The following is a 72,089-nucleotide window of genomic DNA, read 5'->3' on the forward strand; positions in this document are numbered from 1 at the left end:
CGAGCTGAAGACCAAGATCGAAATTTCCCTTTTGCCTTTAAGATGATTGAATGATGACCAACGGTATTTGAAGGTTCAGATCTTAAAGGCCTTTATGCAACAGTTAAGGTAAATCTATACAAGAAATGTTTACAGTGTACAAAAACTCTACAAGTACAAAGCTGCTATCTTTCCCATCTTGTGCTGCTAGCTCACAAGCAGATTACCTGCAAATAGAGTTGGCTTGCTTGCTAGGAAACTAGAGAGTGAGTAAGCTGGAAAGCTCTCCTGCCATGCCCTCCTGAAATGCTCTTCTGTAAGTTAACTATGAGTTAGCATGTTGTAAAGAAAATTAACCAGCTAGCAATCTTTTTTGGGAATAGCTAATTATGTGGCTGTAAATAAAATGTGACCAAACCTGTTAGCTAGCTACAGCTATATCTAGCTAGCTGGAGTGCTAACTACCTGCATGCAGAGTTATTTGGCTGAAAAATATATATGTTTATTATTTTTTTATTATTTATTTATTTTTTTATTTTTAATAGTTTGCTGGTGAGCGTATGACTCTGTAAAACTGGATTGATAGGTGGCTGCAAATAGAAAACCTAGGAATGTTGCAGGATTTCCGCTGCTTTGGTATTTTTTTTTAATGATTTACAGGTGTATTGATTTATCCTCACTCTCATTTTGTACAGGAGGCTTTAGAGAGCAGCAGTTCCTCCCCAGGTTAACCTCAGACTTGATTTTTCTATGCACGTCTATAGATTTTTCTACACTTTTTTTCTACAACAGAGAAAGCCTGTCTGTTACAGGCATAACATTTATAAGATGAAGAATACAGTTTGAAAATGTAATCCTTTATTATGAATGAACTGTATATTAAAAATCATAATCATGAATGAGTGATGTGTAGAGTAATACTCATGTGCACACTGCATGTTAACCACTTTTGAGGGGAGGGGGGACCCACATAAGTGTAACATTGCTCTAATGTATGGCAGTCATGTACTCATTGAAGCCTTTACGCTCTAGTTACCACAGCACTGTGCAAGGGGCTGAAATGCTCAGTCATGGTCAGTTGTGTCCTGTATGTACCATCTTTCATGCATCTTTTTCAGAAGCACCTTGTACTTTTTCTTTGCGAGTTGCTCTGGATAAGAGCATCTGCCTAATGGAAGCTGAATAGAATGGAATGTGAACATCACATTCCATTGAATGTGAATGGAAGTTATGAGCACACTTGCCGGTTAGTAAAACAATACTCAAATAAAATAATCTTTTACCCTTTTTTCTCATATTCGTCAACTAAAACTGGCTTATTTCTCATATTCAACATTCATACCCTGTATCAGTTCACACAAAGTGTGGTATATGCCCCAATTTTTAAATGTAGTTTGAGCAGTTGTTTTCACAAAAATTTAAATCCCTGAATGTCACTGGAACTATCCACAGTGGCCTGCCCTACCCATCCCTCTTGTCTTTATCTCACAGCAGGGACAAAAAATATTAGAGGTTTGTGCCCATACTACAATTTATTTTTGTTGTTTTGGCTAGCACCGTTTGTCTCCCTTGGCAGTGACTAGCTTACGGTCTCCTAGCTCGTTCCCCGTCGTGGGCTGTGGTGGGTTGCTCGGTGCCAACTCTATCCCACGGCAGGGGAAGTTACGGCATGCGTGGCACAAATGCCCCTTCTGTCAGAACCAGCCTGTGCTCTTAATCACCCGCTAGGCACCTTTGCCAACTTGTGGAATTTAAAAAGCCGCCGCGGAGGGATTGTGGCCCTCATCTGTTGGCCCGTTTCACTGCAAGCGGCAGATTTGTTGCTCTTTGGCTTAAAAGCATGACTGTGTGTGTGTGTGTGTGTGAGAGAGAGGGATATTGGGGTGGGGATTTTTGAAGGCCTCTTTAAGCCACAAAGACACCCGTGCCACTTTTATTTGCATACCATGAGGGCCTTAGGTAAACTATGGCGTATTCTTTCCTTGAGCTTTAAATCTGGTATGATATGTGAATATGCTGAGAGGACACCTTATGCACTGTAGGCCAGTCTCTGTGGGAAATGGGACTTATACTATATGGACAAAAGTATTTGGCCACACCTGTTTTTCAGGGTTTGGGCTAGGCCCCTTATCTCCAGTGAAGGGCAATCTTAATGCTTCAGCATACCAAGACATTTTGGACAATGCTATGCTTCCAACTTTGTGGCAACAGTTTGGGGAAGGCCCTTTTCTATTCCAACATGACTGTGCCCCAGTGCACAAAGCAAGGACTATAAAGACATGCTTTGATGAGTTCGGTGTGGAAGAACTTGACTGGCCCGCACAGAGCCCTGACCTCAACCCCATCGAGCACCTTTGGGATGAACTGGAACGGAGATTGCGAGCCAGGCCTTCTCGTCCAACATCGGTGCCTGACCTCATAAATGCTCTATAGAATGAATGGGCACAAATTCCCACAGAAACACTCCAAAATCTTGTGGAAAGCCTTCCAAGAAGAGTGGAAGCTGTTATAGCTGCAAAAGGGGGACCAACTCCATATTAAAGTATATGTATTTGAATACAATGTCATTACAGTCCCTGTTGGTGTAATGGTCAGGCGTCCGAATACTTTTGTCATTATAATGTATCATATCAAGAGGCCAAATGGCCTCTTCGTATTGTTACAGTGTCCTTATGTTCTTATCTCAAAAGCTTACCTCCTTTCCACACCTAAATACTTTTAAGTCACTACATTTAAAATAATAACACCTTCCACAACATGTAAATGTTGAGTAAATAAACATAAGTGATTTTCCCCCATCTTTGGAAAATGAAGCTGCACAGTCAAAGAGCTAGTACCAGTAACACTGCAAATGTTACTAGTTAGAAACTAGTTACTACTAGAAAACAGTGAGACAAGAAGCTACAAGACTTTCCTTTGTAAATGTATGAACTACCTAGGTATAGACTACATATCTATATTAACACAGCCATATTATCTGAATAAAATATGACCTCAGGACTTTGGTTAACAGTGTGAAAGGTGGGATGGTCAATGTATTTCTGACCAGAACAATGCTTTCTATAGGTGAACAGCATGACATTTCCTGATTCAGTGAGAAAAGGCTTACGTGGCACCACCTGATAATGTTCTGGTGGGTTCTGTCTTGATCTTATTTTAAATTAGTCTACACTGCCGCCATACATTGGGAACATGACATTCATTACTGGAAGCACCCACATGCAGTCTGCCACAGGCCACTGAAAGCTCTGCCTCCAGCCACTTAAGAATGCTCTGGGCACCTACCTCTGAGTGGTTCAACGAACTGATGAATACACTCAGACAGCACCGTGAGCATGACCGAACAAGACCTTGTGGCTTACTGCGGCCTATATGACTGTAACTTATTACCGTTTTCTGCCGCTGACGGTGACCTTTACCATTCTTCTCTTTGCTGATGGTTTTAGGTGTGTGTCCTAGTGTTGCTTACTGTTCTGTTCCAGAACTTTCTTTCAAGACTTTCACCCGGGGACAAGTAATTTCCCAGTTTTCTCCAGACCGGCTTTTGCTTTTTACTTTTGTCATTATTTAATTAATCTGAAATACAATTTCTTTCACAGTGTGATAGTAAAAATGCAATATAATAAGTAAATTCTGCTTGATTGATTGAGTTAGCTGGCTGTTCCTCTGTTGTACAGACTGTCTTAGTTAAAATTATATCTGTGATTAACCTTCAGTCCTTACTCGAGGACACATTCACGCATGTGGGTTTTGAATGACGGAACCCAAGTAAAGGAGCTCTGTCTCAGCTTAATCTTACTGTCCAAAGCTCTGTTTCTGTCCAATAAGTGAGACTTACCAGCCGTTTTTTGTTGAAGGGGTGACACTATCTTGCTGTTTTTGTCTGAGGACTGAGAACCCCCTGTTGTTTCAGTCCTAGGGGACGAGAGTCCTTTGTGCAGTTCCAGTCTAAGGGGGGGGACACCATCCTGCTGGTTTTGGGTAAAGGATGAGACCATCCTGATGTTTTAGTCTGAGGGGTGAGAGTCTCATGATTGCCATGGCTGCTCACTACCCTGCTCTGATCCCAACAGCTGTCACATCAGCACACAGATTTTGTTCTTCACAACTCCAGCATCTGGGTGCCTCTTCAAAGAGCCAATTCAGGGGGAGATTGTGAGGCTGGCTTTGGAGGGGAACGGAAAAGGGCAAGCTCTCGATTTCAGCGTGGCAGTTTGCACTGAAACTGAGAATACACTTCAACGATACACATACAGCTTGTTGTCCTCAAGGAGCTGTCTCGATCACAACAGGGAGGGAAAAGAACACATTATATTATTTAATGTGCCATGTTAACTGATTTCATGTCTTACAATTATTGCAGCCATTCCATCAAGGACAAAGGACATAATATTACAATTTTGATCCTTTCCATAACAGGTTATTTTTCATTTTTAATGTCTGCTGTGATGGGCAGTGCTGCTATCCCATCAGCCTACCCTTACCTCTGTTGATAAGCTGACCCTGTGTTCTGTCTGTGGGGAGGGTTTAGTGGTTGACGAGTGTAGTCAAAGAAAGCTCCTCAACCCACCTGAAGAACATGCAACCGCCGGTTATCAAGGTTTCTATAACAAGCAACTTCATAACAGTGTTGGAACACTGGAGTCCATGGTGTGTTCCTCGACATGTGAACGCCAGCAAAAGCCCGACCCTGCAAACCCAGACCTCATGACCTCATCAGATTCCCTCCGGCAACTGGATTCCGTGAGGAGGCACGGCGGTCGCTGAGGTCGGCGTGTTCAGCGAAGGCAGACAAGTCTCATTCCTCACATCCATAATTTATATTATGTTACTTTACACTTGAATGCCCTTACCAAGAGCGACTTACATAGCTTACAGTTTTTCAAATTATCCATTTATAAAGACGAATATTTCCTCAGGCAATTCTTGGTAAGTATCTTGCCCAAGGGTACAACAGCAGTAGTCTACATGGGACTCAGACTGACAACCTTTATTAAGAGCCCTGTTACTTCCCACCCCACCACACCGTTACAACTCAGATGCTTCTATCAGCGGTTGCAGATAAATGCTCTTTAAATATAGTTATTATTTCTGAAAATACTGGAGGGATGCCTTCATTCCATGCTTTCTTGTGTGTCATTCCCTCACCTTCTGGATACAAGTCTAATTAATTATCCGCAGTGCATTACATGGGAACAGTGTGAGTTGTAATGATGACTCATTTTTGCAGATCTGAGAGCCTAATAGGGTCTACTTAAATAGAAGTATATTCGATTTCAATTACTGCGTCAACAATGATCCTCATGCTGAGCAGTCCAGGGAGGAATATGTAATGGAATATTCAGGATCACTTTAATTTGTGGTTTGTGGTTTGTTTTTGAGCAAAATATTTCTAGGAGTTTAAGCTGGAGATACAAACACATATTCTAACACAAAGGTAAACACAAAAAACAATCTTTTGTTCAGGTGACGAGGCTACTGTAAGTGTGTGTTCCTTTCAAAGCCTTTTGGCTGTTTCATTCATAAAAAGACAAAGGGCCACTGCCTACATTATGAGGCCTGAACTTCCTCATAAATATAAATTTATGGCACTTATTCTGCTGCTTTATTAGCTCCACAATATGAATGGACTACCACTCCGTATGGCTCTCTAAAGAAGGACACTTTTATATGTTGTTACTGCAGCTGTACTCTGTTTCTAAGACACATAAACGTACACAGTTTAAGGTATAATCACCCAGAAACTTCAGTTTCCCATCTACTTTATTGTGTCTATTGTTGTAACACCATTTTGCTTTTTATGTAATGCTTATTTTAGTTACAATAGACACTGGGTTGTACTAAAGAGGAATGTCAGGCATTAGAAATGCATATAGTTCTTGTCTTAAGATCAGTTAGTGTAATTTTTTAATGTTTCGAATCCAAGAGGCCAGAACCAAAGGGCATAAGACACTCCTCCTCCAGCTTATGCCAGGCAGAAGTGTGCTGTAGTGGTACATTATTGTTGTACCCTTGGGCAAGGTACTTAACCCAGACTGCTTCTGTAGGTAGGCAGCTGTCTAAATGGTGTGTCAGTTCGACCTCTGCCTTTAGTACAACCAACCTATAATGAGGGATTATCTATAAAAACAGTGAAACTCAGTAAAGTTCAATGCTGTATCCTTAAATTGCTTGCAGTAACTGATATAAGCAACTTTAGTGAAAACAAGTGAAATTCAGTATCCTTGGCTGAAGGGTAAAATGAAGGAGATACTTTGATTGCCAAGGCATGGACTACAAAGTTAGAAATGTAGTTTTCCAAAGAGATATGAAATGCACATTCCACTGAGACATATTAGACATTCAAAATTCATGTGTGAATGTGTGGCCTGTTAGCCCTTACCATCTGCATGGCATAACAAGATAGAATTAGCTTGCAGAGCTGAAGACAAAGGTCTCCAGCTGAGGAAACTAATCGTACTCCCATGCTAGCCTTTCTTACAAGCTTCATCATGAAGATTAATGTGAGGTTGCAGGAGCATGCCAAGCAGCCAGTCAGAAATAATAGTAAAAACAGACATACACCACAGTTTGATATGTATATTTTGTCAGCAATACAAGTACATGTTGTGAAATGGACTGGATAAAACCATATGAATGTTTTATTCAATGACAAAATCAAAGATTTTATTAGATGATAGAAAGAGATGCTGTAGTCAGACCTTACCGTCCATTATTACAAACTACGGACAGCTTTTTACAATTAATATAAATTATGCTTAGTGCATATATGTATACATATTTAAATGTGTAGAGAGATATACTCCTGGTGGTGAGCAGGCTTTGCTGTGGGCTGGTGTTCCTGTCTTTCACCTTGGTGTAACTCTGTCACAGTGCTGTCTTTAAGGCAATGGAGGGGTAAGGAGAGCTCAGAGCTGTGCGCAGCTGAGATTGAGAAAAGGTCTTTAACCCCCCCTTCCTCATTTTTGCATCCTTTTCCTGAATTGAATGACAATGTAGATGTCCTAAACATGTCTTCTCACAGGCAGACCTGGAGTGAATCACAACCTATTGATGGTCCATTGTTATACATCATGTAAATTTTAAAGCTGCCTTCTCTTCAGTGTGGTTAAATGAACAAGATTAGACAATAAAAACGTAGTGAATGATCTATCATCAGAGAGATGATCATGATGATGTAGAAACTAACCATAGACCCGTAGTCTGACAAATGGACCATGGGGTTTTCAGCTGGGGGGGTCATGCTGTCTGGAAAAATTAAGCATGACTTATGTGTATTTGTCATGTTGCTCAGCTTGTGCAGTTTTATGTAGTACATCTGGGTTTTTCTGTATTTATGCTTCAGTATTAAGAATATGATATGACATTTTGTGTGCCAGTATGGCCCAGCAATTTTGGTCTTTATATTTTCTCAAACAATTTATCAGGAATTTATCAGGGTTTATTTTTAAAATATGGGTGATAATGAATTTGTAAATTCAAAAATGCTAGAATCAGTATGAAATATAGTCTCATGATATTACACAAGAAAAGTGCATGTTGCCAAAAGCATCAGAGATCAAGATATCATGTTAATTAGCAGCCATCAAGCATGGCAGAGATGATTGCACTGTGTAGCAGTAAGAAATGGAAGCAAATAATATGGTCTATAAACACAAATAAAATCAAATTGAATGTTTTTTAGGTGTGATTTGTTCTCATTCAAAATTCATTCAAATTCCAGAAATTCAGTGGCTTCAGAATTATATGGTCCTAACCTAAATAGTGCATTAATCAGACCAACTGTGAGATTCACAAACTGATGCTGGGGGTGAAAATATGATAACCAAATATAACAGACATGAAATTCAGGTAAAAATAAGTTTGATTTGCTATTTTTCAAAAAAAAAAAATGTTTCACAAAATGCTGGGCCATAAGCATTGTGCACACCAAAAGTGTGATATAAGGTCTGGTGTGGGGCTTCGTATACTGGCTTCGAGAAGTGAGGAGCACACGTCTAAAGACAGGCACTCTACACAGGAGTACACTGGAGCGTGTCCCTCCCACCAGGTTGGTGCAGGAAACTCGTACGCCAAACAAAGAAATCATACAAAAAGCCAAATGAAAAAAAAAAGATATTCCAAGTGAGATACCAGAAAAATGAAAATAAATGGTATCCCTCTATGTATGTCCAAAAGAGGAAGCTTTATCCTACTCTTACGCCATCTCACGCACATGCATACGCAAGAGGCCAGTTTCCACGGTGACACCTGACGGGCGCTTGATTTGCGGTGGCCCTGAGACACTTTGCTGAAACGAACAGAGGTGGCTGCCTTCGGCTGTGCTGTAAGCATGACAGGCGTCCGGCCCCCCCAAGCCGAGGATTCTCAGAGTCACTGCTGATTGGAGCGACTCATGCTCCATCAACGTTGCCCCCCCGGTTTTCTCTTTCTCTCTCCCAGCTTGTCAAATCTCCCTCCTTCCTCCAGCGTGCAGTCATCTGACACCATCTCTCCCAAGACCTCTTCTGGAAAATGTGGTGTGGTCCATTCCACATTGCACATACACAGACAAAAGGACGGATACGCGCATGTACACGCACACACACAGCCAGACACACTCATGCACGCACACAGCTAGACACACTCACGCACACACAGCTGAACCCACCCGCGCACATGCGTATACACGGCTAGACACGCTCATGCACACAAACACACATACACCTGAACAAAATCATGCACTTGCATGCACACCTAGACACGCTCATGTGCACTCACAGCAGAACAGCACGTCTTTTGTTTTAAACATTTGTAGAAAAAAAAGACGCTAATGAAAAAGAATGGAGCACATGTATATGTCCTTCAGCTCCAACCTTGTCCCTCTGGGGGTTTGGTCTTTGGGGTGGTCTATGCTTTAGTCCCGTCCCCCTCTAGAGTCTCCTATACATTAGTCTCCAGGCCATTCATGTCGATGGAACAGTGGTCCTTGTCCCTGTCGATCCTCTTGTGCGGCGGCGATGGCTTCTTCTTCTCCACGGGCCGCACGCCCTCCTCCAGCTGGATGAGGCGGGCCACGTCGGGTGGGATGTGGTCTGCTCGGCTGCCTGGCGGGGGCTGGAAGCAGCCGTTCTTCTGGTAGGCCATCATCTGCTGGATGCTGATCATAGGCTTGGTCTCACAGATCAGGGGCACCTGTGGCAAAAGGAAAAGGCGGGGGGTGGGGTTCCATCACCTACACTGACATGGAAATTACCCCTGGATTACATGCCTGTGCTGTGAGTGTTGCAATTTATATGGTGTTGTTTACAGGTAAAGTGATTCTGAAAATGGGAATGCCTTGCCTGGAATGAAAGTTCATGTAAGCGCAAATAATCATTTTCCATCAAGCACCGACTCCACTGAAATGAAGCCCTGTGACTGTCAAACACTGCATGCATGTGTGCATCTTTCAGTGTTTATTAGCATGAGGTGTTGTGCTAAACACGGTGCTGTTAAAAGCTGAGCTGTGGGAGCAGATGAGAGTGCTCACCTCCTCTCCTTCTTTCACAAAATCTTTCCTGCAGATGTGCGCCATGATCCCTGTGGCCAGGGCGTCCCCCATCACGTTGACCATGGTCCTGAACCGGTCCCTGGAAGACACCCATTTTAGTGGATCCTCTGTCAGCCCAGTGACATCACTGTTATGTGTTGTGAATTGAAATGCAAATTTTCAAAAATGCATCTTTCCAGTTGGAGAAACTGGGGAGATGGGTACTGCATTTTATATAAGCACTGTTCAGCCAATGGGAGGAACATACTGTATGTAATGAGCCAGCAGGGGCATGTACTTACAGGGCCCAATCAACAGCAATGATGAGAGTGATGTCATCAGTAGGGAGCCCAACCGATGTTAACACAATAACCATGGTAACCAGGCCAGCCTGCGGAATCCCTGCCGCGCCAATACTGGCTGCAGTGGCTGTGATACTGGGAAAGACAGAAGTGAAAATAATATCTATTGCTGGAGGGATGTTAGCGTTTACCGGGTTGTCACAGCGAAAACACATGTATTTCTTCTGTCCAGGACAGATGCAAGATGCAGATGCAAGCTAAGGCAAGCCGCTGGCTCGGGGAAATTGTCATTTTAACAAGTCACTTTGACACCATTTCGTTGTGCATCATTGTGCCACAAGGATTTGGGCAGGTGTAGAGGGTATGACGGTGGCTGTTCTTAGCAGCAGAGATATCAGTACATAGCATTGCCTGGGAATTATACACTGTTTCTAGAAATAACCTGGAATCTAATGCACAGACTCTTTCCAGTTGCCTGTTAGGCACCCAGTTTCCTAATACTCCTGCTCTTTCAAGGTGCCTGTTAGGCACCAAGTTTCCGAGTGCTCTAGTTCTTTAAAGCTGTCTGCTAGGTGTACAGTGTCACACTGTCTCCGTTGGGGAGGAGAGCCACAGATGGAGCAGCAAATAACATCATGGGTCAAAAAAAAAAATCTGTCATGACTGGGACAGGCAAATGTTACAGGTCTCACAGGATTTAAAGTGAGATTACTGAACGGCAGCAGCCCGTGTGGACACAGAGTATCACACCAATTTGAGAGCTAAACAATTTTTCAAAACTTGTATGTCAGACGTTATGAGGGATTCATGCTTCTCCCTGGTGGCATCCAATTTCTGTTCATATCATATATCATATATCATGACAACGGACATTTGTCAAAATGGTTTAAAGGAAGCATTTAGCAGGCTATAATAAACTTTGGACATCAGAATGAATGGTCTGAATTTATACAGCATATGGAAGATGAATCCCAAATTAAGGCCTGAATAGGCAGTAATGTTACCTCCCACCTACAATCATGGTGCATTTCATCATGTTATATTCAAGTTTACGGAAAGGATCTCGCTCAGATTTTAGTGTCCTGATGTCCCAAACACTTACCTCAGGAGCAGGAGGCGTGAGGCGAGACTATGTCTGAGCACCATTAATTAGTCCACATTCATGATTTTTTTTTTTAAACACGGGTATGATCAACCATTAAGATAAAAACTTTGATTGCATAACCGTTCTGTTCAAAAGCAGAACTTGATGATGAATGCTGTGTACAAACATCCCCCTCTGCAATATTCAGCTTTGTGGGATTTGGAATGACAGCGTGCCAGAGCTTTGCTTTCATCGAGCACTTCATTAAAATGGAGCACAACCTAGGCAAGTGCTATAGCATCACAGTTTGGAGGCAACTTTATTTGATGTGCGTGCAAAAACACCTACAGAGGTCCTTGACGAGGAAGGAAATGTCAGTCAGTGATGCAGGAGTGTGGAGTATGTTGCAGAGGCATGTCAGAAAAACAGGCAAAATAATCTTATTTTTGGATGCTCAATTTTTATTACAGGAAATGCTACTTTTTATTTTAATCAAATTTAATCACTTTGTTGTACTTTTCCTTTACGTTTTTTCTCCAATTTGGAATCTGCTCATCTCACCATGGAAGCCTCTGCAGAGAGGTGAGTGAAACCGCAGTGAGCAAAATCCTCCGATCTACAAGTATGACACCTGGGGCCCAATTACCCACCCTTAACCCTGGCGAAACAAAGCCATTGTATTCTAGCTCTAAGTCAGCCAGTTTTGAATCCAGGTCCAGATTTGCTTAGAGCAAGTGCTTTAACAGAGTGAGCCACTCAGGAGCCCCTTAAATCATTGAAAGTAACTTTCTAACACATTATCATTTTTAATAAGTGAGGTGATGCGGCTTCAGTGCCTGCAGTCTTACCTGATGGTGATGATCTGCCCGAAGTCCAGCTCATAGTTGTTGACCTGGGCGATGAAGATGGCGGCCACAGCCTCGTAGAGCGCGGTGCCGTCCATGTTGATGGTGGCGCCGACGGGCAGCACGAAGCGGATGATTCGCCGGTCAATGTGGTTGTTCTCCAAGAGGCACTTGAAGGTGATAGGCAGCGTGGCGGAGCTGGGGAGACAATAGGAACCCCCCCACGCATGGTCAGCACCTCGCCATGAGGAACAGGGGCTTTGGCATGTCGACCCTAAGCGGATAGAACCCCCTCTCTAACTGTGACATCCGGTGAGTTCAAATCACCACCTCTGGTCAAAACTGTCCTGATATCTGTGAGGATGTGGTTATGCTTGTTATGTACAATGATACATAATAGGATTCCCACAAGCACATATGTGTCTTCTTAATACATCCTTCAATACTTCATGATTGTATTTACATTTACATTTATTCATTTGGCAGATGCTTTTATCCAAAGCAACTTACAAGTGAGGAAAAGTACAACACGAGCAAATAATGCATCCAATTGTTCTTTGAATATTTCTTACTTCCTACACACTGAATATTCTCTACCTAAAGATGTCACAGTGATACCTGTCATTTCATTCCTAATGCATTACTCAAGTCGGCTTGAATATTTTCACTTTTCAGAACCTTGTCACCTTGTCTCTTTATAACCTTGAAGCTTGTTTGCATGTGACATGTAAATATGTCATAGGTTTTCTTTTCAATATATGTCCATAATCAACATCTGTGTGTCATACATTTCAGCTGTGCTGGTGTCTTAGTTACATGATTGTACTTAATTAGAACATAAAAAATGCTACATGAAAATACAGTAAATACAGTAGACAAAATATGTCCAGTGTCCTGGAACAAAGAGTGGCATTGGGCATAGATACCTGTTCTTTTGAATCTCATATTTCCTATTCAAATTAGGGAGAGAAATTAATGGGGATTGATTACTAACCCAAGCACAAGTGACTGCACATGTTGATCATGTTGCTTTTGCTGGGTATTTACTGAGAGTGATCAGGTTAATGCCACTGGGTGCAAACAATGGCTCAACTCATTTTTCAGCTTGGTATGTCCCATAATACCTCTGGTGAACTGCATCTAATGCCTGATTCATGGATGCCACTGACAAAAAAATGTGGTCATTGGCTAGTTTAACGAACCGCAAAATATTAGTAAGTATTAGCCTCTGCAAAAGGAGACTTGGGCAATTTGACTGAGGTTTTGACGTTTTAAAAGGGATTACAACAGTGGACTACAGAAGTTATTTCACGCTGAGATCTGTCAGCAGAACAAGAGGGCAAGTGAGGAAATTAGTCACACTGACATTCCGGAGTTTTTAAAATGTAGGATAGTGTGACCATTTCACCTCGACTGTCTTAAGGAACTTTAGAGTCAGAAAAAGTGAAGGCTTCTGATGCTGAAACGGCCTTCACTGCCTTCAAACTGCCTCTCCACCTAGAACAGTTTTTTTTTACTGCAGTGCCTCATGAACAAGTTTACTAATTTAAACAAGGAGCCCACACCAGTCACATGATCCCACACTGCAACAATGTGATAACAGTACTTACATTCTTTTTGTAAAATGTTTTTAATTATAGAAAGAGCTTAGTTTGTAGTAAACAACTTTCACAAACTATTTCATTTCACAACGTGAAATAAAATATGCAATGGAGGTTATTGTTAAAAGATTAATTGCAACAGTAATGAGCAACGTCTGTTGGGTCAGTAATGAGTTCAGTGTGTTGTGTGAGCTTGAACTAATGGCTGGATATAATGCACTAGGCAGAAGAGTATTTGAAGAATGAGGTCATTTATTCTGGTGTGGAGATTGCTCATTCAGAAGATTAAAATCTCTTTTTTAAATTTTTTTGGCAGAGCTTTAGATTGAACAGATCTACTGCACTCACAAATTAAAACCCCAAACAGGTTTATATCAGTTCTCATCAAATTTCCTGCTCTATGCAAGGGTATTACAACCATGCGTGAGGTTACTGTTATTGTTGTCGTATGTGTCTGTAGAAAATGAGAACCTGTACACTTTGTTATATAGTGAGAAAATTAAAACTCGTAGGTTCATTCAGGATGCAGGTGTTAGTGTTTCCTGTGCTCAAATTTCATTAGATTGAAGCACAGTTAATGCGCACACCTTCAGTGTGTTGCTTCTTTTCAGCTTTGTAACAGAGTCCCTTCATATGGCACATTAAGAGACTTTGCATGTGCAAGCTACTGTTCAGCTGTGTGCATGTGTGTCTCTTATTTATGGTTTGGAGGGGTTGTGCAGATACAGCTGAGGTGTGGGTGCACCTGCATTCATGCCCACTGACATAGCAGAAGGACTTTACATTTAGTATGTGGCCAGCGAGATGAGGGGCGGGCTCTTTCCCTTAAGAATGTGGCCTGCAAGTTGAGGGGGTGGGGTCTTTACCTGGAGGTTGTGGCCAGCGAGCTAAGGGGGTGGGGTCTTTACCTGGAGGATGTGGCCAGTGAGCTGAGGGGGTGGGGTCTTTACCTAGAGGATGTGGCCAGCGAGTTGAGGGGGTGGGGTCTTTACCTGGAGGATGTGGCCAGCGAGCTGAGGGGTCGGAGTCTTTACCTTAAGAATGTGGACAGGGAGATGAGGGGTGGGGTCTTTACCTGGAGGATGTGGCCAGTGAGCTGAGGGGTGGGGTCTTTACCTGGAGGATGTGGCCAGTGAGATGAGCAGCGCCTGCAGGATGCCGCGGATGTAGACGATGGGGCTCTTCTTGGTGATGAAGAAGTACATGGCAGGCAGGATGAAGAGGCCGTGCAGCACCAGCCCCATCACCACGGTGATGGCGTAGAAGCCCAGCTTCTTACCCATGGCAGATGGGTCATCCATTTCCAGGATCTTCCCGGCGACCAGAAACACAATGCCGAAGGGGAAGTACCTAGGTGGGAAGAGTGGAGCTGAACATGAGCTGGACATCTCACCTTCCTGGAATATCTATATGCGCATCATATTATGGACAAACTGCAGTGCTTCTCACTACACTACAGGCAGCAGTAAGGCATAGTAGTAGAAGGAGTAAAGCTCACTTCCCAAAGGTTGCTGTTTCAATTCCCAGGTGGGCCACTACTGCTGTACCATTGAGAAAATTACATAACCCAAATTGCCTCAGTAAATAATCCAGCTGCATAAATGGATAATTTGTAAAAAAAAAAAATTCCTCTGGACAAGAGTGCCTACTAAAAGTGTCTGTTATGCAACCATAATGTAGTGTAGACTTTATACTGGTACCAATCATTGTGGTGTAGTGATCATAGCAGGAAAATTGCTTACCAGATAACAATGGCAACAATCTTCAGTACAGCTTCGTTCAAGCTCTGACAGAAGTTGACCAAGGCACTTCCATTCGGTCCCATTCTGCCAAGCATGATACCTGTGAATGATGTGCACCACATGTTACTCATGACAAACCACCACAAACACCTTTATCTAGCTATACTCAAACAGTTATCCAGGGTTGAAAAGGAGGCCCCTTGATGAAAGCCTTTGCCTTGTTCCATGGTCTAAATTCAACAGCTAAAAATGACTCTGGCTCCACTGGAAGAAAGACACTGAGCATGTGCGAGATCTCTGTACCCATGGTGGCGGAGAAGATGACTATCCCCAGGACGTTCATGCCCTCACTGGTACCGGGCAGTGTGCGGAAGACCACGTCGGGGGGCGGCGTCAGGTCCAGGGAGAAGTTCTGGATGTCTGTGCCGTTGTCGTCTTGGATGCCGTAGATGAACACCCGGCGGGTGGTGGTCTCCGTCAGGTCCTGGCTGACCGTGGGCCTGGGGGTCTTCATGATCGGCACGCTCCTTGTCCGGTACTGAGGGGCAAAAAATGGACAGAAGACCCGGGGTGGTAACACTGCGGGTGCTGCTTTGCTACGCAAGGAAGTTTCAGCCCTGCCGGCACAGCTTGCTGTCTCTGCTCATAAATACCCAGGCTGTTCCTCTGCCTGCAGAGTTATCACTACTACATGCACAGATAACCTATTTTATGCCCAGATTTTAGATTCTTTACATCCTCCTCACTTCCTTTCTAGGAGCTTCCCGTGGTGTTGGCATTCAAATGCTGCCTATGGCTGTATGGTTTTAGGCTACACCCTTTCAAGAATGTTCATAAGGAGTCAGCAAATCAGAACACTTGTAGTTTCACCAACGGCAGCAACAGACCTTTCAATGTCAAGCACACCAAGCTGACTATCTGGTCAACATGTTGAATATCTGTGCTACACTATCTAGAGCAAATAAGACGAATGGATGTCTGAAAGATTCACACTATTATTCATGGTTTTTGAGGAAATTCAGTTAGCCATGATAATGAATGTGTAAAGCTTTTACAGGGCTTGACTGAGAATAAGTGTTCCAGTTTTTTTCTTAGGAGTAATCATGCTGCACATCTTTGTACAATGATTTAATTATATGCTCTATGACTTTGTACACTAAGAATAATCTAATTACATAACAGAGTACATGAGTCTACACATGAGTGGAGACATTTAAATGAATCTATGAATTGTATAGAAATTATGCAACATGCTTTTGAAAAAATGTTGCCAGTATACGCAGAATTGTCTGCGCCATCGTCACCTGATTTCTCAAAGAAAGAAGGTTACATGCATTGTAACAATGCTTCCTCCATTTTGTTTAAAAACAATGAAGATCAACGCATCATCCAAGACTCACCTGTTGAAAAGTAGCTTGGACCAAGTTGGCTGGAAACATGTTGCTGCAAGAGAGAGGGGGGGGGGGGGGGGTCATACAGTGAACAGCTAATTCTTCAAAGAAATGTCACATACAATTGCAGCAGCACTCAAGTCAAGGTTGTGTCATACATCTTTTGTCCACACATCTTTATTGATATATGATTTACTCTGAGATCTGTGTGAACCAGGATGTGGGAGATACCCCCTGCCAGCATGCACTCAGCCAGAGGAGATGCAGAACAGCATGAATCAGTGCTAAGATTGGGGGAGGGGGCAAACTGTGTCACATAAGTATTTCTAAATCCAAGATTTAACAGGTTCTTAAAGGATTCTGGAGGGTATTTCACAGACTCAAAAGAGCTCTGATTTACGGCTAAATCACACATTTGGCAAATTTGACCGAATGTGTGATTTAGACCCAGTTTGGCGTTAATCTCAGCCTGTAAAACCCTCCCGAAATGGTATTTAGTTTCATGACAATCTCTTCATTAATTTCACGGGTGATGGGGGAAAGCGAATCCTTGTTTCTGCTCCGAAGCCTCATACGATTGGTTAGAAATCGAAGACCTCGTGCCCCATCCTTGGGCCCTGTCCAGGATGCGTGTTTCACAGAGTTCTGGCGGTCACACTTCCAGGAAGGGAGTAATCTCCCATTGGCTGGCTGCCGCAGAAGCGTGGAGAACTTGGCCCTGCGACTCTGCCCCTCTGCTGTGATTCGATCACAGGGGCTTGGCCGCTCCCTTGTGAGAGGTGACCCGGGCGTGCCACGCTTTTGTGCAACAGGTGGGACCTGAAAGCGAGCCGTAACCTCGAGCACCCCTAGCAAGCGTCTTATCTGTCATTTATAATAGGGCCTTTGACATAAGAAGCTAAACCTCATTACCTTGTCTGTGCAGCTAGGAGTGGCATTATGCAGAGAAGAGGGCTCTCAAAGCATGACCCTTGTATTTAACCTTTAACTTATGATAAACATACACACACATGTGCAGAAACATATACATGTGAACACACATACTCACACATGCATACACATGAATACACACACAAGCACATATGTGTGAACAAACACACACACGCATGCTTGCAGATATACATACACACAACGGCATACACAAACACTCAAATATTTGCACATACATGCACGAGCATAAACTATACGTGCTTGTTGACAACTGGAGACAACAGTATTTATCATTATTGTAATCTTAGTTTAGGGAGATTACTAAATTTAGCTGTATATTTTATTAATGCTTCTTTAAGTGTGGCTTCCACTGACAATGGGAAACAGCAGTATTGTGGCAAGCTGAGCCACAGTTTTGAATCTTGGTCCCAGCACTAACCGTATACTCTTGAGCAAGGTCTTCAAACCAACCCATTTAAGTAAAATGTGAAACTCTGAATAATATTCAACAAAAGTAAGCCCTGCAAAGCTTCTGGCTTAACCCAGGTAAAATCAAACTGACCAAGAGGTCCCGTTGTCAATACACTGACAAAACGGCAATGACTCATTGGATGTTCATTCTAATAATCCAAGCAAATGGAATCGCAACCAATGAGATGATCCAGGACATGGCCTGAGCGAACCTCACAGAGACAGAAAAGCAGACAGGTTTTTGACCGGGACGCTGTATGAAATGGGCCTGCTTGGAAAAATTAAGCTTCCTCCCTCCTCCCATAACAACAACACAAAAAAATACACTCGTTTATCCACAGTGGGTATAAGACTTAGGAACAGCAGGCTAATAGACTCTGTTTTCCGGGCCAGAACGGGACACTGACCTCAATGCGTCTAATTAAATCTGGGGATATTACACGCACGATGAGAGGAGGAGCCAAAGGAGATTTACAGGCAATCCGACGCACAGCTGTGCTCCAGGCGGGGGAGGGGAGAGGGAGAAAAAAAAAAAACAAAGAACAAAAAACCGCCAACCCAGCACGGTGTGCCTGATATGCATGTGCCCTCACCTCAGTCGCACCTCAGCTGATTTCCCTGCACTCAGTGTGGGCAGTGCTGACACACTGAATGCAGGCAGGGGATTGGCTGTTTCATTCCCAGCATGCAGTGCAGAGCATACACCTGACCAAGACCTGAGGGGGTTCCTGTTTCTTTAATCGTAATCGCACCCCTGTCTCTGTTGTCTGTAAGAGAATAAGGCCAGTCTGAACCAGTGAGCTGTGACTGTGACATATCTGACAGCCCCCACATTAATTCTAAAGTGCACTTCCTACTCTGAGCCACGGCATGCATGGATACCCATGGAGCTTTGCGGTCGCCGTCTTGGAAATGTGTTCCCATTTGAAACCGTTGTACCACAGTGGTACACAGTCCTGCCTGCGTAGCCAGTCAACGTGCCCCACTGACCCACTGAGGGACTGTGGAATCATTCCTCGGCTGGCCTCACGGGCAGCCAGTTCAAGGACACTCACCCCCATCCCCCTGCACGCTTAATTAGCTTAGCTTAACAGTTGAGACGCAGTTGTTCTTGAATGCCTAGAGCAAGTGTAACAGACTGGCCAACATTGCTCTGTTGTTTACTTCTAAACCAGTAACCGGCAAAACCTCAGAGAGGAGTCATAGCAGCGCTAACATACATTTAGAACAATGTTTCTCAATCCTACTCCTGGAGCCCCCCTGTCCTACACATCTTCTATCTATCCTTACTCCAAACACACCTGCTTGAAATTCGTGATTAAATCAGGTGTGCTCAGCTATTCAAAAGTGCCACTGATGAGTTCAGTCAGGTAGGCAGAGCAGGGAAAGATGGAAAACGTGCAGAGCGGGGGGGCAGGAGCAGGATTGAGAATCAGTGATTTAGAACAAGCAGCAAGAGCTGTATTGCATGCAGAAGCTAGAAAAAACCAACAAACACCTGAAGATAGTTTAGTGCTTGGAGGTTAATAGATGTCACCCTTTTAGTTTGAAATGATCATGTTTTTCCTATTTTATGTTCACTGCTTTCATCTGTCATTTCTGTTCACTAGTCTTTATGCCTGGCGGTAACTGTGTGCATCCTTCCAGCTGATACTGTCAATTCTGCATTAACACAAAAGATTAAAAGGGAAGCAGCAAGTCCATTTGGAGGATGACAAATTTCAAAGGTAACCTTTGATGTGTTGTTCAAAGTCTGCATTCCATTCATTTGAATTGTTTGGGCATCAAGAGGGGTTGTCTTCTTTTCTCCCCACTTCAGTTTTGAGAAAGTCTTTTCTGAGAAAGAGAGATTTTCTTCTGGAACCAATGAATGTGAAGAATGTAACCACGCTGTGCTGCAGCATAGTAACATAACTAACGTAACGTAACTAACGTACCTTCAACAGTGTGAATGAGGGGTTATTGATTCTGCCGAAGCTTGACATTTTATTCTCTTGTGCTGGTTTACAGAGGAGTAAAGGTTTTTTTTTGTGGCCCACCTACGTGTGACTACGAGATACAGGTATGTTCTGAAGAGGGAGGGAAGGAAGGAAGTGACCCAAGCCTCACAGACTACACCAACGTGAACATTAAGAGAAAGAGAATAAGTCTACTATTAAGAGGGCCTCCCCTGGCCTCTATATTTCACTTGGCAACAGCTGGTGGAAGAATCAAAACAAAGACAATATAAGCCATCACACAAGTTACATAATTTTCTTCTTTAATGGTTGTTGCATTTAGATCATGAGACATGCAGGATGGGCACTGAAGGGCTTATGGCTCATGTGGCAAAACAAGTTACTCTGCAGAGAGTACTTAAGAGCCAGGGTACTGAACTCTACAGGCATCCAGGGAGTACCGTACTGGAAATTTAGAATCAAAGCGCTCTCTGTGTGATAACATGACAAATGTCAGTTTTAAATAGTCATACAATTATGTATGGTACAATGGTGTATAGTCAGTTTGTTGTTCTTTTTTTGTGGCTAAAAGTGTCATGAAAAAGAAGACAATCAGAATGACGCACATGGGTAATTTCTCTGAATAGCCTGAGTTTGTATTGAGCAGAGGGAGATGATTTGAGTAAATCGGTGCACATTCCCAGAGCTGAAATGTCACGATATCAGGCATTTTCTTTACTTTTCTGAACTATTTATTTTGGAAATTGATCCAGTTGCATGCCACCTGTATTACAGAGGAAATTGTCAACAGCAAAAGGGAGTCAATAACTACTCTTGGGTTGACAATAGCTAGTCTTGACACTCCTGTGGAGACTACTGAGAGACTGGGAGACTACTCACACTGGCCAATTCCCTTTCACTACATTCTCTCTCCTTACATGTCACTAATGTCCCACCAACCAACCACCTGTTCACACAGACCGATTACCCCCTCTTTCCTCCAGAAAATCACATCTGACCTTCTCCCACTCATGTTCATGATCAACACCTCCTTCACCACCAGCTATGCTCCCTCTGCCTTCGAGCAATGATACACCGCTGCTCAAAAAATCATGTATCTTGTGATACACAGAACTACCTCCCGACCTTCCTCTTAAGGTCTTTCTCCAAAATCCTCTAATATGTTTTCAATCAATTGTCCCGTTTCCTTCTTCAGAACGATCTGCAGCACGCCAGCAATGCTAACGTCAAGGCTGGTTGCTTCACTGAAACAGCTTTTTTCTTTGGTAGAGGCTCTTCTCTCTGCAAAGCGGCCTTCCTCTCCTGTTTCCTGATCCTTCTACCTGCAGGACCTACCTGCTGCTTCTGACCTAGTGTATCATCATGTCTTCCTACCCACACTAGCAGTGATGGACATCTCAGGCACTGTTCTCAGCTGAGTTTTATATTAAGTCATTGCACACTGCTACTAAATCATCTGGAGACTCTGTTTCGACCTCTTGCAGCCTTTTGAATGGATTTCCCCAGTGCTCTGTACTTGGCCCCCTCCAATTTTCCTGTACATTACATCCCTTTGTTATGCTATTTCTTCCCACTGTTTTTCATTTCACACTTATGCTGATGACACTTGACTGTTCCTCTGCTTTTCCTCCTCTGTCACACAGCCCTCAATATGTATCTCAGTCTATTTTGCCTTGGTGATGCCCCAACCTGGATTATTAAGCATTTCTTCACACTCATACTGGCAGGGACTGAACTATTCTGCATCTCAAATTAATATGCTCTTACATTACTTAGTCATCAGAAAATTAGCTATTGTCCACTGACAAAACATGCTAAAGTAGTCAGTGATCTTTTAAACTGAAGCTGAAATTGTAACCATTGAATATACATGCGTAATTATGATGATCCTCTGCGTTCATTAACAAACTTACAAGCAACCACTCACTCTAATCGACTTCGTTTCATGCTCTGTAACTATGTGTGGAAAATGCATGTGTGAGCAATGTATTTAAAGGAAGCCAGTCATTGGTTAATAGTCGATAGCTGTTTATTTATCTCTGCACTTCATTACAGGTATGTGTGGCAGCTGAGATGTGCAATTCCTGGTTTGTCTTTGCGCTTAATTAATTTATTCTTCTGCAAATTCCTCTTCTACTTGCACTGACCAGCACCCTCATAGTAACCCTGCAAACATTCACCTTTAATATAATGGTCTGTGGAAAAAGACTTTTATGTCAGTGTGCAAAAGGAGACTAATTTTAAAATAAAGAAATTACTTTTTCCATTGTGTCTATTGTCATCTGACAGAAAACACAGTACCTTACAGGGATCTGTCTGAGTGTTAGCAATGTACTCATGGGAATAAGTTGTTTGCCTTCAAAATGGTGTTGCCACACTGTTGCTGTGGTCATTGCATTTCCCCATATAGTAAATAGCAACCTTTTTTTCCTCTTTGGGGCAGGAACTCCTTAAATGTGACATTCTGTAAACTGAGACCACTGTGAGCTTGCATATTGTAGTGTGGTTGCTTTTTTCCACATGCATGCAATACCACTCAGAGTTAAGAAACTATTCATATGATTTTGCATACGAAATCCACATCTTAGACAGATAGCGGGGCGTGGCCATCAGTGTACATCACCTGACAGAGGCGACGGGGCGTGTCTTACCGGATAAGGTCGAGCAGAGCGTCGGCGGAGCTCATGATGGGCTTCCCGCTGTCCTCCGAGTCCTCCTTCTGAGCCGCTCCCCCGGGGTGGATGATGGACACCATGACGATGCCCACCACCACTGCCACGAAGGTCGTCCACAGGTAGTAGGAGATGGTCATGATGCCCAGCCGGCTGGAGCACTTCGCGTCCAGAGCTGCCAATCCTGACATCAAGCTGGGAGGAGGAACAACAGAACAATGGGGTGAGGCCAGAGTAATCGAATTCAGATCAGGCTAGCAAAGCAAACAGTACAGTAAAATACAGGAGCAATAATATCAACAGCAAGAGGCCTCAGTGGTTTTACGGTGCTGTTCATGTTAATATTTTGGATTTAATTTTAATCTCGACAAAGATTCATGCTTACATTTATTTAATTTCATGCATATACTTGGGCTTCAGGACATAGTTCCTAAGTAAAATTCAAATACAAAGTCAAATGTGTTAGGAAAAGAACCCAGAAAAACCCAGAAAAAAACTGAAAACCCCCAGCTAATTGGGAAAAACGGGAAAATTAGTCCCTGACCTTAGGAAAAGGAGGTCTAGAGGTTTTGAAAAACTGTGGAATGGTATGACATGGACTCAACCAGCTACAGTATCACTGTATTTTATATACCTCATGTTGCAATACAAAGATTTTCTTGTATTATAGTGCCTTCCCCAAAACATACTGCGCGATTTATAAAGACATGGAGTCCTTTTTGATGTTTTGGTTGAAATGACAGCAAATGTAGCTTCAAACCAATACTTTGCTTCATACTTAATCTTTGGGCTTTTATAATCCTAGAAGCACATCTTAAAAACGTTAAATATACATGATTATGTCTGTGGTCTTCTACCCTCTTTCATGGGACTTTATTTGATGCATTTATTCAGGATAAGAGCATCCTCTAACTGACAAAATCTAAAAATGCAACATAATGGCTACTATTCAAAGGCACTGATTGGAGCAGATGAGGAGTGCTGTGAACACAGACAAAGCAAAATAATACACCCAAACTGTGGCAGTGCACTGGAGTGGTACGTCCAAGCAACCAAATGAAGCTTAGTTTGGTCAAGGTAATGAGCAGACAGCAAACATGCTGAATTACCATAAAATACAATTTGCAAATCCATGTGTAAAAAAACATACTTTTTCGAGCACTTTGCGACAATGCCATTGCAAAAATTAACAAATATATGCTGATTATTGACTCATTTACTAATTGATAAATAAAATACTTTCCAACCACTTGCCATACACTTTTATTTGAATATGACTACTACTAATAATGATGTTAGGGATGAGCTTTCCCCCATTAAAGTAACTGACCAAGAAAATGTCATTAGCAATGTTTGCTGAATGTGTCTGAATGTTTAAATGTTTGTTAGAGGACCTACAGTTGTCTGCTCAGCTTTCCATCTAAACAAATGACAAATCTGTATTCAGTCAGTTGCATTTCAATCAGGATAATTGTCTGCACATGTGGGGATGTGAAACTGAATGTGTCTGGTGGCTAGCCATTGGCCTAATTGGAAGTATATTAAACACAGGTGTGTGGGTGGAGAGTCAAGGCTGAGGGCTTGTTTCCTGGGGCTATGGCAAGGCTGCATCTGGCTTGCTTTGTTAGATTTTTATACATTGGAAAAATGTATAAAATTAAAATTATTGTTTGCATGACATGTACATGGCATTGCTCTTACCCAGAGTGACTTACAGAAGTGTAGCAACCAACAGTAGAAGTCTTTACATAACATATATATTTCAAAGTGCCATAGCAGGCATGGGGGGATGCTCTTACTTTGCAAATAATTGAGGGCATTGTATGAATGGGGATATTCATGAACTGTATGAGTGTAGGGTTAGTAAAACCGAGGTGTAGTTTGAACAGATGAGTTTTCAGTCTGCGGTGGAAGATAGAGAGTGTCTGACTGTCATGGAGAGCTCATTCCACCACTAAGGGGCCAGAGAAGAGAAGGGGTGTGGCTAAGATGGCTCATTTTTAAACTAACTATTTGTTTTCATAAATATTCTCCCTCTTGCGAATTGTATGCGTGGTGCAGCACCATCAAAGTCATTTCATACTGTGCTCAATTGACCCAATCTGACCAATCTGCAAAAGGGATGTTATGATTCACTTGTACTATCTAAATAATGCTGACATAAAAACACAAATCACTGCATTGCTTGTTTCTATTAAAGACTGAAAAATTGAATTGGCCAGTGGTATGAATAGGTTTCCTTGCTTTTAAGATAGAGCATTGCTAGCACCCAACTGCTGTGATGCGGCGCCTATACTGAGATTACTGTGACTATTGACTTCATTGATACTGACTTAACGGTCTTTGCACTTAACATAAATGAATGGAGAGCAGCATTTGGCCTACAGGCATGTCAGTCATTACCACTGATTATAAAATTAAATTGGTTAACTTGTATTTTGAAAATGTTGTTTATTACTGTCAGGGGGCTAACACCTGTTGTACGCGGCACTAGTGATAGGAATAATGGCTCTATGAAGGGAGCCGAATCTCATGGCTCCATTCCTTTCCTCATCGTTTCCTTTTAGGGGCTGGAAGTTACTAGGTTTATCTGCAAAATAATCATATTGTATTATGATACTCGTATTGCCAGACCTAATGTCATTGTGTATTTGTCCTTCACAGCGTAACCACCATGAAACAATCAGGAAGGAAAATATCTCCTCTGATCGGTTACGAACGTAACATCACTACGAGGCACCCTATGATTATTAGTGAGATTTTTTTTCTACAAACAGTAGTAGAACACATAAATTTGACTGACACAACCATTAACACTGTTTAATTTTTGATAAACGCAGGGTATGTTCACAGGATATGTTCAATTGATAAGGGGCTAATTGATAATACATCAATATGAATAACATAGAAATTATTGCTAATTATTTCTAAATGGAAAACCAATCATTGCATTATAGTGTTGTATCTAGAAATATTACTACTGCAATAAAAATTAAATGAAAGATTGAAAATTCCATCACATTTATAAGGACCTCCTGTGACAAGACAAGTTTATGCTATAATCATTTACATTTAGATATAATTTAAACATAATTGCCTACCAAGCTCTACATACCACACTTTCACTCTCCTTTATCACATATTGGTTTGGTAAATACAAAAACAAACAACCAACCACACACAGACAAACTAACAGGAAAAAAACAGTGATCTGTTGCTGTTGGTGAAACAGTGAGCTTCATGGGTAATCCTTCACAACCTGATGGAGTACTGGGATTTGTCCCATGTGATTCATTAAGAAAATGCTTGCTCCTCGCTTAATCTGGCTGTCATCAATTGACATCAACATGTCATTCGAAATCTGCATATGGACTTTCTACTGAAACCAATCATTCAGTGTTTGGCAGCCACAACTCAAAACTGTGAAGTCAGTTCACAGATAACCCCTTGTGCCTCCACAAAGACAACACAGGAGACAGTATTCTTTAAAATGCAGGACTGGCTCAGTATCCAAAAATACAATTCTCTGAAATGGCAAAAAATAGCATGGTCTCAGAAGAAATAAGTTCAACAGAAATGTAGCACTGCATGTTCACCACCTTGTTGAATGAAGTATTATGTGCATCTGTCAGGTTTTGTCGTGAGTCATTGACATGCTGCAAGTGACTAGGTAGAGTCTTAACAGGTGGGGTGGCTGGCTGAATCGAATGCCAGCAAAATATTCTTTTTATTTTGCTGGCCAGTCCATGTTATCCAGACTGACTTGCAAAGGTCACACTTTTTACTTATCAAACAAAATTGACAGATACATTTCCGAATCCAACTCAGGTAAGGCACAGGCACGTTCTGGAGCACAGTGGCTCCAACCGCACTGCCCACTTCTGCTAATGAAACACACTTGTATGAACAATCGAGTTTTAAAAATAATATACTGCTTGCCTCCAGAGCATGAATGCCTTTAATTGGGTCTAGCTAGTTTCGTGTTTAGCCAGCTTCTTTTTGGTTCTCTTTGACTAGGGAAGCCAGCTACCGAATGCTAATGGACTGACATAGGAATACTTTGAGGTTTGAGATTCTTGCTCTTTATTTATGTGTTTGTCAGGGGAGTCGAGATTCTTTCCTTTGTTCTCTTCCATTCATCTTTTATTGGTGCACAGGCTGAAGAGATGTGATGGTACGCAAGAGTTTATTTGGACATGGTCTGATATGACTGAATACAGTGTTTCATTTAGATATGGTCTGAGCACATTTGACTGCATGCTGTGGTTTCATGTATTATATCTCTACTCACACATATGCAAACCACTGTTTCATTATTTCGACTTCCCAAATGTATGATCAGCTTAGTGACACATATGAAAAAGCTTGCCAACGGCACCTTAATTGTTGGTAGAGGTCCAGTTTAGTTCCATGTTGTGCTTGTTACCAAAAAATAGCACCTTTCCCAAAATTGACATTCAGGGTTATGAAGAATTTCACATTCAGGTACAGTGTAATAATGCTGAAAACCAATACTAGTCACATCATCAAAGGAGGATTGAAAAACATTGATATATGGACATGAACATTCAGTGTCTAAAATTTCTACTGCTTCTTTTGTGACACAACATTGATCTCCAGGGAATATTTTTCCATATGAAGTAGAAGTGATTTCATTATGAAAGAGATTTTTTTTTAAAAGGAAACATCTGAATGCATACAACAGGTCACAGAATATATAGGGATGTACCACATATGTAGAGTATGTAAGGGGCTGGGCTTGGGGCAGAAGAGATTGCAGGTTTAAATCGTTAGTGATGGAAGATTCGCAAAAAAATGGAAAATTTGAGCCCTGGTTAGCCACCCTCAGTACAGCAGAATAAAGCAAACACAAATCTGAAATCAAATAAAGACAAAATGTCCTCCTGATCTGATCATTTTAAAAACAAATCTTCAATGAAATGGTGAGGGTGTAGTCCATACATGTATTTCTTGGGCTGAGAGATGAATGATTCAGCTCTGCTCTGACAGCAGCACTCTATGCACTGCACTGACATGAAGACAAACCCACATAGAGGTCCGCTGTGACTGAGTGCACTGCTGGAGTGCCGCTTAGGCTGTTGGAATTTCTCGACTGCTCTGCTGCGGTCTGCGCAGGAGGGACATGTGCTGAAATGGCCAATCTTTTCTTAGGGAGGCACTTCAGTAGCCCCTCAGCTCACGTTGCTGGGATTTCTGTCTCCAACAAGCAGGAGCAGAAGATGAGTGGGGGGCTGCAGGGTGAGTGAGAGGGCTGCAGGGTGAGTGGGAGCCTCAGGGTGAGTGGGGGCTGCAGGGTGAGTGGCGGGCTACAGGGTGAGTGGGAGCCTCAGGGTGAGTGGGGGCTGCAGGATGAGTGAGAGGGCTGCAGGGTGAGTGGTGGGCTACAGGGTGAGTGGGAGCCTCAAGGTGAGTGGGGGCTGCAGGATGAGTGAGAGGGCTGCAGGGTGAGTGGTGGGCTACAGGGTGAGTGGGAGCCTCAGGGTGAGTGAGAGGGCTGCGGGGTGAGTGAGAGGGCTACAGGATGAGTGAGAGGGCTGCAGGATGAGTGGCGGGCTACAGGGTGAGTGGGGGGGGGGGGTCTCAGGATGAGTGAGGAGTCTGCAGCGGCTTAAGGGCTTAGGGTCTGATCTTCACACACTCTTGTGCGAAGCAGATCTCACACCGCTGGTCACATTAGTGCTTTGACAGCCAAGCTGAGGCTCTGGACACAGCACTGATCCCTCTCTCTCTCTCTCTCTCTCTCTCTCTCTATCTGTGTGTGTGTGTGTGTGTCTGTGTACGTGTAGAAGAGTGTGAATCATCATCATCAGTCTATGAATGTCACTGTTGCAAACACTGCAGTGTTTCCGGGTAACTCGTTGGTAAGAACTGAATCATCAGCTCTGAGAATGTCTGAACTAAGCTGAGAGGACTCCCTGCTTCCTATTAGGTGTGAATACTGAACCACTGAACTTATGCCATCTAACACGTAAATGCTTCCCATTGAGAGTGACACTAAAAGTACTGGTGGATAGCACCAAGGCAAATCATGTGACAGGTGGTCGGTGGCAGCAAAGTGGCAAATTGTGCTTTATTATTTGAAGAATTTCCAGAGTGATTTGGATTAAACTGAGATATATAATATAATATGGATATTGAGATGAGGCCGATCAGTTTAGAAAATCTTGTCCCAGTGTTGTCCATGGCAATTTATATTCACTTTTGTGTTTCAAAAGCCTCATGATTATGAAATGACTCTGTGTCATGCAGTAAAATGAAATGGACACATCTATTACATTCCGTGTCTCCTGACATAGATGAAAATGGATTGAAAGTAAGGAGCACAGCTGTTTCAAGCCACTACAGCAGTTAAGTAAATTGAGATAAATCAATGAAGGCACGTCTCAAGTTGCATCGCTCGCCTAACAGTGTGTCTGCTTCTACAGGCTCATGAGTTGACCTCTGCCCTTACCGTCCTGCCTCCTTTCCCCCTCTTTCAAGCAATCTGTCCTGATCTGCTTTCCTTCCTCTCGTTCCTCTTTAACACCTCCCTCTCCCTTCCACTGTTCTCTGGCTATGCTTGAGCGTGCATGCGTCAGAACACAAAAACCCACCTTTGACCCTTCTGTTGTCCAACACTGTCACCCAGTCTCTTCTCCCTGCTGTCATTGCAAAATTCAGGACACATTATCAGCCGCCAGTCAGTCTGTTTTCAGGGCTTGCCTCTCCACAGAGACGGCTCTACTCTCAGTAATTAAGCTTACCTTTCCTGTGTCATGATACTCCTGGACCTTTATGGCAAAGGTAGTACTACTGCTCAAAACCTCAATAAACCCATGGCCCAGTGCCAAGCATCTTTTCACCCCAACCATTACAGTGATGTCCAAGTGAGATCCAACTCAGTGTAATGCAGATTTTACTGATTGCTTTGTGGCATTTTTGGCACCATCCGGATGTGGAAGCAACCTTTCCCTTGGGGTTGTTTAGATGATGTTAATGTGTTGCTCTGAAAAATGCCATAGTGCATATGCTGTAAATGCTAAAACAATTATGCTGTTTTTTGCCTACATTTCACCATCACTTTCTTATAACTCGATATACATTTACTGTTCATTTACTGGCTTTTCTGTGCCAGGTTTTTTCATGAAGAGCAGACTAGTGTCTTTAATTAGAGACCCCTGCATTGAGGTATTCATTTACCATAGGATCCCTTCCCAGCCCATGGTGGAGGACCCTATTACAACCATGACTGGAAAGAGAAATATGATGAAAGTGGACACTGCTGTTGTGGTTTCATTCATTGTGCCCTGTGAGTCATGCAAGGAGGGGAGAGCTGAGCGTTAAATAACTCAAATAATCCAAAGGGTTAACCTTATCCTAAGGTGTCGGGAAGCCACTTTCACCCTTGAGTTTTTAGTTGTATTACTATGTCTAGAATCAAAGCTTTGGATTAGGTCAGATACAGCCAGACCTTATGACACACCTGACAATTACTGCAGATGCATCAGACAATGATATTGATGGTGTCACATGTCAGGGCAGTGCCCTTATTTCTATCAAAAATCAATATACCATTTCGTCTGGGTGAGCCGTTTGTTATTAAAAGACAATCTCTTCATTGTGGCCACCCTCAGCCTCGAATCCTAACTCCTAGGCTGTAGTCTGTTTTTAGGCTTGGCTAAATCGTGCCTGATTGTGTGAAGGGTGTGCGCGTTCAAAGGTAATGGTCAGCCTTCATCTTATCCCGATTTGAGGAAACAACCATTCCTGTCACGCCCCTGCAAGCCACAAGGGTCGTTATTAGGGAAGCCTCTCAGAGTCAGAAAAAGCTTCGCGCTTTCATCTTGGGAGTGTGCTTTTAATGAAAGTCAGAAACACAGAGCCCCTCAAGCAGAAATTCCTGCCATGGCGCAGTCTATCATCGAGGCAAAGCGCAAGTGGAAATACCCACCATGAAGGCTGTTGCAGCATTCTGCGTCATTCATCCTTTGGCTCCATCCCAGAAGGTCTTGAAGGTGGGCGACATCAACCCCCCCACCCCCCACCCCACCCCCCACGCCGCAACACGATTGGATGGGCCAAACAAAGCTGCAACTGCGAGTTAAATCCCCTCTCAGACATAGACGCTGGGGCTGCGGTTTGATACCACCTCGGTTATTGCATCATCAAATCCCGCGGAACTGTGACCTAAATCCGGGCCCCCGAACACCAACAGACCAATGCACAAAAGCCACTGGTCAAGGAGTCCTGAACAAATGCAATAACCACAAAGTCCACAGGAGGGATTATTCACAGTGCACACCATCATATAGTGGAGTGCGAGAATAAGGTGCGAGTGTCCCTGCCAAGAGTATCAGGACATGTATTTCAAGACCTTGCCAAAACATGATACCTGCATATACAGGAGACCACTCTATTCTGTAATCTCATCACCATGAGATTGGTAGGCACATGCAAAACAACAGTTTTCAGTACATTACAATGTAAACCGCGCTTTCAAATTGTAACAATCCAAACAGGATTACCACAGAGGACAACAGTGCAGCACTCAGGTTTTTTTCCTGAACATTTTTAAAAAGTTGTCAAATAAAAGACACAAAAAGCTATTGCAACCCTTTATGACATGAGGGTCCTGGCATATTTTTCCAAACCGAATAATTTTCCAGTCTTTTAAGCGTTTATTGTGTAATTATGGAACACTGAGGAGAGGATAAAGAATAATAGGTTACATAATTATATTAATTTTTTATTAATTATATTAATGATTAATTTTCAATTACTGTGACAAGGATAATTACAGTCATTGGAGTCTCAAAGATAACAACTGATTGTGTACATGACAAAGCTGACCCTCAAGAGAGTGGGTGGCGGTGTGGAAAAAAAAAATCAAACGGCAAGTATTTTAACCACCAAAACCAGCTTCCAGTACCAAATCCTATATGGCAGACCTGTGATGACTTGTGCCTTATGGTAGACTTGTAAAAGCCTTAAATTTTCAAAAGTGAGGTAACACATTAACTAATATCTCAAAATATGTTTATCTGAATGTCAGTTATAAGGATGCAATTTGTTACAGAACATGTGAAAAACTTGATGTGGGACAGCGATAAAGTTGATGCCTCAGCTCCTTGAACTATGAGTGTTAACTGTGAACACGTGATTCATGTTTCATGTATCACATGTTCACATGTATCAGCTTTTTTTCTTTTTGAGATCAGGTTCTCAGTCTTAAGCTCAGCCCTCAACCTGGAGAACAGTGGTCTTCATTTGGTTTACTCCTTTCCTGTGCAGCTGGCTAGACTGAAGCCCGCATTAGCACTCTTGTGATTGGAAACACTGCCACTACACTAGTGCCCAAGGAGGCTAATCTGAACGAGTGAAAGACCTGGAGAGGATATTTTGCCTCCAGCCATAAAATGAAAGGTCCTCCGTCCAATCCATCTTTCCATGAAAAAATGAATATGCAAAGAGGGGCACCTTTGAAAAATTAACAGTCTGGCTTCTGTGTGACAGTCAGGCTGCTGCACTCTGTGTGATATTGGCCTATAGAGGAGGACTCACTGCTGCTCACAGCTCTCAAGGCCACTGAGGTGGGCTTTGATACCAATAGAGGAACCCTCCGAAGGTGCTTAACACCCTGGCACAGCTGACATGCTTGTGAGGTGTGGAAAGAGAATCTACAAACCCCCATCTGCTGAGCTGTGCGTGCTGAGAGACCCCTTTGAAATGCTGTCAGAGGAGAGATGGGGTGCCTGTGTTGTCCCGCCAACATCTAAGTGAGTGGAAGGACACTGAAGGGTAATGAACAGGAACCCCATATGGCCAGTTGGAGGCCGCTGATTGGACAAGTGATGTTGCTGTGATACCATACCCCACACAGCTACCTCCAGTCACATTCAGATAACTGTCAGAGACAGGTCTGCTGTGAAACTTTAATTTAGATTAAATATGAGCTGTGGAAAAGAACAAAGAAACAAGCCAATGCACCACGGTCAATACAACAAAGTCAATATGTTGGATAGCAATAGTGTCAAAGAGATAAATTAATTATAGGGGTAAGGCTGTGAACAAAGGTGGTAGGTCTTATAAGACATATGCCTCAGAATTGGCAAAGCAACTACAGACACTAAATCCCCTTGGAAGACCTCATGTCACCAGGGCCAGGGGTGTCTGGTTTCCACACCAATCACACTGAATGCTCACACACCATGTATGAAAGCACAAATGCTCGGGTGGGGGTGAATGGAAAATTATCCAATATAATATCACAATTCAATCTCTCACTTTAATATTTGTTCAGAACACGGAAACACTATAGAGAAACTACAAGATTAGAGAGCAGTATTAAGGGAGTTATTGCAGCAGGAAGCGAGCAGAAAATGATGTGATATGCAACTGATGTCATCTTGTACATTACTGCCGCCCAGGAATTATAATCTACTATCCTGTACATCATGCAGGAATACAGCAGCCTCTCCAGATACAAGATGAACACAAATCCGAAACCTGATGCAATGACTATTGAAGAGCCCATACGTCATCAGACAACACCCAAATGTACTTTTAAGAACAAAACAGATTTAAAGATTTACGGGTTTCAGCTTAAAAAAATCACTGGAGAGTCCTTATAAACACACTTCCGAAATGCTAGAATGGAAATCAATTGAAACAAGGTCTAAAGAGGCGAAACATGGTATCTGTTTCATTCCCTGCGAGAACTGAGACCATAAAAGATGATTATGCCTCCTCAATTTTTCTTCCTCTTTTTCTAACACCACCAGTGAGTATTATGACGAATATGTTTAAGGTTGCAGGTTAAATCTGCAGGTGAGGCTCTGCTGTCTCACCCTTGAGTAGGGTACTTAGCCCAAATAGCCTCAGTAAATATCCATCCATATAAATGGATAATTTGTGAAATGTGAGCCATGTAAGTCACTGTGGATAAGAGCATATGCTAAGCAAATAATGCTATGTAAGTAAACTGCTATAAACTGTATATTGGAATTCATATCTTACAGGATGGGAGGAGGTCAGGAGTTGACGCTAAAGAAATTAAAAATGCTAAAGAAAACAATGGCTGACCACGGACCTGCTATGACTCATCAGCATCTGGATGGAGAGACATGGTATTAGCCCATGATGAAAGGTCACTAAAAGCTTAGCTCTCCATAACAAAAAATTACATTTACTGCACTAATGACTCATTAAAAGGTGTGAAGTAGGATTTGTATAACCCAGAACATAGACATTGACTTATTGCTTTTGAAAGAAATTGCATGGCAATCAGTCCAGTCAAAACAGATGAAACATTTATGAATGGGGCTGTGAAAGCATTATTCCTGCGGTTCATAATTAAAGATGAGCACAGGACTCACTTTTGAAGTCTTAAACTATTGACTTGATAATTGAGTTGATTATCTATGGACCACACTCTGTTTCTTTTTTCTTTTTTTATCTTATTTTCATTTCTCTGTAATTAGAATAAGAGTAAGAATACGAATTAAAAAAATACATGCTTTCTAAATAGCAATGTCGTTTTGGTGCAGTGTTGTAACAGTAAAGGTAGCACAACAAATATCCATCAGTCCTGTCAACATCTTGCAACTGGAGGCTAAAACAAACAAGCTCTATGGGAAACTGCTGGGCAAGACCATATACCTCAGCAAAGTAAAAGGACTGAATAGGGCTGACCTCCCCCCCGGGAGGAAAACCAGGGCATGGAGATAAATTATGGCTCCATGTTCCACAGGGAGTTGATGTGCGTGAAGGTGTTGATGACAAAGGTTATTATAATTACGATATTTAAACTGGAATCTGCTGCTCCTCTTTACAGAGCAGACAAGGACATTGCCGAGATTTGGGGCGAATACAAGAAACGAAATAATCCTGCACAAAATGACACAGCTGTCTGACAGGGGAAATGAGCAGTTTGGCAGCTCACGTTGAATTCTCCACCCAGGCAGGCTGCTTTTTTCTCGCCTTAACTTTCTTCCCTGTAGAGAGAAGCTCAACCACTGAACCTACAGGCTATGTGATTTTTGCTTGTATGATTTAATTTGATTTTCGCTAATCTTCCAGGGGAGGCTGCGCCGGTAGGCTCACCAGCTGGTACTCCTCTGCTCCGACCTCTCCTCTGAGGCTACAGGAGGCTGCCGGCATTCTTAAGTTCCCGAGAGATTTGCAGAGATTTGCCTGAGTGTGGAGAAGACAGGTACCAAAGGGCCTGGCTCTCAGCTGTAAACTGCATGTCTCTCCGGCTCCCTTTTTTAAGGGGAGGATTCGGCACAGATTGTTGGCAATGTCCCAACCATCAAGCGGGCGTTTCCCTGCCTGTTTTGTTCATCGTGCATCACGTGAATAGAATTCTGATTCCTTCGCTTGCTGTTTCATCTGTGTAAATCCTCTTCGGCTCATTCTCCTTTGTAGCGCCATATGGTCCTAGGTAGATAATGAAGCTTCAGTACCAATCGGTACCACTCAAACAATTCTAATTCCAAATATGGTTTATGATGTTGATGAAGTTTTATCAGGATGTCAGTAGTTCTATAACATTACAGAATTCATTTTTTACAATACATACGACATGGACCAAAATGTATCACTAGTATGTCTTCTTGCCGTTATCCCAGTGCTGTTCTCTCAAAGAACCATGTTTAGAGGCTTTACACTGACAAGCCAAAAGAGCCCTCTCCAAACATCTCAAATGAAAGATATTCAAGTTTAAGAAACTGTCCGTGTCATTCCAACTTGCACATGTTATCTGGCAGCAGAATTTTGGGCCATCTGGAGCTTACATTGCTGTGCCTATGCGTACAAGAGCATTAGAGTAATCCCGCCTGGAGTTGACAAGACGGCATGGCTTAGCATTTCTGTAGCTCTACACTGCTCTGAGCATTGGTGGCCTTTGAGCAAGAGCCAGGAGAGGAGCAGAACGTAGCTTTAAAGGAGCCAGCCACTGATGAGAGATCCTTACTGAAAACCGGTCAGCCAGTCAGTCCAAAAATTACCAAGTACAGTTATGGGATTGTTAGCAGTTTAGAGGTACGTTCTTTCCCTCCTCCAGTCTGCTGATGGAGGATACACTGAGCAATGTTTTACACCAAATTGCAATTAAACTATATGTGTATATACAGATCCATACTCAATATGCATATACTAATGTGTATATATACTTTCTTGTATTTCACATCTCAGCTTTAGAAAGTTGTTACAGAAGATGTGCTCTTGTGCTCACAGGCTTGTGTTTTGACATTTAACGGCATTCAAATTCATTTACCTTGTAATATGCATAAAGTGGAGGGGCAGCCTCATAAATGTCAGAATACGACAAAAACAGATGTGAATGCCGTGGTCTTACCTCAGCAATCTTGAGCTATTTAAATAAACTCGCCAGGCAGAAGCGGGTGAGTCAGGGGAAAAAATAGATCACAGCAATGTAATCAACATTTTCTGTAACTGACAAACCTCTGGGGTGGACGATGCCAATCACTGTAAGACACATCCAATCAAATCCACTATGCTGCTCACATACCCACTAAATCTACAGTGTTTCACCCTATTGCTCACAATCTCTGAAACTGGAGGGCTGCAGATGTCCCAGCAAGGATGCCTCTTGTACAGTAAATGTCATTTGCGATGAGATGCACTTGCTGAGAAGCAAAACTCATTTTTATCAACATTATTATGTTGGCATGGAACAGCTCCAGAAATAAACATTCATGTACATTCATGTTGCCAAATTACTCTGTGCTACCCCAGAGCATGTTCAAAATAATGACACAAAGGGCAGAAGAAGCTTGGAGAACATCTTATGCTGACAGATGTGGGGAACCAAAAGACTAGACATGCAGGGGGTGCAATTTATAAAATGGTCAGTTTATTGTTGAAGGGCATTATCTGTAAAGAGCAACAGGAGGCTGTATCTAATGGGGATGAGCTGTTTGAAATAAACAGTGTGCAGTGGGGAATTGTGGGAACTCCTATGCAGTTTTCGCATGCAGGTTTATGCTAAGATAAATCAAAACATCTGCTGTGTATTTTGTGACAAATCCATCATCCTGGTTGGGACATACAATCCAATGTGCACCAAATAGCCAACCTAAAATATAGAAAATGGCCATAGTATTGCAAAATGTGAAATTGGTGATTACCAAGTCTGCCATTGTACCCCTAGACTTGAAACTTAATGAAGTTTCCATGATATGCTGTAGCACTTTACTTTTTGAGGTATCTTTTCAGTACGGCCATCTATGTGGTACTAATGGCAACTTTGGTTCACCTGTGTTTCAGACCTCTTCAGTATCCACACTGTGGCTCAAGCAGCCTTAGAATGTATTAATATACCGCTGTAAGAGGCTCTGTTCAAGTGGCTCAGGGCAAGACAGTGAGCCAGTTTGAAAACAGGAACAGGAGTAAGCTAGGTAACAGAACATGGTAAGGAGCACTAGGGCAACCAGGGATTCAAGAAACCAGCCGACTGTACCCAAGGAAAAGGAGAAGAGGTGCGAACGGACAGGTGGTTATGCGTATGTACGTGGGCTTACTCAAAATGTTCACACTTTTTATCCAAACTGTATCTCTACAACCTTGATGTTGATGTTGTCTGTCTGTGTGTATGTTTCTTGCAAACCTAAATAAAAGTGTCTTGACTGTGTTGAAAAGAAAATCAAAAGAAAAGATTAAGAAAATGGCCTCCTCTTTGCCTTTGAACACATGATCTAGAGGCTGACAGTGCAATCAAAGAAGGATACAATAATGCACAAAAGATACGAGAAAAAGAGAAACAAAGTATTGAGCTACAGACAGCATGTATGTTAGGCAATGTAAGGCACAACAGGCAAGAGAGGATAATTATTTATTGAACTGGGAAAAAGCCCGAGGAGTTATAGCTTGATTATTAGAAAGTATGATTTCTGAGTGAATGAGTATCTTTGATTTATGAAAATATATATAACATATAATGACCGTGAGAGGCTTTCTGGGGAAGTATCTTTATGCTTTAGAAGAAAAAAATCGATCAAACATTTCTTCATGTTTTCAAGTTATCATTGCATTCCCATTGTGTGCCATTTAGAAAAATCTTTGTGATGAAACACCCTTTCAAATGCAACTTGCTCACATGCTGCTCTCGCAGTTCACATCTCGAGGCCCAAGATGTATTTTTCTCAACTACACAAAGCTGTGGCAGAGAGAACAGATGGATCTAAAGATGATATTATAATTGCATTAAAATGATGATTACGTCAAAGAATTGAGAATGGTGTGAACAGCAATGAAACTGTGCTGTACTGAGTTAATTTTTGTGTATTATAACCTAGCTGGCCGATGCAGGTTCCTTGAAAAACAGCAGGACCACTTTGCACAACAACAGCAACAACAACACTAGCAATAAACATAGCTGTCACTTGTTAGCCAGTGGCTGGCTTTCTTCTCACACATTAATCTCACACTTACACAATGGCAACACTCTGAAGTCTGAAGTCAAGCTGAGTAAACCAAACTGCTCCATTTAAGATGAAAAGAGGAAGCTGAGGACCCTCAGATCACTTACGTAAACATTCAACATTATCCACACACTCACGTCAACAAGGAAATAAACCATAGAACTCATTACTTTACAGAGAAACATTTTTAAAGACAGCACTGTTCATTTTTCAAAGGCAGTTGAAGGCCATTTTAGATTACTTTAGTCTAATTCATGGTAAAGGCTGCCACACACTTCATGTGAAACAGCAATAAAAGCCTATCAAAGCTCATAGCATGTATCCATTACACCCTGATATTATTAAGCACAGCATCAAATGTATATAGGATAATATCCCTGAAAACTGCAGGAAGACACCAGCTCAACTCTCTCAACAGGCAGTTTTCCCCACTTGATATACAAACCAGTAATCTTCAGCACCGGTGAATGCCACCTTCCAATGCTGCTGCTTGAATTATTGAAATATTCATCTTTATACAGGGTTAACAATGAAAACAATGTGCAATTTTCTTCCTTCAATATCGTATTCAAACGTTCTTGAGACACAACTCACACCCCATCTGCAGATTATATCATGTGTGTGTATATATCATGCCTTTTATCTGTATATGCCAAGTGCCTTAAGACAAATGTGTCTGTGCAGTGCGTCATATTAAAAAGCTTGGTGGACTGGTTGAACACATTACCGGTGGAGCAACAATGCAACAATTAAGCTTATTTTGGAAGGAATGGTGTGAACACAACCTTGTCTACAGGGTACTTCACTTCTCTTAAATGCCTGTCTAATGCTGCTTGCCCTGGCCTTTTCCCAGCTTCCAGCATATCTACATTTATTCCTCCTACAAATGTCTACCAGCAACCACCAGAAATGGATGCTTTTATGGCTTTTTAAGAGGACTTGTGCCAGTGTATGATGAAATCTTCTTCAGATGTGTGGGTCATGTTGTCTGTAATCCTGAAGGAGGTACTTCCTGGAGTTTGAAAAGTTCTGTGAGCACATTCTTCAGGTAGTAAGTGCTGATTTGAGACCAGAGCAACCATGTTTTATTCTTTCATTGATCATTATAAGCTTGATAAGAAAACTGATAATGAATCTACACCTTTGGAACTTCAATATCTGTTAGCTGAGTTATATCAGTTTACCTCACAGTAAATTAAACAGTTAAAGGCCACCTGCTTTATGCCCAGGCATATATCTCTTTTAATATCTGTTTTTTTGATATTTGAAATATTTGAAATGTTCAAAGTAACATGCACATATGAAGTACACTCCCCAAAACATGCTGGCAATAGATTTTAACAATAAAGTGAATGGGAATTCTCTATTGAAGTTAAATCAGGGCAAAGTGAGAAGAAAACCTTTCAAAAGAGCAGATTAGACTAAGGTTGTCTTTTTGCTTGTGTAGATTGACAACATTGATTGGCTGAGGTGGGGTGAACTCTGCAACCAATCACTGCAACACAACTGCAGCAGGTTCAAGACCATGACAACTACAGCTTGCTTTAAATGAAGAAAAGGAGACACTAGCAAATGATTAGTCTCCGCTTCCATACATACCAAATTAGAGTTTATGCTCTAAATGAGGCATCAGTTCATACAAACTGAACAACCAGTGACAGAATGAACATTCACTTTAGCAGTTATGCAGGAGACAGATGAGCATCAATGTACTCCAACATGCAAATTTTCAGCAGTGGCCCACTGGTAGACAGTTTGCCCCTACTGTGCCTTTTACTGTATTTTCTTACCATGAAAATTGGACTCCAGAATGTTCTTTGTCTTCTTCTTTAAATGCTTGGGGGAATGCTCGCACCCTCTCCTTATTCCTCCCATCCCCTACAATTTTCTCCATTTGATAAATAAATAAATAACAAGGGGAGGACATTTTGACAGGAGTATAATTTACAATGACCACTGCTATTTTTCATTTTGAGTAATGGATCCTCAGACCCTGAAGCACATTATGGACAAGGCCCGAGGGCCTGTAACATGATTCACGCAACGTTCAGCAGTTCCCTGTCAGAGCACACGCTACCCTGACAGCCTGGAGCAGTAGGGCTGCTAAGCATTAAAATTACAGCAGATTCTCTGCGCACATAATTACAACTGGATCGTTACCATAGCTTTCATGGACACCGTGAAAATGAATGTGATAAATACTGATCTGAAGGGGGGTTGGGCTCTGTCTCTTAGTCTGTCTCTTAGGACTTTTTCCTACAGTTGTAAGCGTCAGTTACCAACCAACTGTAAACTCCCTTTCTGAGGGATCTGAGCCCATCTCACTGGGCTTACTTTGTTGTTTTCTCAGCACTTCTGCCTGTAAATCGCTATCAATTCCTTCCCTGATGCTCTTCTCTGATGTGATTTCTGCGCTGAATTAAGCTTGTAATTTCCATTCTTTATTGCGAAGCACCCCGCGACCAATACCAAAAAAAGCTTCATTCATTGACTGGTTCGATGAGAGGGCTAAAACATCCCAGATCACGCTTAAACGTTTGGCATGATCATCTCACATTGCACACCAGTACTGCAGGATGAAACTCACAGTTTTCTTTTACATTGATCATGTGCCAGCATGTTTTTCTCTGGAGATGAAACGGGGGAGAAGGGGCATTATGTCTCTACTGAAAGCAGCAGGGTAAGTTTAACAACATACAGGTCAACATCAAAGTTACTGCACTGTGGATTTACAATGAGCTGGCTGTGGGTATGTTGGCCCCAACTGACCCCACTTAAACAAAGTCAGAAATAAAATAACAAATGGCTCAAATCTGCAACAAAATGACTGGGCACTGTGGTTAGCAAATGATTTCCTGAAGCCTAGAGATTAATCCAGCCTGAATAGCATGTGGAATAAAGGAAAACATAGAAATAGTCCATAAGGGGAGACTTATTTTTTAATAATGCACATATATATAATCCAGTAGACCACATGCTGTTTGTGAATTCAGAACTTCAAAGATGTGGCTTGCATGATACAGACGTGGGCTGCCTGGCTTTGAAATCTTCTGCCAGGTGGATGAGAATATTGAGGATTACGACTGCAAAAGATAATGACTCTGTAGGCCTGATCATATCCCAAACATCTCCTCACTGATGAAAAGAAACAAAAATTCAACAAACAAATAAAACTAAAGGGCTAACTTGGCTCATGACAATAACGTTGATCTCGTAAAATGGTTTCCTCTTGTAACCAAGGACAAGTGACAGAGATTATTATAATGTTGATTTATTTGTTCAAAGCATATGGAATTGTTGGTTATAACTTTCCCCTCTTCTGAAATAGCATGCATAAAATATATTGCAGCAGCCTCTCTTTCCATGTTTGCCAGCTATTATCAAGATCACTTCTCTGTCAGCTACTGTCAAGACATCTTTAGGTTAGAAAAAAAGGTCATACTCCAAACTCTACTGTATCCAGATTGTCTGAGACATCAGAATGAATTCAAATCCATTTAGTGATGGCACGTACAGATGTTTGACATGACAGGTGGCAGTTTGATAAAAATTGATTCAACTTGATGCAGGCTTTTTTTTCCATTCCTGTTTTGAAGTCGTGATACCAGATTACTTTTCTAATAGGCAAGTCCTTTCCATGCAAAGCACTTTTTAAACTGCTCGTTGGATTTCTGCTCGTAAAATTTATTCTCTGTATGCTGAACAATACATGTTCATTAATGTCATCTATTTACAACTTAAGGAGGTAGGCTTTTCTTTGCAGTAGCTGGAAAAGATCATCTTCATGATTTGTTATTGCAGCATAGTCCTGGGGGGGGGGGGGGGGGGTCAGTGTGTGTCAGGTCTAGATATTTCAATTCCTTCCTGCTGATTTGAAATAGATTGAACAATTGAACTTTGTTCTTTTCTGGCTCACATGTTGTGTTCGTGGTTGTTATTTTCAGAAAAATTCCACATGACAATGACCCATGGGAGAAAATGCTAGCCTTGACCATTACATATCACTTTTCCTGTTGTAGTAAATATTGTTAAAACATTAGTACACTTGTTAGCAACAGTCTGCATTTTTGGTTTTACCACAGTGATGAGTGTGGCAGCTTTTAATGTTTTTATAGTGAGCACTGAGCAGGATTGGACCAGTGTCTTTACTATGTGAGCATTGTATTGGATTGCATCAGCGTCTATGCTCTGCCTTAGAGTGGAGAAGGCCTCTGTTACTGCCATACCGGCTTTGATTAATTCTAATTAATGAAGTCTCTACATGCCTGCTGGCCCCAACCAGGAAACCTGGTGTGAACTCCTGTACTTGTTTGACAGCAGTTAGCTGGCGGGAGAGGTAATGCTAACCCAGCCTTCCAGCCTTCTGTCTATCATCAGGGGAATCAGCTTTCATCCTGTCCTTTCTGTTAAAGGGGTGTAAGTAGCTTATTCTGCTGAGTATCCTACTGTAATAATACCATTGCATGGTTTTATCGCAAACTGGAGCTGAAGCCACCCATCATTAAATTAATAAACCCGGTCCATGAGGTGCATGACATTTTCTCAGTCTGAAGCACTCAGAGGTGTAATTCATTTAGCCATTGTACATCTCAGTGTGGATTGCAGTCTTTGAAAAAATGGATGGGTGGACTCTGTGCAATTTAGTATTTATACTGAATGCAGACTGCATTTTTAAAAATGTTTTTTGATGCTTTTCCCCTTTTATGCAACCCTTTTTGGAACTGCCCATTGCACAGTACTTGTGTTTCACCATGACAATCACAATGCACCAAACTCACCCTTACCCCGATGGAACAAAGCCAATTTGTTCCACCACTATGGGGTCCTGGTCATCGCCAGCTGATGAAATGGCTGAGATCACACTATGTGGGATCGAACCCAGGCCACAGGGCCCCGTCTGCACCCGTGAGCCCCTTGCTGAAGGAGCCACTTGGGAGCCCTGACATGGCATCTTTTTCAACAGGAGTACATTTTTCTGCTTGAGCTCTTGAAGCTTTGAACACCAGTATCAGTGGTTGTTTTGAACAGATTGCATTTGTGTGAAATGCAGGTACTTTTAAAAGTTTCCTGAATGTCATTCTTGTCTCAAAAAGTAGATTTAGATACATATTCCCTTTGGGATAGTTGATGCATACTCATGTTTCAAGATCTTACCTTTAAGTTTTGCCTGATAATTATGTTTATTTCAAACCCAATTGTCATTGACAATCAATCATATGAAGTTAAGCAATGCAATTACATTTGTTCTCTTAAATCTGAAATTGCACAACACCCCCAAACCAAGAGGAAAGGCACAAATGCCCATACTGCCTGATCAGCAGAAGGCTAAGTGAAATGGGGCCGAAAAGTAGATGGGATTGAAGGCTTATTGCAGTTCATTGTTAGCACAGCAGCTATCAGGTGACAGTGATGAGGCGTTCCATTTCCTGGCAACCTAGTGGGCTCCATGCCTGAGATAACTCCGCGAGTAGTGGGAGCGCTAATGGTTCTTTTGTGTCAGAGAGTTTTTTCACCAGCAAAGCCAATTGGAGAGCCTTGTACTCAGAGAGAGTCTTGTGCACGCTCCCTTGAGAGACTTGAAACCTCTTAAACCGCTCCTCCCCTGAATGTCTTGTGCGTTTTGATCTTCCGTAAAGCCTTAGACTAAAAGCAGCCTCTTCATTAAGCAAAGGACATGCGGTCATGTTCATTTTCCAGCCTAATTATCCCTTTGGTACTCTCAACACACTGCACAGATACTGCAGATGGACAAGGATCATGCTGGTACAATGCAAGGTACATGCAAAGTACAACCTCACAAGAATATCCTGCTCTATAGCCACTCTTATAAAGCATTCCTCTCCATTAAAACACCCTATAGTTCATGCTCACACATCACCATCATTTGAACAACAGCTTTTATTCTATGTCTCCTCTTTGTTATCATTTCCCTGTAGGCACATGCCTATGTTCCGTTCTCAAGTTCTGCAGTCCCTGCTCAACAAGTCTCACGGCCTTTAATTAAAGAACAACTGGGAAATTAAAGATGAACGTGAACATTGGCCCATTAGCTCTGCGCGTCCCGTCTGCGGACCATCGGCCGCACGGGCGAAGGCGCGGCTCGGAGTTTTGGAAGCGGTTCAGCAGATGGCGGGGGCTTACCTGGACACAACAAGCGGAAGAATGAGCATTTTCAGCATCCTCATTAGCAGCTCGCCGGGGAACTGGAAATATTTGACCTCCTACGGACGAAGAAGAACGACAAATCAAGAGAGGGAATGTTTAACTGCCGCGCACGAATGTTTCATTAAGATTTTCAAGGATAAACAGTCGGGAGCAGAAGTGCCAGTCCATTAAATTAACAGACAGCTGTATGACCTTGTTGATGAATTCACTGCGCACTTCACAATAAACCCAGCCCCAACGCGTGCAGTGTTCTGAGAGGGGCCGTATTAGATAATGCAGGCTTCCACCTTAGGCTTCCTAACCTCTTAAATCAACCTTGCTTTATGTAATGTACCTGTTTGTTCTGTTTCTTTTCCACAAATATAATGCATCTTTTGTTCTACTGCTCACCTCTAACATGGATCAAACCTAGTTTACTGCTCATGTCTGACATGGATCAAACCTATGGCACTTCTGCATGTGTCTACTATCTTGCCATACGGAAGTGAAGTACCTGGTGATATACAGTACTGACAAATATGTTATTCAGCCCAAGAAGCCATTGCAATTATATTCAAAATATATTAATGGAAAGAAGTAGTAAATTGCAATATAACAAAATGCCAATAATTTACATGTCTAAAATATAGAATATATTCAATATAGTTTTTGTATGGGTTTCACTAATGCATAAGGGGTTGAAACTTGTTTGGTCAATTGCATCCTGCATGTACCATTTTTTTTTCATGACAATTTGATGGACTGGTTGTCCAAGTCAATCTGGATAAGAGCATATGCTAGATGATAAAAAAAGTAAAATGTAAATCTTTTAGTTCTTTAGTATAGGCCTCTATATAGTGTTCATATACACACACAAACTGAGAGGCATTAAACCTTCAGCAATTATTTTGACTACATTTCAGTTTAAGAAGATACTTGTACTTAAGTGCACATGCACCAATTATCAATAACTATCATATGGCAAGATGTAATGTCAATGGCTGCAGACAACAGTCAACTGGTCAAATGTGTATTGGCAAAATGGCATGTGAGGAGCTGAACAGCAGTAGTAAGAAAGCATGCAGGCATGGGCAGTAAATACAGGGACAGGTGCAGACACAGGTACACTGTGTTCTACAAACTGACTGGATTGGAAGTGGTGACATGATGGTATAGGCTGCAATTCAGTCAAGATGGAAATCACAGTTAGTGCTTACATGAGGCAATACTCATGCATTGAAGCTTGCATGAAAATTATGCCCTCACAGTTACACATGACAGTTCACACATTTGTATTTCCTGCTTGGATGGACTGACCACTCTGTTGGAATGCTTTCTGTGTGTGTGTGTGTGTGTGTGTGTGTGTGTGTGTGTGTGTGTGTTGTCAGGACCCACAGCAACACGTGAGTGGACTATAATTACAAAACGATTTTCCAGCCACTTCTTTGAGTCTGCCGCTAACAGAATGTCAGTTCCGCCAATTACAGTTCGCTCAATCAAAATGGCATCACAAGAGAGTCTGCTTTGACTTTACAAAGCACAGGAAAATGTAGACATTTATCCACAATGGTTTCAAGTCGGGTATGGTTAGCATCTGGGAATACATGTATGGTTATTTATGTGATATGCTACCAGCTTGTTAGCATGCGTACCAATCAGCACAACACCTTAAACACCCACAGGTATTTATAAAGAAGCTGAGTGACAGCTGATCCTGTGATGCTCATTTGAGGCTGTCAGTATTGACATTTGCCTCAGGTGATTCTCACAGCACTTCAGCTGCAGGCAGTTAAGAGACTTGCATGAACTACAGGGGTATTCATAGAAGATTCATTCCTCTGCTTATTAAGAACATTAAGTGCTCGCTTCAATGCACACACACACACTTGGCCTTTCAGGTCATTTTGTGGCACAGGTCAAAACTTTCATTGATTTTCTAGAGCCGCAGGATTCAGCAGAATAGCTCGACAACTGACTCAGTTTCCCTTGTTTATTTTTTTTTTCTGGTGGCTACCACCACTGTTTCCTTGTGTGAAAGGTGCTATTTAACTCTTCAAAAAGGGCCTCTTTTATACTGTAAATAAACTGAAGCTGAGCAGAGAAAAAAGAAAAGAGAAGATGACATACACATGTAATTTTCTACACACTCTCCATAAAGGAGAGATGGATGCAGTCGAGAGAGAGAGAGAGAGGCGGGTGGAAGGAGAGTGAGAGCAACGATGGTAACGGCTAAAGAGCTTTTCTGTTGCGCATTAGCTCGGGAGAGCTTAGCTTGTCGTTTTAGAACAGGATTGGCACTGCCAAATGGCCAGTGCGACTGTGGCACGGGCGGCAGCTGCAGCTGGCATGGGGCTCTGGCACACACCGCCAAACCACAGTGAGGGGGGCATCCAGGCACAGAGACCTTACATTTTTACAACGGGCCACTGACACTTAAAGGGAGTTGAGGCATTGTGGTGAGTCACAGTGGAACACGTCAGCCTAGCAGACAAAAAAGCATGCACAAACCGCCAGGGCTGTATCTGATATGGCATTGGCTGAGAGGCTTGACAACGCCAGTGCTGCGTTTGCGCTAACCAATGAGTGCAGGGTCGCCAAGGGAGCCATTAGACATCAGCCTAATTGTGTTCTACGGATGTTTCTTCATTACTTTCCCTTACATCTCATATTTCTTCATTTGGTAAAATTCCCTGAAGCCTGACTCTCGCTTGACCACCAATATATAAATCTTGTATATAAACATAAATATTCATTAACTGATTTAGGGAAGAACAAACAGGTTTTTAGCACCCAATGGAACTTGATCGTTTGAAAATGAGTCTTATTTGACATGTCACAATCATAAAGCGTTTCAGCCATCAGTGGTAGTCAGCAAGCCCTGGGATCAAATGTCTTTCAAAATCCAAGAAAAACTGGTCCTCAAAACATACTCATCTCCTGTATTGCCCTCAGTCCCATCATTTTTGCATTTTTAATTTCGACCTAAATCACATATTTATTATATCCTCTTATGTTTTAATTTGGCTGATTAATAGCCAGAGGGGGGAAAAAAAACTTTTTCCAGTGCATTCTGGGAAATCAGAATAGGCTGAACAGTTGTAGCGCAATGTGGTGTGGAGAGTGAAATCATTCACTGAGGGGACTACTATGACAGGTAATCCCTTTGTATTATAGGGATTCTCATCTATGCATTATGCTAATGAACATTACATGACAAACACCAGAATTCAGTGGCACGATTTGATGTCCAAAATCCTGAACCATTAATTATACAAACACAGCCTGAAAAATATGATGTGAGTAAGGTCTCTATTTGCCTCATATCACCTGTTTTTGCAGGGACATTTTTGCAGGATGCTTCCTTCCATGAACCAAAAAAAGCCTAGTACAGACAGCACTTGGGCTGATCATCAGATGTGACAGTGGCTGTGTTGCAGCCAATGATGGTCCAGTGAGTGTTCAGCTCCAATCACCCCCCACTCCTGCCAGCAATAGCTAGTAGGGTGAAGCTGCTCTAATCCATCTGTCTGCTCTCAACTCTACTCTCATCAGGTTATCCCCACCCACAAAAAACAAATCTGCTCCATTGTCAGAATACTGCTGTCTGCTCTAGTATGACACTGCTATCTACCCCACTATGTAATATGACAGTATCTACCCCACTATGTAATATGACACTGCTATCTACCCCACTATGTAATATGACACTATCTAGCCCACTATCTAATATGACACTATCTACCCCACTATGTAATATGACTGCTCCACTGTCTAATAGGACACTATCTGCACTATAGAACTCTACTGTCTGCCCTACTGTCTAAAAGAAGACTACTTACATATCCCACTATATAACAGAACTCTGCTATCTTCTATGCTATCTGTTTCCTTCCATACAACTGGCACTGTAAATTGCTCCTTAATGCACTGCCTCCTTTTGCCTTTTTGGTCAGTTCACAGAGCAAGCTTTTCTTAGCCTCCCATAGATGCCTCCTTGTCATGTCTGAATGATCACAGCAATAATTGCCTGGACTTTGTTGTAGATGCTCTTCCATGATGCAGGACGGTATAAGCCCACCCTTCCCTTGAGGCTCTATAACGTGCACTGTCTGCAGTTCATTTCTGTCTACTTCCGCCTTTCGTATTGTGAGACTTTTGTTCTGGTAAATGTTTCAAGCCTTCTGCAGATGAAACAGTAGCTCCTCAAGGTAATGTAAACATCTCACATAGCAAGCATGAGATCTAACACTTTGCAAGCACTCATATTTGAGGAGCTGAATTGTTACCAGTGCAGAAAACCTCACATTAATTTCTTAGAGATTGCAAATACATGCAATCTAAGGCGGTATCACAGCACTGAACACTACGTGACTTAAGAAGTGAAGCGGGGACATATTTTCAGCAAGTGGGGAGATTCATTACGAGCCCTTCTCAACTTGCAGAAAACTCAGAAAAACTATTTAAAGAGCTAAATCAAGGCTGATTTTTGTAGCACACACCAGGCATTACAGTGTGTGGTAGCGCTAACCTTAACCTTTACCAGGCTGTGTGTTACTGTCATGACAGAAGTGTGCCGTCGGCATTAATCCGAGATTTGGACGCTACCTAAAGCCAAAAACAAGCACCTTAACTGAGTGGATAAGTTCTTAAAGTAAGCTGAAAGATACAACTTTTGTCAGAGCTGACCTTTCACCTCTGCCGTGTCATCCTGTGACACCCGTGACCAAGAGCACTTTGGAATGTGCGCTGTCTGCTGTACAAAGTTGACTTCGATTAATGGTATAGGTTGTTGTGTTAACTACAGGCTGAATAAAAGCTACCACTAATTCCCAAATTGATGGATCACATCCTATCCGTATGCAAACAGCAGGTATGATATATACCACCCAGCCCAAGGATAACCACTCAGATATTGTTTATGGAACACAGTCAAACCAAACACGTAAAGCAGGTTCTGAATGCTCTGAAACATCACATTTCAGGCTTCAAGTTTTACAACACAAAACTGATCACTTTTGTTGATGGAATTCTAGACAAACCTGTAGTCAGTCACATTGGCTTAAAGTTGATGCCCCTGTCCTATAGTCCAAATTTTTAACACTGTTTTCCTGTAAATTCTTTTGTAGCAATTGGGATTGGGAGTGTTTCAGTTTGTTGTATTGTCTGTCTTACTTTAGCTTGTCATCTTGATTAAGGGGTAACTGAAGGTTTATTTATTTTATTTAATTTATTCTTTGTGCACGTGTATGGTCTCTTTGGCCATGTGAATCAACACCACTTGTGCCTTAATATTCTCTATATCCAGTCATTCCATAACCTTTACCTGGTGTGTGTTGCAACACTGCATATTTATACTGTACTTTAGATATACAAGTCTACTTAAAATATATAGACATGTATATTTAAGAATATATGGCTCAAACTCATGTTTATCTTGCTTTTTAGTGAAAAAAAAAATCAATATTTCACCCATGTTCTTGAAAGCAGACTGTGCTGAAATCCTGTCTATGAGAAAATTGGATTTCATTTCTGACAAGCCGGTTTATAACAGGTTGCTTTAGAAACAAAAATGCTACTTGTTTCTTGATACTATCACAACATCTTGCCTTTTGTGTTCACTGAAATCCACAAATAAAGTTGAGTAAGAACAGACAAAAATACAAAACGTGTTCAAACGTGTTGTTCAAAGTTTGGAAGAAACTTGCTGAATAGAAGAATGAATAGAAGACAGATTGAATAGAAGGTTTTGATGAGTTATTTCAGCATTCATAGGACAAAAGCGCTACATTATTGCCTTAATACAGGTCCACAAGAACAAATGTAAACACATTGAAATGTAAATGGGTTTCAATACATACAGTGAATAATGAAAAATGTTTTCTTTCACAGTACTGTAGTGACAAGCATAGCGATGCTTGGTTAGTGTGGAAGAAGTATAACTTTATAGCTTTATTTGCTTTTGAAGGACTGGCATCAATCGATCCCAGAAGAGCAATATATGCAACAGTGTATATATTCCTGTGCAGTATTCACTAGATACGTGTGATAATACTTGACTTAAAGTGCGTTTAATATAGCCATCACAAGTGTTACTACATTCTTTGAAACGTTCATAAACATTGAATACAGTGTTGAGAGGCATCTAATCATGAGCACTATTTCCTTCCATTTACACCATTTATTTCACTACCTCATAATTCATAATATGTCAGTTGTGTTGCTAATGACTCAGTTGTACTCAATATGGTGCACTTCTTGAATAGAAGAGTGAGTAGTTTTAATATTACTTCCTTCAAAAATTATGATTCATGCAGTCAAGCTGCTTTGCAATTAAACGTGAATGGTTTTAACATAACTTGTTGCAGAAACTGCAGTTCGGTGCGTCCAGGGTTCATGCGGTTGAACCACTTTGCAATGCAAGGCAAGCACTGTTAAGGCAAGCATACCTTCCTGCAGTAAATGGTGGTTTACAGTTGAGGCGGTCAAACCGCTTTGCAAAGGAAGGCGAGCAGCATTAACGTGGGCGGTAATTGAGGTTCAGTGTGTTTCTAGTTCAGACGGTCAAGTGGCCGTGTGCCCTGGAGCAAGGGGGCCGGTCTGCGTGGCGCTCAGGTGTAAGCAGGTTAGAGTGGTTCTCCTCGCACGCTGAGCCCCCCCAGGGGGGAGGGGGGCTGGAGCGATGCCAAGCCTGTGTCCCGCAGGTCTCACAGGAGTGTGGTCCAGTGGGCACGCGCAGCCCACATACCCTTCACGCCCGCCCAGGCGATCAATCACATACGCACAAGTGGGAACCTCGTGTGATTCATGCCTCGACAGAGACGACATGCAAACGGCACACTCAGGAAAATTCAAAGCCTTTCATAGCCCTTAATTGGCTGCTGGAACTACTGCGGCAATTACAATTTCCATCAATGAGTAAGTCCTCACTTGATTTTGTAATGAACGTTTCCATTTTCACTATATTTTTCCAATATATCCATGCACTTGATGTTCCAAACTCAGCACTGTGAAGTGTGGCATGCCCACAAATAAGAGGCCATTGTCTCAGAGTGCGACGATCCACTGACACCCGCAGGTACAAAAATGACAAGGAAGTGACCTATTTATTTTCTCTCCCTCAAACAAAAGGCTTTTGGTCATTGCATCTGCATATGAGGGACATTCCTCCGAGTTTCACACTGATTAAATTACTCTCAGCACATTATGAGAGGGACCATAGGCTAAGCTGCACATGTGAGAGTCACATGGTTAAGTTTGGTAACAAAGTTTTTTTCCATTCATTTTGTTGTGTCTTAAGTTATTGTTTGAATGGGAAGCAGAAATACATGTTGAGAAAACATAGACAGTCTCCAGCTGACCAGCCCAAAATGGTCTTATTGAACAGGCAATGTATTTATTCAACTGTATAGCCACCTTTCAGTATTTCAGTATTGATATTTAAACCCTGTGCACTGCTTGAGCTTTTCTCTTATTATATATGTAATCATTATTCCCTGGACTTTCACATTGATTTCTCAGAAAGCCCCCGAATAGAAAAGGTCATTCTAATGTATCTGAAAATACCAGTCTTCCATTTTCCATGTGTGTTGAAGACAGAATGGTAAGAGCTCTCTAGACTAATGCAGAATTGCTATGAGCGCTTTTCTGTGATTATCCAGTAATCCCCCACAGTCAGACTGATGGACATGCCCTTTTTTTCCTTAGAAATATTCAAAGTGATGATGTGGTTTGGTAAAGATGCCCATTTCAGCACAAAAGAGGGAATCAGCTTCATTGTGTGTGTGTTTTGAGAGAAAATTGTACATTTTTATGTAATTATTCATAGTGACGGTTTCCTGGCTGTTCATGGTGAGGTCTGTCAGAAACTGTGTTCTTTGCGGTGGACGGCTGCTTTGGAGACCTCCCTCAGATGAAATGCATTGCATACTCCATCCAGCAAATAAAGGGGGAGAGCTGGAGCCAATAGATCCACAAGCTGCCAGTCCTTCAGATGCAAGACCTCCTTGGCATGCCTCCCTCAACAAACATAAAACCCCCCACCAACAACAATCTCTTAGTTTGGTGGGAGAAAGGAGGGGAACAATGTGCTTGTGTACCACCATCAGAGGGGCACCACTGGGGGGATGATACTGGGGGGGTGTGACGAGGCGGTGGGTGAAAGAGGACGTGTGTGTGTGTGTGTGTGTGTGTGCGTGAGTGGGGTGGGGGGGTTGTTGGGAAGGGGAACGGCGGGCGCGGGGACTGACCTGCTCGGAGAGGTGCCGCGCCTTCAGGAAGAAGCCCAGCAGGCAGCCGATGACGACGGCGAGCACAGAGAGGATCAGCAGCCCGTTCTGCTTGCACACGTTCTTCACCCTCACCCACACGGCATCCAGTGCCACGGCCATCGCGCTTCGACCCCCCCCTCACCTCTGGCGGGAATCAACACCCCATACACCAGTGAGCACAATCCGAATGGAGTGGCGGGGAGGGAGGAAGGAGGACAGAGACAGATAGGCAGACAGATAGACTGAGAGCGATAAAGAAAGGGGGTACACAAAAATTTGAGGAAGACACACCCACACACACACCAAAAAAAGGCAGTCTTAAAATTCCCTCTTCTACGTAAAGCACTTTTGGCTTTTCAGCCCAACGCCTCTCTCCGTCTGTGCTGGACTAAAGATCACCACACTTTCCAGGCATATTCCCCCTGGGCGCCGCCCACCCGCCTGGTGGCCCCGCCCCAGTTTCACTGGCCTCACCAATGGGGGACCTGTGACAGCTGGCGGTATTGTCCTCGGGGGTTAATGCCACCAATCCTATTAGGAGGCACTGCATTAAGGGGATCTGAGGCTGGATTATGGGCCTCTGAACAATTGGACAGGAGGACGGCTCCAAACCATGAGAGGCAAATGGGGCGGGCAAACGGGAAGGTGCATTAAATGTGCATTAAATTAATTTCAGTACGGGAGCTGACCTCGGGCCAGCGGCAAGCCCAGAAGCAGGTATCAGACGTACCTGCTGCTGCCAGACGACACTGCCGCCCCCATCCCTCTGACCCAACCCAACCGGAGTCATGCGTCGTGGGAATAGACTATGGCAGTCGGGCATTATGAGATAGACCTCAGCTGTTTCTCTTTTTTATTTGCCAACAGGTTTGCACAGCCCCGGCAACTATTGGATTACAATGCTGCAAGCATTTTTTTTTAGGTAGAACAGTCTGCTTATGTTGCTTAGGGACAGATGAGGTCCTTGTGACTGCTGTTTATTGGATGAGAGGAGAATTCAGCAAGGGTCTTCCAGTGTATTTGAATATGGAATCAGAATGTTAGCATCTTAAACATGCTACTCTTGTCTCTGTTAATAAGTTTGCCTTGTGAGCACTATGTCTTAAAAATGGCTTATAATCCTCCCAAATGTATGCCTGTGAGCTTTAGACTTTTACCAATTAGTTTAAGGAAGCGACACATCATATAACAGCCACAAAGTTAAATGATTTCATTTTGTTTAATCAGTCCACAGTCACTGAATGGCAAGACATCCACAGGTGTAAAGCCAGGTGGCGAGTGGTAGAAAGGGCAGAAGGAGCGCTTTGTAAACTTTTCCCTCCTTATTCAGTGCTGTCCGCTTCCTGGGGCTGCACCCTGAGATAGACGGTAATCCCAAATCCCCCCGTGACCTGAGGCAGAGTTTACTGAGGAGTCACACCTGCCTGTGAGCAGGTGGGGAAAGGCCCCAGTATGATGGTCTCTCCCTGCCGCAGATGGAAATAAGAAGGCCTTTTTTTTCCCCATGGTGGGGGCCTGGGATGTAAGATGCTTAATGTCTCTCAAGAAAGGAAGAGAGGATGACAAGAGAGGCATACATGGATGAAAGCATTAGCCTTACCTCTTCCTCCAAAGTGTTCTCTGAAGGAAATATTTGATTTGACACCTTTGAGCTTACTGAGAGAAATATGTTTGTGGCTGTGAACATCCAGGGTATGGACATTGCAGTGGTGGAGAATTACAAATACCTGGGTGTTCACCTTAATAACAAACTGGACTGGAGAGACAACACCCATGCCCTGTACAAGAAGGGTCAAAGCCGCCTCCACCTGCTGAGGAGGCTGAGGTCCTTCAGAGTGTTCAGGACCTTCTATGACACGGTGGTGGCCTCAGCCATCTTTTACGCCGTGGTCTGTTGGGGAGGGGGCTGTACGGACAGGGACATGAAGAGACTGGACAAGCTGATCAGGAGAGCAAGCTCTGAAGGAGGTGGGTGAGAGGAGGATGCTATCCAAACTGCCAGCCATCATGGACAACACCTCCCACCCCCTGCGTGGGTCTGTGGTGGCCCTGAGCAGCTCCTTCAGTGAGAGACTGCTTCACCCACGGTGTAAGAAAGAGCACTACCCCAGGTCATTCATTCCAACTGTGGTCAGACTGTTTAATAATATCATTGGGCAATAAACCCCATCACTCAGTAAATCAATACTATGGTGTAGTTCTCAATTTTCTATTTCACTGATTCTTGACTTCTTATATATATATATATATATATATATATATATTTCTTTGTATTTTCTTTTGTATTTTTTTTATTTTTTAACTTATTGCACATTGCCACTTTGCCTTTCTACCTCTGTCTTAATGTTGCTGTGACATGTAAATTTCCCGCTGTGGGATCAATAAAGTTCTCTTATCTTATCTTATCATCTTGGTGAGGAAATGTGGAAGTGTCCTCCATATCTCACTCCCACAACTGAAGTGTCCTACAAATCTCCATTTCTGTTGCTTTTTTCTCTTTTACTCTCCTGTCCATTCTGTTCTCTTTTATGTCTCTTTCAACTCTATACTCAGCCCTCCCTTCCTCTCAGCTCAGTGATGACGTGGTCACGCTCTCAATTTTGAAGTGAGTGGGGATTCAATAATGGAGTGATTCACACATCAAGGAAATGACTACAGGACCACAAGCTCTGTCAGACACAATGGGCAGGCTTGCTCCTGATGCTAGCCTTTTATGAGGTGCACCCTGGAGCCAGCTCCCAGCTCAGTCGAATGCTCCATTGGGTGCAGGTTTCAAAGTGCCCTAGCCCATTATAACGAATTTCACTTAGAAGCTTGCAATCCCCGCATAAAGCTTGGAGCCAACTCAACCAGACACGAACAGGTTCCAGGAAAGGTCTTGCACAATCCATAAGGAAGAAAGAGCAGCAAGTCTGTACTGGCAGGAGTGAGGAGACAATTACTGTTGTAAATTGTATGGAATTGTCGGCCACTGTCACACCCTTTATGTCCCTGTCTCTGTCAGAGTGTGAAACATCAGGTCCCATTCATTTTATTTTACTACCTTCTGTTAAAAGTGCTGGGAGAAAAGAGGAATAATAACCAGCATTTTCTGTTCTATTTATTTTAACACGTTTTGTGGTGATAGATGTTATTAATGAAATCTCAGCACTGTGCACTGTATTTGGAAGACACCTCAGGAGAAGCCCAGCTCTTCATATTCATACACAATGAAGAGTGGAAAACCAGCAAAGCATACACTTCCGAATGGTCCAAGGGCAGCCCAGGCACTCCACCAACTCTGTAGGAACCCTGTAAACAAAAGGCTGAAAGCAGAACTGTTTGAGTGAGCTTTGAATGGAGGTCCGCAATTGCTGTCACTCTTGGTGATTTTGTTTACTACAAATGCTCAATTACTGCTGTGTGCTGCTTGCCAGTTTGTAGTGTAGCATGAACTCCGGTCACGCTTAAGAGCGTCCTATTGGAGATTTCCACCAGCGTAGGCCACTCAAGTGTCTGGCATTGAGCCAAATTTTCACCTTTCAAGACCAATATGAGATGGAGGCTTTGTGTGAAGCAAAAGTGTGTATACAAGCATGTATATGTGAGGGAGAGCGTGTGTAAGCAAATTCATGTGTTTGAGTGTGCATTAGAGTGTGTGCTTTTCCTGATAAAGCATCCAACCCTAGACCCCACATCTATATATAATCCCATCATTTTGCCAATATTTCCCCTGTTCAGGACTCATCTGGTCAGGATTATTTTGGGATTAGACAGGCTTCTGGAGGCCAGCGTGACCCATTCATTAATAATGTTAATGTGTACTCTGTGTATGTGAATTTAGGCATATCATACATTTAAAAACCATACAGAGCAATGCATAAGTCTCTCCACAGCATACAGTAAATCCAATATAAATGCTGCGTAACAGGCATGCTTTGGATTACTCTTTTTTCCTTCTCATCATATGACATAATCATCTACGCAACCAATGTGGTTTTTGCATTTGGTTTAACTACAGGGCAGAATTACGAGGTTTTAGTCAGAGAACCTTAACCCTTATATTAACCTCCATTAGATCATTCAAATATACCATGAGTGATTTGAGTCTGAAGATTGACTCCATTGTGTGTGGTGACTGTAAAGATGAAAGCATGCATGATGATCCAGAATCAGGACTTTCTGATCCAGTCAAACTCTGTCCAGCTTGCTCTATTGTACACAAGGGTTGCATACAAATTAGCACAAGCAATATGCTATGCTGATATCAAGTAAACATAACAAATGTACAGCCAAATAACAAATGTACAGCCAAATTGATGAGGTGCAAACAAATGTAAGACCTTCAGATGAGGAAGAGGAAGGTCACACATGGTTGTCATGCAAAGTGCCTCAATCCTTTCATTGACACCAATGCTACAGTGCTACAGTAGGATCATGTCACCATAGTGAAGGGATGGCAATGCTGAAATTTTACATGACTTACAATTCTTAATACAAATACAACTCTTATGTTATCAATTTATACAGCTGGATATTTTACTGGGGCAATTCAGTTTAAGTATCTCACCAAAGGTACTATGGCAACTCTCCACTGGGGAATCACACCAACAGTCTTTGGGTTACAAGGCCTGTTCCTCACCACTGTACCACACTGCTGCCCTAACTACTAAAGGATAATTTGCGTTTCACAGGGTCACACCTTTTTTCCACTCAAGAATTTGAACTGAATGCAAATACAGCACAAGAGCTTCTCAAAGTTGGCTAAAAGTGTGATGCATACCAATACATGGACCTGGCTAAAAAGACTTTCTTGAACAGCTCCACAAAAAACACTTTGAGCATACAAAATTAGGCAGAAAAAAGACGTTGAGTCAGTAAAACATAAATCTTCCACTAAAATAACTTAATAATCAAAGTAAAGCCAGGTTGAAACATGAAGCATTCACCCACATTACCTTACACAAATTGAACAAGCAGTATTTTGAAGTAATGGTTCCTAGTGTAAATTCTCAGACACAACTTTTTCCCTGTGTTGTTTTTCTTCCATCTCAGTATCTGACTAGCGTGTGATTTTCCAAAACTTTACTTGGCACCACAGTCCAATGTGGATTTAAAGCATCCATGGAGGGCACCTGAGACTGAGCATAGCTAGATTATTGGGAATCATTTGTGCAAATGTGAATTTGTCTAGAGGCTGCCAGATTTCCAACCTCGAAGGCCTGCCGTGACTGCTGTAATTGATGGGCTTGTGTCCTTGTCACCAGGTCCATGTGCCTTTGTGTCGCTCTGAGTAATGACTCCAGCCATGTCCCTCATTCAGGCCACCTCCTTTCAGCACACCATTGAGAGCTCATTACTGCCTTTCCTGCTGTTGTATGAAATGTAATGAGATCCATGAGGACAGGTCTTGAACAGGTCTTGCTGAGAAGTTTCATAATGAGCTTTCTGAAGCTTACCTGAGCCACAGTCATTTAGCCACAATTTTACAATTTTCACTGTAGTGGATACAGAGACTCCACGATTAAAACGTGACAATATTGAGAGCTGCTGAGTAGCTCTGTGGTTAAGGTGCTAGCCTTGAGCATAAGGTGAGCTCCCTGGCCTGGTCCCAGCTGTGCTATCACAGGACCAGAAGGTAAGTTGGTCACTTGTCTCATCACGGGCACCCTAAGATTCATCAGGTCCTTACAAGTTCCATGACATCTGAGTAGCACCTACCCTCCAATCAGAGGTGCATTCAAATTCGGCAAACTGAGGCAAACATTCCAGGCAAACGGGTTTTCTTTCAACTTTTAAATTTGAACGGTTTTTTGTGAACATTCCAAATTGTTAAACTGTAATAAGATGGTGACCAACAAGGCAATTGTATTAGTTGCATGTGTATGTTGTTACAGTGTAATGTTAAGTTGCTAGCGAGTATTACAAATGTAGCTAGGTCAGCATACTACGACGACATTAATCCTCTAGGCTACTAATAACAACCAAGGTATCGTTTCAAAATTTAAATACCTAACGCTTTAGCTGTATGTGATGTATGCGAGTTAGCCTAAGCTAACAACGACAGAGAGCAATCGCTTAGCTAATGCTAAAGATTGATAATGACAGCATCCAAAAAAGAGGCTTTCAGAAAAAGTGTCAACGTAACTGACAGTAAGACAAGTTAACCACTTGAATTACTGTAAGAAGATGAAATAAAATTGAACACATGTATATTTTCTGGGATAACTCCCATCTGGGCACACATCTCCCTTAGTCCAGCGTCCATGTCTGTTCACCAAGAACTACCTCCTCAGACCGTTTGTGTGCGCTCTCAAATGTTAGCAGTGAACTCAGGAAACGGAAAACTTGAAAACTTGAAAATGTTCGCAAACGTTTGCCTTTGTTTGCTAATTTGAACGCACCTCAGCTCTCTGTGTGATCTGTAGTGTCAAGCAACACCACATCATTTCCACTAGCTGTATGGGATAACGTTAAAACACAAATCATTACATTAGATTCCCATAGCTGTGGTTCCATTTGGTCAGACTATTATTACGTAGATGCCACTTAATATCATAAATTGCATTGATAACTTGACAGATTTATATCCCATTCCTCCCTCAACTACATTACGTTACATTACTTTGTTGGCATTTAGCAGACACTCTTATCCTGAGCAACTTACATAGGTTACAGTTTTTGATATTGTTATTGTACATGTTATTCATTTATACAGGTGGATATTTACTGAGGCAATTGCAGGTTAAGTACCATGCCCAAGAGTACAGCAGCAGTGCTCCAGTGGGGAATCGAGCTGGCAACTTTTTGGTTATGAGTGCTGCTCCTTAGCCACTATGCTACACTGCCACCCCACTACTCAACACATCGATCACAGTGATGAATTAAGACAAATTTATTCAGACATACATGCTTATAAATGTATATTAACTATATATTTAAAGCTAGTTACATGTATGTTTTGTAAACCATACATCTGTATTACATAACCATGATATTCATTAATGTGATCATACAAAACAATTTTCTAAGCTCCAAATATGAGCATTGTTTGTGCCAAAAGAGCCTGTTATGCAGCAACTGCTGGCATCAGGGGCTCCTGATTTCCAAGACAACACTGTTGTCTGTGCAATCTTCCCATTGCTGCCAGAGCAGACTTCCAGCACCATATTGATATGCTTCTCCTGTGCCGTTGTTTGAAAGCATCACAAACCCTCTCAACCAACTGGAATCCATTATTTTCCAAGTCATGGTGTGAAGTGTTTTAACTGCAGCATCACACTCTTCAACGCCATCTGCCAGTCACACATATCTGCTAACTTCAGAATGCAGAAAAGTCAACATCAACGTTTTTCTGAAAATCTGCAATCCGGTCAGATAGCTCGCTCAGTTAGTGTGGGTGTGTAATTTTCTCAAACAGGGACAGAAAATGCTTCAGAGCAACCTTAGTTTCTACCCCTATTTAGGAAAGGCATTCTGAGCATTCATAGCAACTGAAATGAGAAATATAGGTAAACAAACAAAAAAACTGTCAAAAAGCTGTTGGATGTGCTTTGATCATGGAACATAAAATGTGCTTAGAAACAGAGAGAAAGGGCTGAAACAAAACCAAAGCAGAGAAGATACTTACAAGCCCCTTTTTTCACTCAATCTATAGACCAGGAAACCATCACCATTCACCAACCACTCACTGACAAGACCTACTAAAGGAGTCTTAAGTGAAGTGTTATCTGTGAACAAGGAGGAAAGAGGCTTTTGCGTCTCTCCATTCACTGTGATGAAAAGCTCTGGCTGGTTGCAAGGCTGGTTTGTATCATCAGCTAAAGCAGGAAGGACACGTCCTTTGTCACAAGGAGCAGAATGAACCCAAATGCAGAGGGAACTTGAGGCACACATACTTGAGGTTTGGTTCAAAGAAAATAAGGTTACCTTTACCGGTGTTTTGCGCCATATAAACAGGCTTGGGAAAGAGTATGCTCATACCTAGCATGACAAATCAAGACTAAGCAAAGACACAGGTGTAAACAGTAACTAATCAACACAGGTGAAAGACATTAACTAAACGGGACATGGAGAACACAGAGGAAGAGGAAAGTATGTGGCCATCTGGTGGCCAACCTGGGAAGGAGCAGCTGCATTCCTGACATCCTGAGATTACAGGGCATAACTATTTGGGATGCTCAGCTGTGTATGCAAGTGTTAGGCACATATTTCAAAACATGTCATATCTTCATTTTTTGAAGATTTTATTTGAAGATTTTTTTTTTTTTTTTTTTGGCCAGATAAGGAACTCACTTGGTTGCTAGGCGCAGCAAGCATGGTGTACCTACTGTCAGCAAATTGTTGTTGCTTGCTTATCTTTTTTATCATTTCCAGCTGTGATTTCTCAATTTTAACAGTCAAGCATCTGGAAATTTTGCCCTGAGCTAAACTCAGCAACACTTCTGGCACTCACTTCACTGTAATCAACAAAATTCTGTATTATGTACACAGTTGTTTTCTCTCAAAATGTATATTTTTAAGAATGATGCCATTGGTTGCACAAACCAAACATAATGGAGGACAATCTGTTAAGCTTAATACCAATTTTAAAAAATGCCATATGGTTCCCAAATATGAGAGTTTTTTTGTTTTGAGTTACAGCCAATATTTCTCTTTCATCACAGGCCGCTTTTTCATCCTCTGCAGTTGGGCACACGTGCACTTTGGTTAACAGTGTACCTGCTTTTTAATCCATACTGAAGCAGATCAGTGAATCAATGCATTGCTTTAGTTTCACGAGCTTTTCATACTCCGAGACCTTCCGATTGTGCTAATTATAGCTTGTTAAAGGACTTCACCGGTAAGGTTCACATAACAGATGTTTCAGATGAAACAGATGTTTCAAGCAAAGCATTAGTTTTATTGTCTGACTTACCTAATTATCACATTTAGAGCAACCTTGCTGTGTGTGTTAATGTGGGAGAACTTCTCAGGTATTTCACAGAGAAGAATTCATGGTCTGTTAGGTTAGGGTATACTCACCAAGGCTTACCTTCAGATCACTGTGCAGTGATCTGAAAACTGAACTAAGTCAGTTTTTTCTCCACTTAACCTTCTGCGAATTGGTGTGTGCTTCAAGTCTGTGTTTGGTTTCTGGATTTACTCAAAATTGTGAAAGTCTAGTGAATGTCAGTAGTAACTGTCTATTTACTACTGCTTCTGATTGCTATTCTCAATGAAGCAAAAAGGGCTCCCATTTGGAGCACAAGGTAAGCACACACAAACCACACAGCTACTTGTTTTGTTGCAGCTAGAGGACCCATGTGTTGAGATCCCATTTCCTCTGGTAATTCAACTTCAGGGCCGTGAGATAACTTGCTAATTAGAAGTTGCTGTGTTTCCAGATTTCTGCATTTCTTTTCATTTAATGTTGATCAAGCTGAAAAGAATGGATTTTGAGGATGAAGTCTTTCACTGTCAGAGCAGACCTGCCCATGTGCAAGTATCTATACTGTTTATGCAGGCATTCGTACTGTTTATTCAGGTATCTATACTGTTTATGAATGTACGCATTTATACTGTTTTTGTTCGTATTTACACTGCAGTCTCAGTTCTCTTCTTAGAAATACAGTTCAACAGCCTCATTCCACCAGCTGCACCAACAGGGTTGGCATATAAGAAAGATATTTTTTTCTATTGTGTACATAATTGACAGTTTTCAAGCAAACATCTCCTTTAACCTGAATTAGTCAAGGTTGCCATAGCAGGTGCATTCCTAGTGCAACATAACCCAGTTTTTCACAGCAAATGGTTAGAAGATCTTGCTATAATATAGAGTTAACTTATCCTTCTCTGACATTGTCTCTTGAAATTTTTGTTGAATTCAACCAGGTACTTGTTCTTTGTAGAGCTCACAAGAGAACACCAGATCCATTACAATAGGATTACATTACATTCATTAAGATGCTCTTACCCAGAGTGACTTCCAACTGAAAAGAACAGAAATGTATCCATTCAAGTTGAATGAGCAACAGTGTCAGACCAGGCAAACAACATTCCCAGACCAGCGAGTATGAGAATAGTGAGAATAGTACTGTTCAAACCCTACTAAAAGTTCACTTGTGCAACCTGTGAAACCAAGTGAAACCAAGTATACCATACATCAGTCACTAGATCACAGCATCCAAAACACATCGCAATACTACGCATAAAATAAACAGCAAGAATTACAAGTAGCTGGTGATAGAGGGCGGGGATTGAGGTGGAACCGAGATGCAGTCTGGAGAGGTGGGTCCTCAGTCTGCAAGGGAAGATAGCCAGTGATTCCACTGTCTTGACCTCCATCAGGAGTTCATTCAACCAGGGGGACAAGAACAGACTGGAATCATGGCTGAGAGGGGTGACTCCTTTGTGATGGGACAGTCAGTTGCCCCATGGTTGCAGAGCAGAGTGACCTTGGTGGAACATACGGTTTCAAGACCAACTGTAGGTATGAGGGGGCTGCCCCAATTACTGTCCTGTATGCCAGCACCAAGGTTTTGAACTTGAGAGAAGCAAAGACAGAAAGCCAATGAAGTGAGGTGAGGAGGGATGTAACTTCACTATGTTTGGGGAGATCCTGGCAGTGTAGCACAGTGGTTAAGGAGCAGGACTCGTAACCACTCGACACTGCTGCCGTACCCTTGGGCAAGGTACTTAACCCACAGTTGCCTCAGTAAATATCCAGCTGTATAAATGGATAACATTGTAAAGAACTGTAACCTATGTAAGTCGCTTTGGATAAAAGCGCCTGCCAAATGAATAAATGTAAATGTAAATCATAGACTAATCATGCAGCCGGATCCTATATAACAAAAGTAAAGTGGGACCTAAGTAGGGGGGGGGGTTCCTCTGGGATAATTATCTTGAGTTACGTGCAGAAAGAATCTTGTTAATTTCTAATTGCAAAGGGGAAAGGACTGAGCTGAAGGGAAAGACAAGCAGGGTTTACCACTTATGCAGCCTGGCATGCTCAGCACACAGGCCTTTGATCCACAGAAGAAAGAACCTCTGATTCTGCCAGCAGTGTATTCCCTCATTGACTGGCACTGGGCAGCTTATCATCAAAGACTGTGTAGGAGCCCAATGGAAATACTGACCATGTTATCATTTCTTTCATGTCCTCTTGGCACCCTTATCTTTAAGTCCCGAGGCCCACAATTGCATTGCACCACACACCTCTCTGCCCGAAAACCACCTACCTCCCTCTCCCAAACAACCAACCTCTCTGACAATCCCCACACCTCTTCCCCAAACCACCTACTTCTCTCTCACAAAAACATCAGCTTCTCTCCCACCTCTATGATTATTGGCCATATATTGCTAATACAACTGAAAAAAACAGGAAGTTCACCTGTTCAAATTGAAGTTCTGCAATTTGCGTCATCTTTAAAATTAGACACATCCTCAGTTAAATTTCCTCTGGTAAATGCAGAGCTGTTCCAAGAAAATCTCTGAAAAGCCCATCGGAACTGTAACCATTACAGAAAGGCTGGCATTCGTACGGCTGGGTAAGAGCATCATATTTAATTACACTAACATCTGAGTGAGGGATAAGCAGGGGAGAGCAACAATAGGTTTACAACTACAATTTGAAGAGCCAGCTGATCCCCAGTAGAGGCTATTGACATGAGAATTTTCATACACACATATACAAACATACATTTGTGCATGTGCATGCATCACATCAAGATAGGTGACAAGAATACAGAGCAAAGAGAAAGTGACTGAGCATGAAAAATTCATCAATCCCATCTTGATAATGATCTCAAACCACCAGAGAGAAACTGTCTGAAGTATTCTGTGTTTTCTCACGTTTGCTGCGGGTCCGCTGAAAGGTCTTTGAAAAGCATCAGTGCTGTCTCAAGCACAGAAGAATCATTGTGAGCAATGTCACATGAAATTTTACATTCAGGTAGGATGCACAGGGCTTTCATCTATATGTTGGTGATAAGAGTGAAGCCTGAGACCATGCCACCAGCAGCAGTTATGGATTTGCACATTGGTAGTTGGTGCTTTTAAACCATATAATAACTCTAGGGGCTCCCGAGTAGCTCAGTGGTTAAGGCGCTCACCTTGAGCGCAAGAACGAGAACTTTAGCAGTGGAACAAATTGGTTTGGCCCACCACAGATAGGGGTGGGTATATTGGCAGGGGTTGCTTATCTCACTGCTCTCAGGCATCCTGTGAATTGTTAGGCAACTACAACTTGCTTGAATATTGTCAGTGGAGTAACGCCTATTTTCCAAAGCATTGCACTGGGTGGCTTGCAGTACAATAAGCAGCCGTTGGTTGCATGCAAGTGTATCGTAGGATTGCATTCGTATCACATTGCACAAGTGCAGAGATTGAGATGAGCCTATTATACAAAGACTGATGCCAAAAAAGCGTGTATAAAGAAGAAACAAGCATAAAAAATGGTAACTTGGCGGTGACCCATGTGACTCAGTTGATGAAGGGCACCCCCTGAGATGAAGTTGGCCAGGAATCCCTGAGGTGACTGCTGTCACCTCCTTGCCCCTTGTCAGGTAGTTAGGTTCTTATCAAAGAGAGATTCACCTCTTGCAATTGCTGTCATTTGTCAGGTACTACACCTGTAACTTGTAGTCTGGCAACCTTTGGCATCACTTGCTAGCATGAATTGAAGGAGCACACACACACACACACACACGCGCACATGCACACAAACTCCTTCAGTGCTTCCTGTGTGAGTGTTGGAGGCACGGGGGTAGAACAAATGCTTCTGAATTTGAGAATAAAAAAAAGGGGAGTGGTCATAGCTTAGTGTGTTTTCATGGGAGCCTAGCTGTTCTTCAAAATGAAATGAGGAGATCCATTTTATTCAGAATGCTAAATACTATCTAATCCATGGTCCAGACTCCAGAAAGGTCATTCAGGTGAATATCTGGAGCTGGCGTTCATTAAATTTTATACTGCTTAAATTTAAATGCAACCCCACCTTGACATTCCTAAAAATAATAACTCACAGTTGGCTTTTGTAGGACGTCTCACTATGGCTTGATGCCAAAGAGGCTGACCGTCTGAGCTGGGCTGGCGCTCATTAAATTTAACACAGCCGAAACGTAAATGTTACCCTTTATAGCTCTTTGTTCAGTGATGATTGAATTCTTCGTGTTCGTTTTCTCTCAGTGACTAGTGAGGCGTTCAGGAAAATTGACACAGGTCACCACTGGTAAACGACCTGGGTTTGACCTGCAAGGCTTTTTGTTCTCAGAGCTTCCTCTTAAAAGGTGCCAGCTTTCATTGTTCTGCCTGTGGTTCTGCTGTTTGTTCTAACAGTCCTTAGTGTCAGGTGGTTTTTTTTACATTTTGGAAGCAGTCGCATCAGAAGGAGCCCCGGAATCCTTTTCGCTTTTTTGTGTTTTGTCTTGAATGTATTTCTATTGTTTTATTATTTATTTATTATTCTCTTTAGGCTGTGCTTACTTTGTGACTGTAAATTGTTCTATATGAAGTAAAAATTAATTGATTGATTGATTGAATAAATAACTCAAACCACTTAAAAATCATGGAAAGAATGAATGTCATTACCTGAGGTCATCCAGTTAAAAACATTCAACATTTTTTGGGGCCAAGGAAGAGTGAAGACTAAAATAATATTAACACTCTAATAAAACTGCTTGAGTACGCCATCTCGTGGATCGAAAGAAACTAGGTCTTGCCCTTAAAGTAAGTCAAGAAGATATTCTCAAGGACACACGGCAAGTGATTAAGGATCCATGGAGTTCACATCTTCTTTCTTGCCAGTTTATTACCTACCCACAGTAAGACACACAGACACAGCTGGAGGGGAATAGACTCTACACAAGTAATCATGATCCAATCCTCCTCATTTACAAAGTCTATTTTGTTCTCTTTCAAAAAGTCTGACAAACAAGAGGACATTTGCAAACTTCAAAGGAATCAAAGCATGGAAAAAATGGAGAGTAAGAACAGCAAGCTGGTGCATTAAAAGGCTGATAACGAAACTGAGGCAGATTAAACTAGTTAGTTAGAGTATTGAGGCCTAAAATCAAAACTCTGGAAAGGAACCATGGCAGAATAAAAATACCACAGCAAGTTTCCGCCAGCATCAGCTTGCCAAACAGTCTAAGCTAGCTTCAGTCAACAACACACAACATCAGTTGCCCTACAGTGGAAAGTTGTAGATCAAGCTTTTTGTGAATTCTTTTAAAACCCTCGTCTACTGCCTTCTGACCTGCAGCCTTCAGAGAGCTTGCTGAGCTTAAACCTCATAATGCATGGTACTGATGCCAGTGGATGGCAGAAAGAGCAAAGGAAGACAATGTGTAAAACAAAGGGATTAAGTGGACCAGTAGGGGGAAGAGTAAACTGGCTAAGAGAAGCGAGAGACAGAACAATATGGCAGCGGCATGCTGAGGAATTTGTGCAGCAGTGGAGCAGCAACAGCTGACGATGACTGACAAAAAATGGAAACAAGGAACCTTTGGATGACTCAGCATAGTTCAAGAAGCTTCCATACAACTTATTCAGAGTGTGGGTGTAGATTTTTTTTTTTTTTCAGATTTTGTTATGAGGATTAATTAAAGAGGTGAATAAACGTGACCCTCATGTTTTCTGGATGAGAATTCATTATTTGCAAACATCTGGTCTCGTATTTGCTTTATGCAATAGTATTAAGATTAAAGTATAATATTAAAATTATCAACTGTGTTATCTTTTATAGCATTTTTATCCCTATATAGCCAGAGGTATGAGTAAATATGGATGGAACTGTGTGTGTGTGTGTGTGTGTGTGTGTGTGTGTGTGTGTGTGTGTGTGTGTGTGTGAGTGTGTGCATGCGCACATGAATGTGCATGTATATACAATATTCTCACCTACACCATGCCCCAGGTGCTCAATAATCATATCTACTACAATATTGATTGTAGTCATCTTAGATACTTGAGAAAAGCAGAATGTCATCAAGGCAAAATCTCTCTTCAAGTTCTTTTCCACCTCAAGTTCTTTCATGGAGATCAACACCAATTTTCTTCACACCAAATGACAAAATTACCAACCTGAATTGAAGTCATCTACTCTGTAAGTGTTACCTAAAGGCTTATTGAAGTTTTAAATTGAGCTTGACAGCAGGCAGTAGCTTTCATTTAGGCGTAATAGTCACCAATCAGGCTGTGATCGGTGTTTAGGTTCTTGCAAGTTAAGTCATCCACAAATCCTCCATTTTCACTTTTGAATCATTGTAAGGAGCAGTACTCTGGATGAACCTGCTGCAGGGAACAGAGATGTCTGTGATGTCACAACAGGCTGGATCTCAACTCCCTTTCTAAGCTGTATTGGCAGCTATGGTCATGTGCCAACGTACTGCCCACGCTGCAAAGCTGAGGGAATACATTTCAACCAAGAGCAAATTGGGGAAATATTACTTTCTGTCACATTACACAGCTCACTTTTCCAGTTTGAAAATTTACCTCACGTAGGGCTCTTCAGGGAGCTTTCACAGAGACAAAAAAAAAAACATTGAAATGTAATGGAAAAGAAGTAACAATGAAACAGCAAGCACAGATCACTCAGAAATATTCATAAATGACATTTGACCTACGATGGTTTGTAAACAGAGGTGCCTTGATTTAATACTTGGATTTTGCTAATGTGAATCATTAAAGTGCGAGGGATAATGAGCCGAAGATGAAGTGAAGTGCTCTTAATGAAGCAGCTGTCACTGACTGCCTCAGTGAATGCTTCGCAGAGCAAAATCAGGACTGATACAAGGCAGGATGGAATCCAAAAAGAGCAGAGTCATAATAACACACAGCGGGAGCACAGCCATATCAGCTCAAGTTTATATTTACAGCTACAATGGCATTACTAAAACATTGTTTTTACCCACAATTATGGTCTGAGGTCTAGTGTGAGCCAATGACAGGCAGGGCACAGGTAAACTCGAATTTTCCAGGTTTAAGCAGGACAGATGAAATCAGGCTGTCCAGCTCACTGTAGATGGAAAGAAATTCTGCACATAGGCCACACCTGGAACACCACAGCCGGCTGAGCCAGAGGAGACAGTGCTGGGGAAGGACTCACATCAGAGTGAGGAAAAAATAGAGAAAACTTAAAAGAGGACCCGCTGGGAATAGCCATCTCTCTCTAGGACCAAAGGAATTTGCATCACTGGGGATAGCCATCTCTCTGTTGGACCGAAGGAATCTGAATCTCTGGGAAATGACATATCTCCCTTAGACCAAAGAAATCTGAATCTCTGGGAATTGCCATCTCTCTCTTGGACCAAAGAAATCTGAAGCTCTGGGAATAGCCATCTCCCACTTGGCTGTTCCCAGTAAGCCTGATTAGTTTAGCCTATCTCTCTCTTAGTCTACAGGTTAAAAATTTTCCCTTTTAAAAAAAAAATTCTCAGAGCCTTCACATTTTAAGCAAGGGCTGCCAGCCTCTGCCATCAGGAACGCATTGTAGGCCAAAGAGATAAAAGCACTTGTTTGGTCCTTGGTCCTGCATCATTCAAATCACAGTCATAAGATGAAGGCCGCACCATGTCATACTCAAATGTACCAAGAGAATGTTTACATGTTTTTGGGGTGCTTTGCTCTTTGCTTTTGCACTGCATTCTGGATTGATTTGGCAGTTATAATAATATTAATAATAACACCCTCTTCAATCATTGATGTGTGTGTGTGTGTGTGTGTGTGTACTCAATATTCAGCACTCACTGTCCACCACAAATATGCCCTAGAGGCAATAAAGTTCATCTTATTTATCTTAGAAGAAACAGGCTCTCCTGGGAACAGTCCCTTTTCTGTATTGCTTGCACAGGAGATGAGCTTAATATTGCAGGGACATGACTAGAGGAGGAGGAGAGGAGGACAGCAAGTTCAACTCACAGAGTAAAATATGAAGTAAACAACTGGTGTCTCTTCCTTTATCCTTTGGTTACATGGAAGGGTAATACCTATACTAATACTATACCTATACCTAATACTTATACCTAATACTTAGTGATAATAACTGATTCAGCAGACAAACTATTATGAGTAACTCTGCTCTCGATACAATAGGTAAAGGGTATTCCCTACCAACCATGACTTACATCTGCCATCCCAACATGTAATTTTCTCCTCTGAAATCTCTAAGATGGAAAACCAAAAGGGCAAGCTAATTGTGTCAGACAGCTCTTTTGTATCAAGGAATTCTATTCTGCTGGAGTTACTTTACGTGATATTGCACACCCCCGCCTCCATCAATGAATGAATAAATCTTTGATTTGGAAGTGTAATGTTTCTGTTTTGTATTTTCCTTCCACCTCATCTGTCCATAGGAATACATTGACTTCCATGAGTGACATGTTAAGCGTCGATAAGCCATAAAAAACATGACTTACTGCCATCAAAAAGCTAAAGAAGCAATCTACCGACAAACACTTTGTTGGGCTCTCCGCAGCTAATCCAGGAATGTACCCATTTCCTATTTCTGTACCCACTTGTTGACATGTGGATAGATAAGATATTCTTTCAGGTGGGCTGTATGTTTTGACTTCCTAAAGGGCATTTTTCCATCTTGACTATTGTGGTATCATCATTTCCTCATCTTTTATATTTGTAAGCCTGAACGACTTAATTTCCCATCTCAGCGCTGATATATACTTTTCCAGTCACCCTCAGAAATAATTTTCTTTTCCTTTCCCTCATGTTTCCTTATGACTTCGACCTGGTAAAGTGCCATCCAGTGTGTTCTGTGATGTGGGTGCACTGCTGAGAGGGTGTTTCTATACAGCGAATGCCTAATTACCTGCTTCACATGACTGGCCTTTGTAAAATGGTTATTAATTTTATGACTGCGACCAAAATGAACAGACATTTTTGACACTGTCTTACCTAACTAAATCTGGCTTTATCCAGAATGAAAAAAAATCTAATTAGCATCCTGCAGACTTTCATACTGAATTCAGACAAAATTGAACTCATCAGTTCAGATTTGAAAATGACTTATATTAATTTTGCAGCTTTAATCAGTCTCCATATAATGTGGAAAGTGCCAGAGGTAGAAAGCTTGTGAAAGCTTGACAGTGAATATGGCCAATTAAATTAGAGGAACTTTGGTCCCTGGGAGAATGATTTAATTTATGGCATGAAAGGGATCCTTTAATGATATTAAAAGTCTATCACGACAGACACACTCTGCCTTGAATTATATATATATATACACCATAACACTCAAATTCAAGGCAGAGTGTGTCTGTCGTGATAGACTTTTCACAATTTAATATCATTTAAGGATATATATATATATATATATATATATATATATAGTATGTGGAATGTGTTTTTTTTAGACAGACCAGTGTATGGAGGGAGCTTAAATGGTGGGCTTGAATGAGGACCTTTTGACATAGTGTAGGATGGAACCACAGACCACAGCTCCCAGTGAGAGGGCTAATGTATGCATGTTCAGATGGCATGAGCATCATTGGAAAAAAAAAACCCTTAAACTACAGCCAGGAGTCTGTCAGGGACACTTGGAGAGACCAGGAAACATAACCCAGCTGTTAAATATAGAAGTTTTCATCAAGCCATTCCCCCCACTCCGCATCTTTGTTGCTGATTTCTTTTACCATCATTTGTAAAACTGACGTGAGGGTCATTACCACCCCTGGAGATGGATTGATGCAGTCTGGATTGAGGATCAGATCAGCACCCAGGACAGCTCTTGTCTCTGCCTCCTGTCACTTTGAAGTGTGCCCTGACTAATTCTGTTTGTACATTTTCATTTATTTTGAGTGAATACATTTTTTCTCCATCCCATGGTTATTTAATCTGTATTTCTGGTCAGTGATTTGCATGGCGGGTTTTTTTAATCAGATTATTATGTTTTTAATAAGTGTAGTAAAACCTCATGTGATTTATGTATCTACTTTGTTCTCTGTGGGGATGGGGTGGGGTGATAGACAGAATATTTGGATTAGATATTGATAGGCAAATTAAGTATCCCCCTTGTCATGCTTTGTTAGTCAGTCTGGAAACAATTTTCTCCCTGATAAGCAAGAATAATCATAATAATTACAATAATATTTCTAAGAGGAAGTAAGAAGAGAAGACAGAGAAGAGGAAATTAGTTTTTATATATATATATATATATATATATATATCATTCATACCCGACCCAGGGACATCATTTACACATATGTCACTCAAAACAGGCACACTGAAGGAGGGAAATATACAGTGCCTCATAAGAATAGAGTCTTGCCTTCGAATTGTAAAACAAAATAAGGACAATAAGGACAATTAAACTGGAACAAATTGAAATTATGAACTAGAGCATTCACTCTGAGGACAAATCGCTCATTACTTTGAAAAATCCCATAACAGACCATGAAAAACCGTTTCAAACATCTGATACGTATTGTATACATGTAGATATACTTAATTGGAACTGACATGCATACATTCCTACCAATGAAAACCTAATCAGAACTCTATGTTCACAATGAGAGTGAGCACGACATAAGCAATTTGCTTTTATATACATATTTACATATACGATTTTGTTAATGGGATCTATGAGTTCTCATTTCATTGGTATAATTATACATTTAATTGAATTGGTATAATACGGTATAGTATGACATAAATCTTTCCGTGTATAATGCAAATGGTTGAGAGAGAGAGAGAGAGAGAGAGAGAGAGGGGGGGGTGAAAGAGAGAGCTGCATTGCGTGTACAGGGTGTAGAGGCGTGTACACTGACAGTGAAAAAA

The 72,089-nt window shown here is 41.9% G+C and overlaps 1 protein-coding gene across 1 annotated transcript; it reads right to left on the bottom strand.

The window, feature by feature from the left end:
- Window positions 1-8,901: 8,901 nt before the first annotated feature.
- On the bottom strand, window positions 8,902-52,460 carry slc1a7a (solute carrier family 1 member 7a). Its single transcript, XM_036554111.1, has 11 exons — window positions 52,320-52,460; window positions 44,071-44,150; window positions 22,466-22,681; window positions 16,465-16,507; window positions 15,368-15,602; window positions 15,065-15,164; window positions 14,439-14,672; window positions 11,725-11,919; window positions 9,793-9,927; window positions 9,491-9,590; window positions 8,902-9,153 (listed from the first exon to the last, which is right to left on the bottom strand). Exons 1-11 carry the CDS (start codon window positions 52,458-52,460, stop codon window positions 8,902-8,904), a joined length of 1,731 nt encoding a protein of 576 aa, XP_036410004.1.
- Window positions 52,461-72,089: the final 19,629 nt, after the last annotated feature.

Source organism: Megalops cyprinoides, chromosome 20, assembly GCF_013368585.1.
Source record: "Megalops cyprinoides isolate fMegCyp1 chromosome 20, fMegCyp1.pri, whole genome shotgun sequence".
Classification (NCBI taxonomy): domain Eukaryota; kingdom Metazoa; phylum Chordata; class Actinopteri; order Elopiformes; family Megalopidae; genus Megalops; species Megalops cyprinoides.

Coding starts and splice junctions, on each gene's coding strand:
- slc1a7a (XM_036554111.1), bottom strand. CDS start 52,460: ATGGCCGTGGCACTGGATGCCGTGTGGGTGAGGGTGAAGAACGTGTGC. Junction 11,920..14,438: donor TCACTGGCCACATCCTCCAG/GTAAAGACCCCA, acceptor TTGTCTCCCCAG/CTCCGCCACGCTGCCTATCA. Junction 9,591..9,792: donor ATTGCTGTTGATTGGGCCCT/GTAAGTACATGC, acceptor GGTGTCTTCCAG/GGACCGGTTCAGGACCATGG.